Genomic DNA, 60,948 nt, shown 5'->3' on the forward strand with positions numbered 1-60,948 from the left:
GCAAAGCCTCTCAGGATGCCCAAGCCCAACCCTTGACCCTGCTCTGCAAGGCTCACCCTGAGCCACAGCCCCAAGCACCACATCCAAACGTCCTGCAAACACCTCCAGGGTTTAAGCACCTCCAGGCTTGGGGACTCCACCACCTCCCTGGGCAGCCTGTGCCAGTGTCTGGCCACTCTTGCTGCCAAACAACTTCTAATGTCCAGCCCAAGCCTGCCCTGCTGCAGTCCAACAATGGTTCCACCTCATTAGCAAGTCATGGCCCAGGAGATGAGGGCATGGCAGGAGATGAGTGGGACCAGGAGGTGAGGGTATGGCAGATGTGTGGGGCAGGAGGTGAGGCCATGGCAGGAGGTGTCTGGCCCTATCCAAGCCAAGCTACCCACACAAGTGCCTGCAGCTGGCAGTGCTGACACCATGCAGGCCTGAAGCTGGTCAGCAAGGCTGTCACTGCCTGCATCCTACCATGCTGAGTGGGCAGTGCCATGGCTCATGGGCAGAGCTCAGTGCTTGCAAGGCCTTGCTGCTTCATGCCTCCAGGCATGCTCAGGTGGCCATGTCCTGGGCTTGCTCCATTTCCTCCCTGCAGCAACTTTTGGCCTAATCTCCTGACTCCACCTTCAGATTCCATCTCCAAGTCCCATCTCCAGAGCCCATCTCCAAGCCCCATCCCCAGATGCCATCTCCAAGCCCCATCCCCAGATGCCATCCCCAGATGCCATCTCCAGAGCCCATCTCCAAGCCCCATCCCCAGATGCCATCTCCAGAGCCCATCTCCAGCTCCTATCCCCAGATGCCATCTCCAGAGCCCATCTCCAGCTCCCATCCCCAGATGCCATCCCCAGAGCCCATCTCCAGCTCCCATCCCCAGATGCCATCTCCAGAGCCCATCTCCAGCTCCCATCCCCAGATGCCATCCCCAGAGCCCATCTCCAAGTCCCATCCCCAGATGCCATCTCCAGAGCCCATCTCCAAGTCCCATCCCCAGATGCCATCTCCAGAGCCCATCTCCAGCTCCCATCCCCAGATGCCATTTCCAGAGCCCATCTCCAGGTGCCCCCTCAGAGCTGCCCAGAGCAAGGCCATTTGGGTTTCATTATGGAAATGAAGCTGGGGCCAGACTCAGAGACTGACAGAAAGGTTTGGCTTGGAAGGGATCTCAAAGCTCATCCCTGCCAGGGCAGGGACAGCTCCCACCAGCACAGGCTGCTCAAGGCCTCAGCCAGCCTGGCCCTGAGCACCTCCAGGCAGGGCACATCCACAGACTTCCCTGGGCAGCCTGTGCCAGTCTCTCCCCACCCTCACTCTCAACAATCTCTTCCCCAGCTCCACTCTCCCTCTCCCCTCTCCCAGCTCAAAGCCATTGGCCCTCAGCCTGCCACTGCCAGCCCTTGTCCAGAGTCCCTCCCCAGCTCTCCTGCAGCCCCTTCCAAGGAAGCAGCAGCTGCAAGGAGCATCTTCGAGCTGGAGGCAGTGCAAGTGCAGCTCCCAGGTCAGTGTCAGGTTCCTCCCAGAAAAGCAGGAGCTGCAGGGGCTGAGCAGCAGCAGGCACAAAGTGCAGGGGCTCTGAGCTTCAGCCCTTGTGGAGGAGCATCTGCAGCTGCCAGGGCAGCTCACCAGAGGCAGAGGGATGGAGAGCTAATGAGGGCCCTGGGGCCAGCCAGGGGTGATGCACCAGGGCAGCCTGAGGAAATGAAGGGGACTTGGCAGAGGAGGCCAGGGCCAGCCCTGCTGAAGGGCCTCTGTGCCACAGCACAGAGCTTGGGCAGCAACCAGGGTGAACTGAGTGCCACTGAGTGCTGGGGTGCCAGGACAGAGTGGCTGTGACTGACACCTGGTGGGTGACTGCCGTGACTGGCATGCAGGGACAGATGGGTACAAGCTCCTCAGGAAGGACAGGCAGGGAAGGAGAGGAGGAGGCACTGCCCTCTGTGTCAGTGACCAGCTGGCACCAGAGGGCAGGATGCTGACCTGGTTGAGAGTGCATGGGGCAAAGTGAAAGGGAAGCCAGGGGAGGGTGATGGTGCTGCAGGAGTCTGCTGCAGGCACCTGTCCAGCAGGACCAGGCAGATGAGGCCCTTCACAGGCAAATAGGGCCCAAGCCCTGCTCCTCGTGGGGGATTTCAGCCACCCTGACACCTGCAGGAGGGACAACCCAGCGAGGCAGCAGCAACCCAGGGTGTGCCTGGGGTGCAGAGATGCCAACTTCCTCCTCCAAGTGGCAGAGGAACCACCAAGGAAAGCTGCTGTGCTGGACCTTGCTCTGGCCAACAGGGAAGGGCTGGTGACAGATGTGAGGCTCAGGGACAGCCTTGCCTGCAGTGACCACGACACAGCTGAATTTCAGCTCCTCAGGGCCAGCAGGAGGAGGTGTTCTGAGCTCTCCACCCTGGACTTCGGGTGTGCAGATTTGACCTTCGGGGAGCTGCTGGCCAGAGGGTCATGGGACCAAGCCCCAGAGGGAAGAGGGGCCCAGGACAGCTGGGCAGTGGTCAAGGATCACCTCTCTGCATGCAGGAGCTGTGGATACCAACAAAGAGGAAAGCAGGGCAGGATGCCAGGAGGCTGCCTGGCTGAGCAGGGAGCTCCTGGACACACTGGCACACAAAGAGAGACTCTAGGAGGAAGCTGTTGGCAGAGAGAGTGATTGGCATTGGAATGGGCTGCCCAGGGAGGTGGTGGAGTGGCTGTGGCTGGAGGTGTTGCAGCCAAGCCTGGCTGGGGCACTGAGTGCCATGGTCTGGTTGGTTGGGCAGGGCTGGGTGCTAGGTTGGGCTGGCTGAGCTTGGAGCTCTCTGCCAACCTGGTTGAGTCTATGATTCTACATGGAGTGGAAGAGAGGACAGCTGGAATGGGGGCAGAGATCTGCCTAGGAAAGCCAAGGCAGAGCTGGAACTGAATCCAGCCAGGGAGGCCAAAGGGAACACCAGGAGTCTCTGCAGGTAATGGCCAAAAGAAGCCCAGGGAAGGTTGGAACCCCCGAGGAAGGGAACAGGTGAAATGGTCACGAGTGGCATGGCAAAGGCTGAGGTTCTCAACGACTTCCTCACCTCAGGCTGCACTGCCAAGGCCTCCAGCCACACTGCTGGAGCCAGGGAAGGCAATGGCAGGGCTGGCAGGAGGAGCTCCCATCAGAAGTGAAGAGCAGGTTTGTGATCAGCTGAAGAAGCTGAAAGTGTTCCAGGCCATGGGACCCGATGGGATGCACCCAGGGGTGCAGAGGGAGCTGGGGGGGAGGTTACTAAAGCCCTCTCTGTCTGTTCCCACTGTCCTGGCAGCCTGGGGCAGTCCCCACCGGCTGGACAGGGACACACAGCTCCCACTGCCAAACAGGGTAGGAAGGAGGAGCTGGGGAGCTCCAGGCCAGGCAGTCTCACCTCTGTGCCGGTAAGATCACGGAGCAGATCCTCCTGGAGGCACTGCTGAGACAGGAGAAGAGCAAAGAGGTGATCGGGTACATCCTCATCCTCATCCTCATCCTGCCTGGCAAACCAGGTGGCCTTCTAGGAACAGGTCACAGCATTCATAGAAGGGCAAGCAACTGCTGGCATTGGCCTGGCACATCCATGCCAAGGCCAGGGCAGAGGAGCTGGGCCAGCAGCACAGCCCAGATGCCCCGGGGAGCCCCCTGGGTACCACCAGCAGGGCTCCTGCCCTGAGATGGGTGGGTGGGAGCCAGCGGCCACAGCACTGCTCAGGAGAGGAGCAGTAGTGGAGCTGCTGCCTGGGGCTGGCAGGGCTGGAGTGCATGGTGCTGTGGTGCTGTGGTGCTGTGGCAGCCCGGGCAGGAGGCTCCCTGCACTGCCCTGAGCCAGCAGAGCAGCCAGGCCAGGGTGAATGCAGACTGTGCAGTGGCCGTGGGCCCCTGGCCAGCAGCGTGGGCAGCGATGGCTCACAGGCTCAGCTCTGCTCCCAGCAGCTGTGCTCAGGGCACCAGCACAGCCTCCTGCTGGAGCTGGGCAGGCCTCTGCGAGTGAGGAGCAGAATTCGGGCCCAAAGAGGAAGGCAGAGGCTGTTTGTGAGCCCTTAGCTGCTGTTCTCTGGGTACCACCACAGGGCTCTGGGGAATCCCACCCCAGGGCTTCCAAAAGACTCTGCCTGCAGGAACCTGCTCCCGGACAGGGACAGGCAGCATGGGGAGGGATGCCAGCAGCACCTGCTCTGTGCTCCTGTGCCAGCCACCCTGGCAAAGGGCATCAGCCTCAAGGCTGAGGATGAAGCAGCAATTTGCATTCTCCCTACAACAGCTGACAGTGAGGTGGTCACAGCCCAGGCACAGCAGCACAGCAGCACAGCACACATCCTGCTGGCACAGCCCTCCAGGCTCATCCAGTCCCAGCCTCCACCCAGCACTGCAGGCTCAGCACCAAACCGTGGCCCTAAGCACCAGGGCCACAGCTGCTGGAGCACCCCCAGGGCTGGGCACTGCAGCACTGCCCTGGGCAGACCACTGCAAGCTCTGAGAAGCCTTCCAGGGCACAAATAGTTCCTGAGCTCCAGCCTGAGCCTCCCCTGGGGCAGCCTGGAACCATTCCCTCTGCCTCTGGCCCTTGGCACCAAGCAGCAGAGGCTGCCCCCTGCTCACTGCCCCCTCCCTGCAGGCAGCTGCAGAGAGCAATGAGCTCTGCCCTCAGGCTGCTCTGCTCCACCTGCACACCCCCAGCTCCCTCAGCCCCTCCTCACCCCCAGCTGCTCCAGGCCCTTCTCCAGCCTGGCTGCCCTGCTCTGGGCAGGCTCCAGCCCCTCAGTGTCCTTCCTGCAGTGAGGGGCCCAGGGCTGAGCACAGCACTCGAGGGGTGGCCTCAGCAGTGCTGAGCACAGGGGGGTGGGCACCTCCTGTGCCTGCTGCCCACCCTGCCTCTGACAGCAGCCAGGATGCCACTGGCATCACTGCCCACCCTGCCTCTGACAGCAGCCAGGATGCCACTGGCACCACTGCCCACCCTGCTTCTGACAGCAGCCAGGATGCCACTGGCATCACTGCCCATCCTGCCTCTGACACCAGCCAGGATGCCCAACCACTGGGCCCTGTGAACACCAAGAGGAAGACCAAGGCTGGTGCCAGGAGCCCAGAGCACTGCCTCACAGCAGTGCAGGCAGGAAGGGCTCTGCCAGCCTCATCCAGCCCTGGACAGCAAGAAGCAGCAGCAGGAGTGGTGGCAGCATCCTGGTGCTGAGCTGCTGATATGTGCCTGAGACTGGGAGGCTGCAGTGTATAGGAAGCTGCCAGCTCTTGAGAGCCACTTTAACAGCAGCTCAGGAGAAAAATCTGTCCTCTGAAGGAGCAGCTCCAGAACAAATCGAGTTTGGAGAACAGAAGTGCAAATTGGGTTTGCAAATCACATTTGGAATGAAATATTCACTTCATCCTCCTCCCAGGGATACAAATTGTGTTGCTTTCCATTTCTGTCACTCACCAAGTGCCAGCAAGCTGCACATGCAGCACACAGCAAGCAGGGGCAGGGGCAGGGCACTGCAGCTGTCCCCTTCTGGTCAGGTGGATCATGATGGGCACAGGACTGCAGGAAAGGCTCAGACATGAATCTGTGCAGCCTGGGGAAGAGAAGGCTTAGGGCAGACCTCCAGCTCAGGCTGCAGAGCTGTGCCCAAGCCAAGCTCCTGCAGGTCAGCAGGGCCTGTGTCCCAGTGCAGCCCAGTGCCAAGTGCAGGGCTGGCACTGCACCTGTGCTCTTTAACAGCTCTGGCAGTGGCATGGGCAGTGGCACTGAGGCACCCTCAGCAGGTCTGTGCATGGCACCAAGCTGGCACTGCTGGAGGGAAGGGCTCCATGCACAGGGACCTGGGCAGGCTGCAGAGCTGTGCCCAAGCCAAGCTCCTGCAGGTCAGCAAGGCCAAGGCAAGGTCCTGAACCTGGGGCAGGGCAGTGCCAAGCACAGCTCCAGGCTGGGTGAGCAGTGGCTGAGGGCAGTGCTGAGGAGAAGGCCTTGGGGGGGTCAGGTGGTGCCAGAGTGCCCAGGAGCCAGCACTGGTGGCTGCAGCCCAGAGCCAGCTGTGTGCTGGCTGCAGCCAGAGCAGGGAGAGCAGCAGCACAGGGAGGGGATTCTGCCCCTCCAGTCTGCTCTGCTCAGCCCTCACCTGCACCACTGCCTCCAGCTCTGGGAACACAGCACAAGGAGGACCTGGAGCTGCTGCAGAGGCTCCAGAGGAGGCCAGCAAGAGGAGCAGAGGCTGCAGAAGCTGTGCTGTGGGGCCAGGCTGTGTGAGCTGGGGCTGTGCAGCCTGGAGGAGAGAAGGCTGCAGGGAGAGCTGAGAGCAGCCTTGCAGTGCCTGGAGGGGCTGCAGGAGAGCTGGGGAGGGACTCTGGACAAGGGCTGGCAGTGGCAGGCTGAGGGCCAATGGCTTTGAGCTGGGAGAGGGGAGAGGGAGAGTGGAGCTGGGGAAGAGATGGTTGAGAGTGAGGGTGGGGAGAGACTGGCACAGGCTGCCCAGGGAGGCTGTGGCTGCCTCCTGCCTGGAGGTGTTCAGGGCCAGGCTGGATGAGGCCTTGAGGAACTTAGGCTGGTGGGAGCTGTCCCTGCCATGGCATCATGAAAGGCAGACTGGAGCTGGATGGTCGTTAAGATCCCTTCCAACCCAAACCCTTCTATGAGTCTCAGATTCTCTGACCTCATCACCATGGACCAGGCCATGCAGGGAGGCTCCCAGCAGGATGGAGACTGCCTTTGGACAAGCAGTGCCATGGGAAGGACAAGGGCTGGTGGGGACAAGTTGCTGCTGGGGACATTCCCATTGCACTGCAGCAGGAAATGTTTCCCTTCAGCACAGGCAGGCACTGGGATCTCCTGCCAGGGGCAGCAGTGCAGTGCCCTTGATCCCGTTGGCTGCTTCTGTGCTCCACAACCTCCCTGGAGATGTGGTCAGGACCAGGCTGGATGAGGCCTTGAGCAGCCTGTGCTGGTGGGAGCTGTCCCTGCCCATGCCAGGGGGTTGGCACTGGATGAGCTTTCAGGTCCCTTCCAGCCCAACCCATTCTGCCAGCCTGGGACTGGACCCCAGTGCCAGCAGCAGTCACTCCTGAGCCCTTTGGCTTTGAGGGCCAAGCTCTTGCCCTGCATCCTGCTTCTCCTAGAGCCCTCCCAAGCCTTGTGCCAGCTCCAGTGTCTGAAGGGAAGTGCAGGTGAACCCTGGGATGAGTTTGCTGCCTGCTGCTTGCCCAGGCCAGGCTGTCTGTGGCCAGCAGCACTGGGAGCTGGGCACTGCTGGAGCCACCTTACAGCAGAGGCTCCCTGCAGCCAGCTTTGCTGCCCTGCAGCCTTCTGGCTTGCAGACCTTGTGCCTGCTGCTGCTGCTTTCATTTCCCAACCTGCTCCAAGCTGCTGGAGTCCAGTGAGACTGGACTGGTGTCCTGCTGGCACAGCCACTGCCCTGGGGGGGTTATAAAGGGGAAAGAAAACCTGCAAAGCCTTCACACAATCACAGAATCGTCCAGGCTGACAAAGCCTCTCAGCATCCCCAGGTCCAACCTAGAGCCCTGCTCCACAAGAGTCACCTTAAGCCATCTCCCCAAGCACCACACCCACACCAGGCTGGGTGCCTCTCAGCTCTCCCTGCAGCCTTCTCTCCTCCAGGCTGCACAGCCCCAACTCTCCCAGCCTGGCCCCACAGCACAGCTTCTGCAGCCTCTGCTCCTCTTGCTGGCCTCCTCTGGAGCCTCTGCAGCAGCTCCAGGTCCTCCTTGTGCTGTGTTCCCAGAGCTGGAGGCAGTGGTGCAGGTGAGGGCTGAGCAGAGCAGACTGGAGGGGCAGAATCCCCTCCCTGTGCTGCTGCTGCTCTGCCTGCTCTGGCTGCAGCCAGCACACAGCTGGCTCTGGGCTGCAGCCACCAGTGCTGGCTCCTGGGCACTCTGGCACCACCTGACCCCCCCAAGGCCTTCTCCTCAGCACTGCCCTCAGCCACTGCTCACCCAGCCTGGAGCTGTGCTTGGCACTGCCCTGCCCCAGGTTCAGGACCTTGCCTTGGCCTTGCTGACCTGCAGGAGCTTGGCTTGGGCACAGCTCTGCAGCCTGCCCAGGTCCCTGTGCATGGAGCCCTTCCCTCCAGCAGTGCCAGCTTGGTGCCATGCACAGACCTGCTGAGGGTGCCTCAGTGCCACTGCCCATGCCACTGCCAGAGCTGTTAAAGAGCACAGGTGCAGTGCCAGCCCTGCACTTGGCACTGGGCTGCACTGGACACTGAGCCATGAGCACAGCTGAGGGCAGCCCTGCAGCCAGGTCCTCACCCAGCAGTGCCCCTCTGGCCTCTCCTGTCTCTGTGCTGCAGGACAGCTGAGGCTGAGCACTCAGACCCCAGCAGGACAGGACCCTGGTCCTGCTCAGAGCTCAGGCAGCAGCAGGGTTGGTTGGTTTGCCTTCCCCTGGGGCTTCAGGGTCAAACTGCATTGGTAGAATTTGTGCCCTGGGGAGGCTGAAATTTGGACATGAAGGACAGAGAGGCCCAAGGCAGCACTGAAGTGGTGGAGAAGGCACACCCCAGGCTCTAGGGTCAGAGCATCAGCAGAAGTGCTGGGCCCACACCTCCAGCAGGCAGGGGGATGAGCTGCAGGGAAGGAGCAGGAGCCCTCCCCAGGCCGGGATGGGAGCTCAGAGCCTCCTCCAGCCCTCAGCCCCAGCAGCAGCCCTGCAGGGCTGATGGGCACTGCAAAGACAGCTACAGAAGCATGCCCCTGCCACACAGCCCCGGGTCTTGCTGCCCCCCAGTCTGATGCCCAGTGGCTCTTTGAGGCAGCTCCACTGCCCATCACCCCCTTTCTGACAGCAGCTCCTGGCACACACGTGGCCACCCTGCTGCCAGGTGTCCCTCAGAGCTGGCAGATCCTTCATCTGAAGCTGCCTCAGCAAACTGACAGCCCCTTGCTGACAGCAGGGACCCAGCTCTGCTCTGCTGCTCTCAGAGGGGACTTCTGAGGATGCCTTGTGCCACAGCCTGGCACCTCAGGCAGTGTCAGCCACATACTGGCAGTGCCCAGAGCCAGGAGTGGGGGCCTGGGCTCTATCCTGGCCTCTTGGACTGCTTTGGCAACTGAATGCTGAGGGGGCTGGAGCTGCTCTGCTGTGAGGACAGGCTGAGGGAGCTGGGGGTGTGCAGCCTGGAGAGGAGAAGACTCTGGCAGACCTCAGAGCTGCTGCCAGTGCCTGAAGGGGCTGCAAGCAGGCTGCAGAGAGGCTGTGCCCAAAGGGCTGCAGGGACAGGACAAGGGCAATGGCTGCAAAGCAGAGCAGAGCAGATGGAGATTGGATGTGAGGAACAAGTTCTGCCCCAGGAGGCTGCTGCAGCACTGCAACAGGTTGCCCAGGGAGGTGCTTGAGGCCCAGCCCTGGAGATGTTCCAGGTGAGGCTGGGCAGGGCTGTGGGCAACCTGCTCCAGTGGAGGATGTCCCTGCTGAGTGCAGGGGCTTGGACTGGCTGAGCTCTGGAGGTCACTTCCAGCCCAGCCCCTGCTGTGATTCCGTGATCAGCTGCCCCAAGCTCTCCAGGTGCCAGCAGAGCTGCCAGGAGCTGCCCCAGCACCCTGCCAAGCTGAGCCTCCCAACTGCCCAGTGCAGGGCACTGCACTGCTGCCCCTGGGAGGTCATTCCAGTGCCTGCCTATGCTGATGGGAAACATTTCCTGCTGCAGTGCAGTGGCAATGTCCCCAGCAGCAGCTTGTCCCCACCAGCCCTTGTCCTTCCCAGGGGGCTCCTTGTCAAAGGGAAGAGTTGTGGATGCCTCATCCCTGGAGGTGTTGAAGGTCAGCTTGGAGAGGGCCTTGAGCAGCCTGGGAGGTGACTCTGCCCATGGCAGGGAGGTTGGAGCTTTGAGATCTCTTCCAAGCCAAACCTTTCTGTGCCTCTCTGATTCTGGGAGGTTGCTCTCAGGTAGCACAGACTGGAATGAGACCCTGAAGGCCAGCAGAGAGCTGCTGAGAACCCTGCACAGAGCACAGCTGCTTGGCAAGGTGGCAGTGTGATAGAGATGGCTCAAAGGGCACTACCTCACTTCTCTGCAAGCTGTGGGTGAACTGCAGAGAGAAGGCTGTGGCAGGACAGCCTCAGCTCTTACAACAGCCTGCTCTGAGGCACCTGGTGCCTGGAATGCTGCCAGGGGAGTCAGGCAGAGGAGCCCTGCCCAGGGATTTCAGATGTGTGTGGGGGCTCCACATTCTGCACCAAAGCTGAGCAGTGCAGAAACCAACCAGAGGCACAGAAGAGATCTGCTGAGGGTCTAAAGAGGTAGCACTGCCAGGAGCAGGGGAGCTCTGCTGTGTGCTGAGGCCTTGGAGCAACTCAGAGGTGGCTGAAAAGCTCAGAAAGGCTCCAGGAGGACACAGAAGTGACTCCAAAGCAGTTCAGAGGTGGGGAGAAAGCTCAGAAATGCTCCAGGAGGAGCCAGCAGTGTGCACTTGCAGCCCAGAGAGCAACCAGACCTGGGCTGCAGCAGGAGCAGTGTGGGCAGCAGGGCAAGGGAGGGGATTCTGCCCCTCTGCTGAGACCCCACCTGGAGCACTGTGCCCAGCTCTGGAGCCCCTGGGACAGGAAAGGTCTGGAGGTGCTGGAAGGTGTCCAGAGCAGGGCCAGGAGGATGAGCAGAGGGCTGGAGCTGCTCTGCTGTGGGGACAGGCTGAGAGAGTTGGGGCTGTGCAGGCTGGAGAGGAGAAGGCTCCAAGCAGACCTCATTGTGGCCTTGCAGTGTCTGAAGGGGGCTGCAGGAAAGCTGGGGAGGGACTTCTGAGGGTGTCAGGCAGGGCTAGGAGTGGGGGAAATGGAGCAGAACTAGAAATGGGTAGGTTCAGACTGGATGTTAGGAAGAAGTTGTTCAGCATGAGGGTGGTGAGAGCCTGGCACAGGTTGCACAGGGAGGTGGTGGAAGCCTCATCCCTGGAGGTGTTTAAGGCCAGGCTGGCTGTGGCTGTGGGCAGCCTGATCTGGTGTGAGGTGTCCCTGCCCATGGCAGGGGTCAGAGCTGGATGGTTCTTGAGGTCTCTTCCAGCCCTGCCAGTTCTGTGACTCTGTGAGAAACTTTTCTGCTCAGAAAGGGAGGAGATAAATGCAGTGCCCTGCCCTGGTCAGTGAGAGGAGATAAATGCAGTGCCCTGCCCTGGTCAGAGAGGAGATAAATGCAGTGCCCTGCCCTGGTCAGAGAGGAGATAAATGCAGTGCCCTGCCCTGGTCAGTGAGGAGATAAATGCAGTGCCCTGCACTGGTCAGAGAGAGGAGGGAAATGCAGTGCCCTGCACTGGTCAGTGAGAGAAGATAAATGCAGTGCCCTGCCCTGGTCAGAGAGAGGAGGGAAATGCAGTGCCCTGCACTGGTCAGTGAGAGGAGATAAATGCAGTGCCCTGCCCTGGTCAGAGAGGAGATAAATGCAGTGCCCTGCACTGGTCAGAGAGGAGATAAATGCAGTGCCCTGCACTGGTCAGGGAGGAGGGAAATGCAGTGCCCTGCCCTGGTCAGAGAGGAGATAAATGCAGTGCCCTGCCCTGGTCAGAGAGAGGAGGGAAATGCAGTGCCCTGCACTGGTCAGAGAGAGGAGGGAAATGCAGTGCCCTGCACTGGTCAGAGAGAGGAGATAAATGCAGTGCCCTGCACTGGTCAGGGAGGAGGGAAATGCAGTGCCCTGCCCTGGTCAGAGAGGAGATAAATGCAGTGCCCTGCACTGGTCAGAGAGAGGAGGGAAATGCAGTGCCCTGCACTGGTCAGAGAGAGGAGATAAATGCAGTGCCCTGCCCTGGTCAGAGAGGAGATAAATGCAGTGCCCTGCACTGGTCAGAGAGGAGATAAATGCAGTGCCCTGCACTGGTCAGGGAGGAGGGAAATGCAGTGCCCTGCCCAGGCACTGCTGGCAGGCAGAGCTGGAGCACTTCCATCTCTTGGTCAGCACGGGACTGTCCTGCTGCCTGTGCCAGCTGCCCTCCCTGAGCCAAGCCATGCCCTGGTTGTCTCTGCAGCCTCTGGGAGGTGCCCTGGGGAAGGTGGGCACATGTTTGTGAGGCTGAAGCTCGGGGGGGGGGGGAGGGTTCTTCAGTGCCTTCAGCTCAGAGGTGCCTCAGAGACCATGAGCCACCCAGGAGAGTTTGGCAAGGCTCAGGCTCTTCAGCCAGCCCAGACAGGCAGCAGGCTGGGAGAAGCCTGGGCAAGGGTCAGCACCGAGAGGCTGAAGCAATGAAAAGGATGTTCTCAGTCAGCAGCCTCTCTGGAGCAGTGATGGGCACAGGCAGGTGCCAGGCTTGGCTCTGGGCAGCCACTGGAGAACACCAATTGTGCCAGCTTGGGGCTCTGAAGATGCTGAAGGGGCTGGAGCAGTGCCCTGTGGGGTGAGGCTGAGGGCCCTGGGGCTGCTTGGTCTGGTGAAGGGAAGGCTGAGAGGGGATCTGAGCTGAGAGGGGATCTGAGCTGAGAGGGGTCTGCAAATAGCTGAGTGGGGGTCAGCAGGGAGAGGACAAACTCTGCTCACCTGTGCCCTGCCACAGGACAAGGGCAAGGGAGGGAAACTGCAGCACAGGAGGTTGCAGCTCAGCATGGGGAAGAACTTCTTGGCTGGAAGGGTCCCAGAGCCCTGGCACAGGCTGCCCAGAGAGGTTGTGGAGTCTCCTCCTCTGGAGCCTTCCCAGCCCTGTCTGGATGTGTTCCTGAGTGCCCTGTGCTGGATTCTCTGCTGCTGCTCTGGCAGGGGCTGGGCTGGCAGATCTCCAGAGGCCCCTTCCAGCCCCTGACATCCTGGGCTCTGGGATCTGGGATGGGCAGATGTGGCCCAGCTGGCAGCTGCCAGGGGCCTGGCCTGCCTGCAGCAGCCCCAGGCGGTGTGGGGCAGCAGGAGCTGTGCTCTCTGCTGCTGCTGAAGGCTTCCCTGTGCCGCTGGGGGCAAGGCTCCCCTGGGGGCTGAGAGAGGCTGTGGGACCTGGTGCAGCAAGCTGCAGTGTCTGGAATCATGGAACCATGGAATGGGCTGGGCTGGAAGGGACCTCCAGAGCTCAGCCAGTCCAAGCCCCTGCACTCAGCAGGGACATCCTCCACTGGAGCAGGTTGCCCACAGCCCTGCCCAGCCTCACCTGGAACATCTCCAGGGCTGGGCCTCAAGCACCTCCCTGGGCAACCTGTTGCAGTGCTGCAGCAGCCTCCTGGGGCAGAACTTGTTCCTCACATCCAATCTCCATCTGCTCTGCTCTGCTTTGCAGCCATTGCCCTCGTCCTGTCCCTGCAGCCCTTTGGGCACAGCCTCTCTGCAGCCTGCTTGCAGCCTCTTCAGGCACTGGCAGCAGCAATGAGGTCTGCCAGAGCCTTCTCCTCTGCAGGCTGCACACCCCCAGCTCCCTCAGCCTGTCCTCACAGCAGAGCTGCTCCAGCCCCCTGATGGTCTTTGTGGCCTCCTCTGGACCCTCCCCATCAGCTCCAGGTCTCTCTTGTGTTGGGACCCCCAGAGCTGTCCCCAGCCCTGCAGGTGAGGTCTCCCCAGAGCAGAGCAGAGCAGAGCAGAGGGGCAGGATCTCCTCTCTCCAGCTCTGCCCACACTGCTCTGGATGCAGCCCAGGCTGCCCTTGGCCTTCTGTGCTGCCAGTGCCCACTGCTGGCTCCTGTCCAGCTTTTTGCCTATCCTTATGGTGGCTTCCAACCTGGCACTCTGTGACCCTGTGGTTCTCTCCCAGCTGTGATCCTCAGAGGGCTTTGCTTTCCCTGCTGCATCCCTACATACTCTGGCAGTGTCCCTGCGGAGCATCCTGTCCTTTCCCCTCACTCTGTGACCTTTCTCCTCCCCTTGGGCTCTCCCAGAGAGCTGAGTTTTCCCAGGAGGTCCTGCAGGACACAGCCCTTGCCTCATTCTGCCACCTAACATCAAGTCAGGGCGGTGCCAGGCGGCAGGCAGGGCAGCAGAGCTGGCACAGGGCACCGAGCGCAGGGCCCTGGCAGAGGTGGAAAGGCCCCAGGTGGCCTGGGGTCTGGAGCTCTGCTGCCCTGCCAGGCCTGCTCTGCTGCAGGAGGCAAGGGCAGGGCCCAGTGCTGTCGGCCCCAGCATCAGGCTTGGCTGGGGACAGGGCGAAGAAGCAGTGGCAGAGGGGAGGAGGCTGAGAGGGGACCTGAGCAGTGGGTACCAATATCTGAGGGGTGGGTGCCAAGCAGCAGGTGCCAGGCTCTGTTCTGTGCTGTCCTGTGACAGGACAAGCAGCAGTGCACACAAACTGGAACCCAGCAGCTGCAGCTCAGCATGAGGAGAAACTTCTTTGGTGCGAGGATGCTGAGGCCTGGAGCAGGCTGCCCAGGGAGGCTGTGCAGGCTCCTTGGCTGGGGACTTTCAGACCCAGATGGACCTCAGAGCAGCCTTGCAGCACCTGAAGGGGCTCCAGGAGGGCTGGAGAGGGAATTTTGCCAAGGGCTGGCAGCGTCAGGCTGAGGGCCAATGGCTTTGAGCTGGGAGAAGGAGAGGGAGAGTGGAGATGAGGAAGGAATTGTTGAGAGTGAGGGTGGGGAGAGACTGGCACAGGCTGCCCAGGGAGGCTGTGGATGTGCCCTGCCTGGAGGTGTTCAAGGCCAGGTTGGATGAGGACTTTCAAGCCCCATCTAGATGTGTTCCTGTGTGACCTGCCCTGGGTGCCCCTGCTCTGGCATCCCAGGGACACATCCAGTCTGAGCTTGAATGTCTCCAGGGATCAGGTCTCAACCACCTCCCTGGGCAGCCTGTGCCAGTCTCTCCCCACCCTCACTCTCAACAATCTCTTCCCCAGCTCCACTCTCCCTCTCCCCTCTGCCAGCTCAAAGCCATTGGCCCTCAGCCTGCCACTGCCAGCCCTTGTCCAGACTTCCTCCCCAGCTCTCCTGCAGCCCCTCCAGGCACTGCAAGGCTGCTCTCAGCTCTCCCTGCAGCCTTCTCTCCTCCAGGCTGCACAGCCCCAACTCTCCCAGCCTGGCCCCACAGCACAGCTTCTGCAGCCTCTGCTCCTCTTGCTGGCCTCCTCTGGAGCCTCTGCAGCAGCTCCAGGTCCTCCTTGTGCTGTGTTCCCAAGCTGGAGGCAGTGGTGCAGGTGAGGGCTGAGCAGAGCAGACTGGAGGGGCAGAATCCCCTCCCTGTGCTGCTGCTCTGCCTGCTCTGGCTGCAGCCAGCACACAGCTGGCTCTGGGCTGCAGCCACCAGTGCTGGCTCCTGGGCACTCTGGCACCACCTGACCCCCCCAAGGCCTTCTCCTCAGCACTGCCCTCAGCCACTGCTCACCCAGCCTGGAGCTGTGCTTGGCACTGCCCTGCCCCAGGTTCAGGACCTTGCCTTGGCCTTGCTGACCTGCAGGAGCTTGGCTTGGGCACAGCTCTGCAGCCTGCCCAGGTCCCTGTGCATGGAGCCCTTCCCTCCAGCAGTGCCAGCTTGGTGCCATGCACAGACCTGCTGAGGGTGCCTCAGTGCCACTGCCCATGCCACTGCCAGAGCTGTTAAAGACACAGGTGCAGTGCCAGCCCTGCACTTGGCACTGGGCTGCACTGGACACTGAGCCATGAGCACAGCTGAGGGCAGCCCTGCAGCCAGGTCCTCACCCAGCAGTGCCCCACCCCTCAGGTCCATGTTTGATCACTGCAGTGACCAGGATGCCCTGCAGGACAGTGCCAAGCTCTTTACACCACTCCAGGTAGATGCCATCAATTGCTCTCCCCTGCACTGGTGGTGGATGCCAATTCACTGGAGGTGATCCAGGCCAGGCTGGATGAAGCCTTGGGTAACCTGCCCTGGTTGGAGCTGTCCCTGCCCATGGCAGGGGAGTTGGCACTGGATGAGCTTTAAGGTCCCTTCCAACCCAACCCATTCCAGGATTCTGTGGCAGGGCAGCCTCCTGCCCTCTCTCTTCAGACGCAGTGGTGCCAAGCAGCACACCAGCTGCTGGTGAGTTGGCTGGGTGGTACAAGGCTGGTGGCACTGGTGGAAGTTTGGTGGCACTGGTGGAATGCTGGTGGCACTCATGCACCATTGTTGGCACTGGTGCAAGGCTAGTGACACGCAGCAAAGCTGAAAGCACTGATGGAAGGCTGGTGGCACTCATGCAAAGCTGGGGACACTGGTGCAAGGCTGGTGGCACTCACGCAAGCCTGGTGGCACTGGTGGCAGGTTAGTGGCACTCAAGAAAGGCTGAGGCACTGGTGCAAGGCTGGTGGCACTCATGCAAGACTGTTGGCATTCATGCAAGGCTGACACCACTCATGCAAAGCTGTTTGCACTGGTGCAAGGCTGGTGGCACTCGTGTAAGGCTGGTGGCACTGGTGGAAAGCTGTTGGCACTCATGAAAAGCTGTGGCACTCATGCAAGGCTGGTGGCACCCATGCAAGGTTGTTTGCACTGGTGGCATGCTGGTGGCACTGATGCAAGGCTGGTGGCATTCATGCAAGGCTGGTGGCACTTGTGCAAGGTTGTTTGCACTGGTGGCATGCTGGTGGCACTGGTGGCATGCTGGTGGCACTGGTGCAAGACTGGTGGCACTCATGCAAGGCTATTTGCACTTGTGGCACTGGTGGCATGCTGGTGGCACTGGTGCAAGGCTGGTGGCACTCATGCAAGGTTGTTTGCACTGGTGGCATTCTTGTGGCACTGGCAACATGTTGGTGGCACCGATGGCATGCTGGTGGCACTGGTGCAAGGCTATTTGCACTGGTGGCATACTGGTGGCATGCTGGTGGCACTGGTGCAAGGCTGGTGGCACTGGTGGAAGGTTAATGGCACTCAAGAAAGGCTGTTGGCGCTGGCACTAGGCTGGTGGCACTCATGCAAGGCTGGTGGCACCGATGGCATGCTGATGGCACTGGTGCAAGGCTGGTGGCACTCATGCAAGGCTGTTTGCACTGGTGGCATGCTGGTGGTGCTGGTGCAAGGCTGGTGGCACCCATACAAGGCTGGTGGCACCCATGCAAGGTTGTTTGCACTGGTGGCATGCTGGTGGTGCTGGTGCAAGGCTGGTGGCACTGGTGCAAGGCTGGTGGCACTCATGCAAGGTTATTTGCACTGGTGGCATTCTGGTGGCACTGGTGACATGCTAGTGCCACTGGTGCAAGGCTGGTGGCACTCTTGCAAGGCGGGTGGCACTGGTGGCATGCTGGTGGCATTGGTGAAAGGCTGGTGGCACTGGTGAAAGGCTGGTGGCACCGATGGCATGCTGGTGGCACTGGTGCAAGGCTGGTGGCACTCATGCAAGGCTGGTGGCACTGGTGGCACTGGTGGCATGCTGGTGGCACTGGTGCAAGGCTGGTGGCACTCATGCAAGGCTGGCGGCACTGGTGGCGCTGGTGGCACTGGTGGCACTGGTGCAAGGCTGGTGGCACTGGTGCAAGGCTGGTGGCACTGGTGGCATGCTGGTGACACTGGTGGCACTGGTGGCACTCATGCAAGGCTGTTTGCACTGGTGGCATGCTGGTGGCACTGGTGCAAGACTGCTGGGCACGCAGCGCTCGCTCGCAGCAGGCGCAGGCTGCGGGGCAGCAGGTGAGGGCAGTGCCCGGCGGGCAGCAGCCGCGGGGGCCAGCGCGGCCGGGGCCGGGGGCAGGGTTAGCTGCGGCGCATGAACGAGGAGCTGAGGAACGCTGAGCAGCGGCGGGGGGTGGGGAGCAGCTCCGCTTTCAGCTCGATTTGCTCACAGCGCAGGGCAGATCAGCCGCGGGCTGGGCGCCTCCGGAACCCAGCGGCACAGCACTCTGTGCGCAGCGGCAGGCGAGGATGCTCCAGCCAAGAGCTGGCAGCGAACACAAACAGCCCAAAATAAAGTTCCTTTCCCTCAGCAAATAATGAGGTCAGGAGCAGCCTCTCACCAAGTTCCTATGGAAACATCTCTTTTTTGGAGTTAAATACAGAAACACACCCAGAGCGTGGAAGGGAGGAGGCAGAGCCTGGGAAAGGAGCCTGGGAAGGGCCCCCAGGAAAGGGAGGTGCTGAGCACCAGGAGGATCCAGCCAGCAAAATAACTCCGTGCCAGGGGTGCCCAGAGAGGGCAGGCAGGGCAGAGTGACAGCGTGACAGAACTGGCAGGGCTGGGAGGGACCTCAAGGAGCATCCAGCTCCAAACCCCTGCCATGGGCAGGGACACCTCACACTACATCAGGCTGCCCTCAGCCACATCCAGCCTGGCCTTAAACACCTCCCTGGGCAACCTGTGCCAGTGTCTCACCACCCTCAACCTGTGCCAGTGTCTCACCACCCTCAACCTGTGCCAGGCTCTCACCACCCTCAACCTGTGCCAGTGTCTCACCATCCTCAACCTGTGCCAGGCTCTCACCACCCTCAACCTGTGCCAGTGTCTCACCACCCACAACCTGTGCCAGGCTCTCACCACCCTCATGCTGAACATCTTCTTCCTGAGGTCTAACCCCAATCTGCCCTCCTCCAGCTTGGATTCATCCCCCCCAGTCCTGTCACTACCTGACACCCTCAAAAGTCCCTCCCCAGCTTTCCTGCAGCCTCTTTCAGGCACTGCAAGGCCACAGTAAGGTCTCCCTGGAGCCTTCTCCTCTGCAGCCTGCACAGCCCCAACTCTCTCAGCCTGTCCCCACAGCAGAGCAGCTCCAGCCCTCCCCAGTCCTCAGCACCCCCCCGGGGGCTGCAGTAGGCACAGCTCCTGGCTCCAGCACTGAGGGGTGCTCATGCCCAGCACATCTCCAGCATGCTGCAGGTCCTGGGCCAGGGCACTGTGCCTCATAGATGCTCAAAGGAGGGGAAGGAGGAGAAGTGCCACAGGAGCACAGAGGCCTGCAGGACCCTGGGGTGAGGAATGGAAGCTTCTGGCTTTGGAAACGTCCAAAAGATTTTGAGCCCCTGCAGCAAAGAAAGGGACTAAGGAAGTGCCTTGGCTTAGAGATCAGTGGAGATGAGGCTCTGAGACAAACCAGAGCTGTGGCCCTGCCCTGAGGAAGAGGAGGCAGGGAGCTGGCAGAGCAGCCTGCCCAGAGGCTGCCCAGAGGCAGGCACTGCTGACAGCCCAGCTGGGCACCCAGCTCTTAGGCACAGGCAGTCTCCACCAGCTTCCAGCAGTGGCAAGCCAGGCACTGCCACCCCCTGCACAGCTCTGTCCTGAGGGACCTCTTCCCTCTCTCCTCACACCTTGCCCTGTGCTGGGCAAGCAGGACAGGCAGGCAGCTCTCTCCCTTTGGGAGTGGGCACAGCTCATCTGCCAGGCTGGGGGCAGGAGGGAAGGTCCTGCAGGGTGCTGGGGAGGTGAAGGACCTTGTGGAGCTTGCTGTGGTCTGTTCTTGGGCTCAGCCCAGCCCAGCAGCATGGGGCAGAGGCTGCTAGTGCCAGAGCACGCCGAGCTGGAAGCCAGACCCCCAGGGCCCCCGGTGCTTTGGTGCCCTGGCAGGTGCCTCCCTGCCCTGCAGCCACACAGCTTGCAGCAGGAGGAAACTGAAAGGCTTTCAGCCTGCCGGGAAGCAGTCTACGAGCAGCCCCTGGCAGGTGAGAGGGAAGCATTAGCATATGGAAGCCGGGGGAGGGAAGGCAGCGTCTGGGACTGTTGTGACTGAGCAGACAGGTGAGAGCAGGGAGGCTCTGAATAAACCCCCTGCGCGCCCCCAGCCCTGCTCCTGCAGCTCTCTGGCGGGCTCAGAAGCCCAGGGCTCATCCCTGGCCCTCGCCCTGCTGGGCTCTGCGTGGGGAGAAGCAGCACCAGCCCTGCCAGGGCAGCACCAGCCCTGCCAACGCAGCAGCCCTGCCAGCGCAGCAGCAGCCCTGCCAACGCAGCAGCCCTGCCAGTGCAGCAGCAGCCCTGCCAGTGCAGCACCAGCCTTGCCAGAGCAGCACCAGCCCTGCCAAAGCAGCAGCCCTGCCAGTGCAGCACCAGCCCTGCCAGTGCAGCAGCAGCCTTGCCAGAGCAGCACCAGCCCTGCCAACGCAGCACCAGCCCTGCCAGTGCAGCACCAGCCCTGCCAACGCAGCAGCCCTGCCAACGCAGCAGCCCTGCCAACGCAGCAGCAGCCCTGCCAGCGCAGCACCAGCCCTGCCAGAGCAGCACCAGCCCTGCCAATGCAGCAGCCCTGCCAACGCAGCAGCCCTGCCAACGCAGCAGCAGCCTTGCCAGAGCAGCACCAGCCCTGCCAACGCAGCAGCCCTGCCAATGCAGCACCAGCCCTGCCTGTGCAGCACCAGCCCTGCCAACGCAGCAGCCCTGCCAACGCAGCAGCCCTGCCAACGCAGCAGCAGCCTTGCCAGAGCAGCACCAGCCCTGCCAGTGCAGCAGCAGCCTTGCCAGAGCAGCACCAGCCCTGCCAACGCAGCAGCCCTGCCAACGCAGCAGCCCTGCCAACGCAGCACCAGCCTTGCCAGAGCAGCACCAGCCCTGCCAACGCAGCAGCCCTGCCAGTGCAGCAGCAGCCCTGCCAGTGCAGCAGCAGCCTTGCCAGAGCAGCACCAGCCCTGCCAACGCAGCACCAGCCCTGCCAGCGCAGCACCAGCCCTGCCAGCACAACAGCAGCCCTGCCAGCGCAGCAGCAGCCCTGCCAGCGCAGCAGCAGCCCTGCCAGCGCAGCAGCAGCCCTGCCAGTGCAGCAGCAGCCCTGCCAGTGCAGCACCAGCCCTGCCAGTGCAGCAGCAGTGACATGAACAAGTCAGGAGAGCTGTAGCCAGCACAAGCCACACCAGCAGTGACCTTCCACAGCTGCAACTGCCCCACAGCGTGGAGCAGCCTTCCCGAGGCATCCAGAGAGATGCAGCAGAGCCTCATGGGATGTATCAGGCTGGAAGGGACCCTCGCAGGTCACCTCGTCCGAGCCCCTGCAGGCAGCAGGGACAGCTCCAGCTGCAGCAGGCTGCACAGGGACACATCCAGGCTGAGCTTGAATGTCTGCAGGGATGAGGCCTCCACCACCTCCCTGGGCAGCCTGTGCCAGTCTCACTGTGCAGAGCTCCCTCCTGCTGCCCAGCCTAGCTCTGCCCTGATCCAGTTCCAAACCACTGCCCTCAGCCTGCCCCCACAGCCCCTTCTGAGCAGTCCCTCCCCAGCCTGCCTGCAGCTCCCCTGCAGCTACTGAACTGCAGCTCTGAGGTCTCCCTGCAACTCTGCCAGCCTGTCCCACAGCAGAGCTTCTGCAGCCCTCTGAGCATCTTGGTGGCCTCCTCTGGACCCTCCCCATCAGCTCCAGGTCCTTCTTGTGCTGAGGCCTCCAGAGCTCTGCTGAGGGACATGGTTTTATGGCAGTGGCTGAGCAGAAGTGGGGCAATTGTGAGCTCTGGGTGAGTGCCTGACCTCGATGAGTGGTGAGGCTGAGACAGGCTGAGAGTTGGACAGGGCAAAATGGAAGCAAATTCCACAAGGGCAAGGGGAGAGTCCTGCAGCTGGGGAAGAACAACCTCATGGAGCAGGACAGGCTGGGGACTGAGCTGCTGGAGAGCAGGGAAGGGGAAAAGGCCCTGGGGGTCCTGCTGGGTGGGAGCTTGCCCATGAGCCAGCAATGTGCTCTGCTGGCCAGGAAGGCCAAGGGCATCCTGGGCTGTGCTGAGTAGGTCAGAGAGGTTCTCCTGCCCCTCTGCTCTGCCCTGCTGAGGCCACAGCTGGAATCTTGTGTCCAGTCCTGGGCCCCTCAGCTCAGGAAGGACCTCAGGGAGCTGCTTGAGAGGGTCCAGCACAGAGCCCCAAAGCTGCTGCAGGCAGTGAACATCTTCCTGAGGAGGAGAGCCTGAGGAGCTGGGGCTGAAGCTTGCAGAGCAGGAGCCTGAGGGCTGCCCTCATGCATGGCTCTAAAGCTGTGCAGGTGAGAGCCAGGAGCTGCAGCCAGGCTCTGCTGGGTGGTGCCCAAGGGCAGCAGAGGGGCAGTGGTGGCAGCTGAGGCAGAGGAAGTTGCATGGAAGCAGGAGGAGGAATTTTTCCCTGTGAGGCTGACACAGCCCTGGAGCAGGCTGCCCAGGGGGGCTGTGGAGTCTCCTCTGGAGGTGTTCAGAACCCACCTGGATGTGTTCCTGTGGGATCTGGTGCAGGTGACCCTGCTCTGGCAGGGGGTTGGACTGGCTGAGCTGTGGAGCTCCCTTCCAGCCCCTGACCTTCTAAAGGTCTCCTCCAAACACGATGGTCCCACAGTTGTATGGTTCTGAGTCCTGCTGCCTCTCCACTGCAGGAGTGCAGGCTGGAGGGGCTGGGGGCATGCTCTGCATCAGCCCTGCCTGCTGGGGCTGTACAAAGGGAGCAGTGACTCAGTGTCACCTTGGGAGCAGGGCAAGGCTGGCATCCTGCTGCCCCTGCTTGCCTCTCGCAGGGAGCATCCCTGGCTCACCTGCAGGGCTGCAGGGCAGGCAGGTGCCGGGTCTGAGCTTTGCAATTAGTGGCAGGCATTCAAACAAGAGCTACACTAATTACTGCTGGCTTGCAGCCCTACCCCAAGGTCTGTCACTTGGCAGGACTCACCCCTGAGCTGGCTCACACTTCTGGGACCTCCCCAGAGCCCTTGGGACCTCACAGGCAGTGTGGGCACTGTGCCCAGCTCCCCTGGTTCCTGCCTGGGGAGGAGGACTAAAGGAGCCCTCTGCCTGGGGGTACCTACTCTGGGCTGGTTGCCACTGGGGGCCAGACACTTTCTCTTCTGCAGATGCCTCTGTCCCACCCCACTTGGCCCCCCCAGTCCTGGGAGAGAGCTCTGGTAGGGACCAAGGGCAAAGCAGAAGGTGCAGGTTGTGGGGGGCACTAAGTGCACGGAGGCAGCAGGAGGCTCAGGCCCAGCATGGCTGGCAGCAGGGCATGGCAGATGCCACCTTCCAAAATTAAGGAGTCCTTGGAGAGCAGGAGGTGGCATCCAGATGGAGCAGCTGCAGAACTGCCTTCATCCAGGCTGCCCGTGCCAAGGTGGCCCTGGGCACAGCCTGTGCTAGGTGGCCCTGCCTGTGTTGCCAAGGTGCCAGTGCACCCAGGCTGGAGTTCAGCACATTCGGCTTCCCTGGCACCACACCTGTGCCATGGTGGTTCTGCTGCCATGCAGCATCCATCACTGGCTGGGGGCTGGGCTTTCTGGGTGTAAACCTTCCTGCCCAGGGGCTGCTGGGGACATTGGGCAACTGAGAGATTGGCACAAGGCTCAGGGTTTGGAGGAATGGCAGCTTTGGGCCAGGCTATGGCTGGCAGTGCCAGTGGGAGCTGTGAGACTGGAAATAGAGTCTGGACATTTGCCACAGCAGGTCAGGGGCTGGAAGGGACCCCCCCAAAGCTCAGCCAGTCCAACCCCCTGCCAGAGCAGGGTCACCTGCACCAGACCTGAACACCTCCCTGGAGGTGTTCAGGACCAGGCTGGATGAGGCCTTGAGCAGGCAGGAGGTGTCCCTGGCCACGGCATGCAGCTGGCACCCGAGGAGCTTTGAGGCTGCCTCCAAGCCACACCAGGAATCTCTGAGGCTAACTCCTGCCCCCGGAGTGAGGAGATGCTGAAAGCAGCACTGTGGTTTTTGGCAGCCACCAGAGGTGTGCTGCAGGTCGCCTGCTGCCCTGGCACCATCCTGCTGCCTGCCCAGCCTGGCACAGACCCCTGCCTGCCTCCTCCTCAGCATGTTCAATGAGCTCTGCCCTGCCATGTGAAATCTTCATGTTGCCAGCCTGCTGGGACCAGTTCAATGATGTTTAACAAAGGCTGATCAGGCCTGAGCTTGCCAGCAGAGTGCCTTTGCTGGCTCCCTGGTAGGGGCACTGCTGGAGAGCTCTCATCTCTGCTGTGCCCTCCTCACTTGGCTTGGCAGCCTGAGGAGCAAACTGCTGTCAGCCACGTGGCACTGGTGCCCATGAGACAGCACAGAAAACATCCTGCACTTGTGGCTGTGGTGTAAATGAGGGGGACTGGCTGACAGCTGGCTGAAGGGGAGGCAGCAGAGTGCCCAGGTGGGCAGCAGAGCCAATGGCATCCTGGGCTGCATCAGGAGCAGTGTGGGCAGCAGCACAAGGGAGGTTCTTGTGCCCCTGTGCTCAGCACTGCTCAGGCCACCCCTGGAGTGCTGTGTCCAGTTCTGGGCTCCTCCATTGCAGAGAGCTGTTGAGGTGCTGGAAGGTGTCCAGAGCAGGGCAGCAAGGCTGGGGAGGGGCCTGGAGCACAGCCCTGTGAGGAGAGGCTGAGGGAGCTGGGGGGGTGCAGCCTGCAGCAGAGGAGGCTCAGGGCAGAGCTCATTGCTGCCTGCAGCTGCCTGCAGGGAGGCTGTAGCCAGGTGGGGTTGGGCTCTGCTGCCAGGCAGCCAGCAACAGAACAAGGGGACAGAGGCTCAAGCTGTGCCAGGGCAGGTCTAGGCTGGATGTTAGGAGGAAGTTGTTGGCAGAGAGAGTCATTGGCATTGGAATGGGCTGCCCAGGGAGGTGGTGGAGTGGCTGTGGCTGGAGGTGTTGCAGCCAAGCCTGGCTGGGGCACTTAGTGCCATGGTCTGGTTGACTGGCTAGGGCTGGGTGCTAGGTTGGGCTGGGTGAGCTTGGAGCTCTCTTCTGACCTGCTTGACTCTGTGATTCCTCAGCTGCTGCAGGAGGATGCTATGGGAGAATCATTCCCCTCCCCTAGCTGGGCTCCCAGCCTAAGCCTGGCACAACCCCGGGGCTGTGGCTTCACTGCTCAGTGCCCACCGAGATGCAGGTGAAGAGGAGGCAGCTCTGGGCACTGGCAAGGGGCAGGCTGGCAGCCGAGCACGGGCACATGGGCCAGGGGCTCATCTCCTTAGAGGCTAAGAGCTGCAGGGTGTCTGCCACGGCTCAGGATGTAGCAAGGGGCTGAACCAAGTAGCCTCCTGGGCTGCTACACCTTGAACCGTTAGAGCCACAAACAGCAGGGACCTCTGGGGCAAAAGGCACCCCCGAGGGGTGCAGGAAGCAAAGGCAGCAGGACAGGGGCAGGGGCAGGCAGCCCCAGGGCTTTGCCACTGCCTCCCAGGTAGGCTCTTCACAAAGCACATCTCCCAGCCCCAGAGGCAGGCACAGCAGGTCCCTGCTGAAGGGCATCCCCCAGTGCCTCCCCTGCTGCCACTTGGCACCCAGGTCCCTGATGGTGACAGAGGCAGAGTGGGAGGCGTTGGAAGGGACCTCTGGAGATCATCCAGTCCAACCCCCATGCCACAGCTGCTCTACCCAGGGCAGGGCACAACAGGGACACATCCTGATGGGGCTTGAAAGCCTCCAGAGCAGGAGACTGCACAGCTCCTCTGGGCAGCCTGCTCCAGGCCTCCAGCACCCTCAAACCAAAGGAGTTTCTCCTGATGTTGAGGTGGAACCTCCTGGGGTCCAGTTTGTGTCCACTGCTCCTTGTCCCACCACTGGGCACCACCCAAGAGAGCCTGGCACCTGCTTCCTGAGCCCCCTCCCATCCTCTGGGTGTGCAGAGTCAGTGCTATGGCTGCAGTGACTCTGACCTGCACTTGCAGGAAGGATCCTGCCCACTGGCGTCGCTGCTGTTGGCACACGTGGGGCTGGAGCCCACCTCCTCCTCCTCCCCGAGCTCTGGCATGAGCAGGCACTTCCCCAGGGCCTGTGCACTGGCAGCTCCCTCTCCCTGAGCTGGGAGCAGAGGTCAGCTCAGCTTTGCTGTGCCACTGCTCCAGGAAGAGGTCAGCCTCAGCCCTGCCTCCAGCGTAGTTCCTGCAGGTGTGGCTGTGGAGCTTGGCGCAGGAGCCAGCAGCCCCAGCCCCAGCCTTGCACTTCCCAAAGGAGGCCTTCAGACACTGTGCAAGGTCACTGGCAGCCACAGGTCTGTCCTGCCCTCCTTTCAGAGGCACAGCACCATCTGGTCGGTCTGGGCTGGCCACCTGCCTCCCCTCCTCAGCAGCCTCTCCTTGCCAGCAGACTCCATGGAAGGGCTGCAGGTAGAGGGCACCAAGCCAGCACCTCAGTGCAGAAGGGTGCTCAGTGCCCAGGCCACTGCTGCCCTCAGCCTCCTGTCCCTCCACCTCTGGCTCAGCCCTACCTGCACACTGTGCACCCCTGAGAACAGAACAGGATGGTCCCCAGGCCTTGGGCAGCAGCTTGTCCTCTGCCAGGGGCAGTAGGAGCTCCAGCCAGAGTGCCAGATCCTGGCAGGACACCGTGGCACAAAGGAACAGAGCAGTCAGCAACAGCTTGGACAGCCCTGGGCACTGCAGACAGTGCTGGCCAGGACACCAGGATCACCTTCCCCCAGGAGCTGAAAGCACTGTGGGAGTGTTGGCACCCACCTGGAAAGCCATCGGGGACAGGCAGCAGGAAGCTTCTCCTCACCAAGGGCTGCTGCTGCTCAGCATTTGCTTGCAGGATGCTCACACTCCCCAGTGCCCTGAAATGCCAGGCCTGGTCTCATCAGCATCTCTGTGCTCAAAGGAGGGCAGAGGACCTGCAGGCTTGGCCTGCTCCTAAAGAAGTTCATCTGGGGCTGGAGTGGTGATGGTCTGGACTGCAGAGGGCTCAGCTGCTCAGAGGGCAGCGTCAGCAGCACTGAAGGGAGCAGGAAGCTGCAATGAAATGGCCTCAGGCATCCTGATGTAGCTATCCCCTGTCCAGACAGCACCCTTGGGTCCATCCTGGCACCTGGAGCACTGTCTGGAAGCCACTGACTCCACACCAAAGCTGCTGGCATGTAGAGTTTCCCCCTATCAACTCAGTCCCCAGAAGAATGAAGCTGTCCTAGCACTGGCAGTGCCAGGAGGAGCAAGCAAGGCCAAGGATGAGCAAGAGGAAAATTTCCTGCCCATGTGGAAAAAAAATCCACCCAGAGTGGCTCCAGCTGGCCCAAGAACAACTGCAAACACACCCAGCCAAGTGCCACTGCACTGCAGGCAGCCAGGCAGGAGCAGGCAGCTCTCCTGCAAGCTGGGCAGCAGCACCTGGGCAAGGCACAGGGGCCATGGGCACAAACTGGACCCCAGGAGGTTCCCCCTCAATGTCAGGAGAAACTTCTTTGGTGTGAGGGTGCTGGAGGCCTGGAGCAGGCTGCCCAGGGAGGCTGTGGAGGCTCCTTCTCTGGAGGCATTCAAGACCCAGATGGAGCTCAGAGCAGCCTTGCAGCAGCTGAAAGTGTTCAATACATGGAGAAACCAGGAGGGGATCAGCAGAACCTCCACACTGGGCTGCCCAAGGGCAGACTGCAGCCTATTTAAGGAACTAACTCAGAAAGTTCCCTGGGAAAAAGCCCTTGGAAACAAAGGGGTCCAGGCAGGCAGGAGCTGCTTCAAGAGAGAACTCCTGCAGGCACGGGAGCAGCTGTGCCACTGAGCTGGCAGAGGAGCCAAGGAGGGAGGCAGCCAGGCTGGATGGGCAGGGAGCTGCTGAAGGCATTAAAGATTAAAAAGAGAGTGTATCACCTTTGGAAAAGAGGGGAGGTGTCCCAGGAGAAGTTCAAGGAAGTTGCTAGGTCTTGTAGAGGAAAAATGAGAGAGGCAAAAGCCCATTTGGAGCTTAGGCTGCCACTGCTGGTAAGGGGAATAAAAAATGTTTGTGTAAGTATCTGACTGGCAGAGAAGGGCCAAGGACAAGCTCCAGTCCTTGTTAGATAGAGAGGGGAACAGAGTGACAAAGGATGAGGAAAAGGCAGAGCTGCTCAACACCTTCTTGGCCTCAGTCTTCACTAGTGGGACAGGTTGTCTCCAGCACAGCTGGACTCCTGAGCTGGCAGATGGAGTCAGGGACCAGTACAGTCCCCCTCTAATCCATGAGGAAGCAGTAAGGGACCTGCTGAGACATTTGGATCCTCACAAGTCCATGGGACCAGACAGGATCCACCCTAGGGTGCTGAGAGAGCTGGCAGCTGAGCTGGCCAAGCCACTCTCCATCATTTATCAGCAGTCCTGGCTCACTGCAGAGGTCCCTGAAGACTGGAAGCTGCCAATGTGATCCCATCCACAAGAAGGGTTGAAAGGAGGAGCCAGAGAACTACAGAGCTGTGAGCCTGACCTCAGTGCCAGGCAAGGGCATGGAACAGGGCATCCTGAGTGCCATCACACAGCACCTACAGCGTGGCCAAGGGATCAGGCCCAGCCAGCATGGGTTTAGGCAGGGCAGGTCCTGCCTCACCAACCTGAGCTCCTTTTATGCTCAGGTTCCTGCCTGGTGAGTGTGGGGCAGGCTGTGGATGGAGTCTACCTGGACTGCAGCAAAGCTTTGACACTGTCTGCCACAAGAAGCTCCTGGCCAAGCTGGCAGCTCATGGTTTGGAGAGATTCACTCTGTACTGGGTCAGGAACTGGCTGGATGGCAGAGCCCAGAGAGTGGTGGTGAAAGGAGCCACATCCAGCTGGCAGCTGGCACCAGTGGTGTGCCCCAGGGGTCAGTGCTGGGCCCAGTCCTGTTCAATGTCTTTATTGATGATCTGGAGCAGGGCATTGAGTCCAGCATCAGTAAGTTTGCAGATGACACCAAGCTAGGAGCAGTGTGGAGCTGTGGGAGGGTAGCAGAGCCCTGCAGAGGGACCTGGCCAGGCTGCATGGGTGGGCAGAGGCCAAGGGGATGAGACTGAACAAGGCCAAGGGCAGGTTCTGCACTTTGGCCACAACCCCAAGCAGCACTACAGGATGGGGCCAGAGTGGCTGGGAAGAGCCAGGAGGAAAGGGAGCTGGGGGTACTGATAGAGAGTAGGCTGAAGATGAGCCAGCAGTGTGCCCAGGTGGCCGAGAGAGCCAATGGCATCCTGGGCTGGCTCAGGAGCAGTGTGGCCAGCAGGACAAGGGAGGTTCTTGTGCCCCTGTGCTCAGCACTGCTCAGGCCACCCCTGGAGTGCTGTGTCCAGTTCTGGGCTCCTCCATTGCAGAGAGATGCTGAGGTGCTGGAAGGTGTTTGGAGAAGGGCAGCAAGGCTGGGGAGGGGCCTGGAGCAGAGCCCTGTGAGGAGAGGCTGAGGGAGCTGGGGGGGTGCAGCCTGCAGCAGAGGAGGCTCAGGGCAGAGCTCATTGCTGCCTGCAGCTGCCTGCAGGGAGGCTGTAGCCAGGTGGGGTTGGGCTCTGCTGCCAGGCAGCCAGCACCAGAAGAAGGGGACAGAGGCTCAAGCTGTGCCAGGGCAGATTCAGGCTGGCTGTGAGGAGGAAGTTGCTGGCAGAGAGAGTGATTGGCACTGGAATGGGCTGCCCAGGGAGGTGGTGGAGTGGCCGTGGCTGGAGGTGTTGCAGCCAAGCCTGGCTGGGGCACTTAGTGCCATGGTCTGGGTGATTGAGCAGGGCTGGGTGCTAGGTTGGACTGTCTGAGCTTGGAGCTCTCTTCCAGCCTGGCTGATTCTATGAATTACTTATAAGATGGATGGAATTCATCAGTGAGAAAGACAGCATCAGAGGAGAGCTAGGGAGGGACTCTGGACAAGGGCTGGCAGTGGCAGGCTGAGGGACAATGGCTTTGAGCTGGGAGAGGGGAGAGGAAGAGCGGAGAGGAGGAAGAGATTGTTGAGAGTGAGGGTGGGGAGAGACTGGCACAGGTTGAGAGTGGTGAGACACTGGCACAGGTTGCCCAGGGAGGTTGTGGAGCACAGAATCACCCAATGTGAACTTTGATCACATTGGGTGATTCTGTGCTCCACAGCCTCCATGGAGGTGTTCAGCACCAGGCTGGATGAGTCCTTGAGCAGCCTGTGCTGGTGGCAGCTGTCCCTGCCCATGGCAGGGGGTTGGAGCTGGCTGAGCTTTAACTTCCCTTCCAACCCGACCCATTTGATGACTGATTCTGTGATGTGACCTGCCCTAGGTGCCCCTGGCAGGAGTGGACTCTGATCTCCAGAGGTCCCTTCCACCCCCTGCCACTCTGTGCCTCCGTGGGGCACAGATGGCATCATGGCTGAAGGAGATGCCTGCTGCGAGGCAGCAGCGGTGCAGCTGGATGCCAGCTCTGGCCACCAGCCCGGTGCTGCCCTGCCTGGGCAGTGAGGTGGCAGCAGGGCAGGGCACAGCCTGCAGTGCCCCTAGCCCAGCCGAGGGGCTGCAGGCATCGCTGCCCTCCACAGAGCTGCAGGCAGGCAGCAGCAGGCAGCGGTGCACAGGGCTGGCAGTGCAGCGAGGGAAGGGTGACCTTGGCCTACATTGCAAAGGCCACTTCTCATCTACAGAGAGCAGCCAAACGAGGGCAGCAGCAGGGAGAGAGGAGGAGGAGGAGGAGGAGGAGGAGGAGGAGGAGGAGGAGGAGGAGGAGGAGGAGGAGGAGGAGGAGGAGGAGGAGGAGGAGGAGGAGGAGGAGGAGGAGGAGGAGGAGGAGGAGGAGGAGGGGAGCTGACCAATGCCATGCAGCCGCCTGGCAGAGGTGATGCTGGGTGCCCACAGCGGCACTGGCTGCCCAGCCCTGGCATGCTGGGTGGCTGGAAAGGAGCTCCCCTGCTGGACCCATCTCTGCTGCCCAGCCCTGGCATGCTGGGTGGCTGGAAAGGAGCTCCCCTGCTGGCCCCATCCCTGCTGCCCAGCCCTGGCACGCTGGATGGCTGGAAAGGAGCTCCCCTGCTGGCCCCATCCCTGCTGCCCAGCCCTGGCATGCTGGGTGGCTGGAAAGGAGCTCCCCTGCTGGCTCCATCTCTGCTGCCCTGCCCTGTCCTGCTCTGTGGCTGCCAGGGATGTGTGGGGAACAGGAGCTGTGGGGCATAGGGCAAAGGGCAGCAGGGCCAAGGGGGCAGAGCAGTGGTGCCTGAGCCTGGACCCACAGCTCCCAGGCAGAGGCCATCAGGTGCTTCAGCCAGGGGGTGGGTGCAGACCCCCCAGCACCCTCTGGCCAGGATGCTGGCAACCACAGCCCCCCACAGGTCCTGTGCCAGGCTGCCGGTCCTGTGCCAGGCTGCCAGCCCTGTGCTGTGTCCCTGACACCTCAAGAATTCCAACCACCACCAGAAACGTGAAGCAGGAGCTCAGCACAGCCCAGGCAGGCCCTGCAGCTGGCAGCCCTGGCTCTGCCAGCGAGAGCTGAGGGCTCTCTGCAAGGCCACCAGGCTGGGCCACCACTGGCAGGGCTGGAAGGGACCTCAAGGATCACCCAGCTGCAACCCCCTGCCATGGGCAGGGACACCTCACACCAGATCAGGCTGCCCAGAGCCACATCCAGCCTGGCCTTAAACACCTCCCTGGGCAACCTGTGCCAGGCTCTCAGCACCCTCATGCTGAACAACTTCCTCCTAACATCCAGTCTGGATCTACCCATTTCTTGTTTTGATCCACTCCCCCCTGTCCCATCACTATCTGACAGCCTAAAAAGTCTCTCTCCAAGGTTCTAGGTGCCCCTCTCCAAGGTTCTAGGTGCCCATATCCAAGGTTCTAGGTGCCAGCTCACCAAGGTTCTAGGTAACCTCTCCAAGGTTCTAGGTGCCCCTCTCCAAGGTTCTAGGTGTCCCCTCTCAAAGGTTCTAGGTGCCCCTCTCCAAGGTTCTAAGTGTCCTCACAAAGGTTCTAGGTGCCCTCTCAAAGGTTCTAGGTGTCCCCTCACCAAGGTTCTAGGTGCCCTCTCAACAAGGTTCTAGATGTCACCTCACCGAGGTTCTAGGTGCCCATATGCAATGTTCTAGGTGTCACCTCACCAAAGGTTCTAGGTGTCCCATCACCAAGGTTCTAGATGCCTCCTCACCGAGGTTCTAGGTGTCACCTCATCAGAGGCTCTAGGTGCCCACATACAATGTTCTAGGTGTCACCTCACTGAAGGTTCTAGGTGCCCATGTACAATGTTCTAGGTGTCACCTCACCAAAGATTCTAGGTGTCCCATCACCAAGGTTCTAGGTGCCCATCTCAAAGGTTCTAGGTGTCCCCCCTCACCAAGGTTCTAGGTGTCTCCCATCCTGCTTCACATTAGCAGGTGGTAACTGGAGAGGCACAAGTGCATGGGCAGCTGTGCCAGGGGCACACAAACCCCTCCCTGGGGACGTGTCCTGCCTCCACCAGCAGCATGAGCCCCAGAGAAGGGGCTGAGCTTTGGCCGTGGCTCTCCAGGGCCTGGAGGGGGCGTCCTGGCAGTCCCACCTGCTGGCACAGAGCTGGAGGAGCAGGGCTGTGGCTGTGTGGGCTCCCCCTGGGCTCCAGGGAGCATTTCACAGGCATTGTGGGGCACTTTGCTGCTTCAGAGCCGCAGTGGCAGCAGCTCTTGGCTGGCAGGGGCCACCAGCAGCAGCAGAGGGGCAGGCTGCAGCAGCTGGTGCCCTCCACTCAGGCTCCCGTGCTCTGCCTCCAGTGCAGCCAGCAGGGAAGGAGGCAGCTCCTGCTCCCCAGCCCCACGGCTCAGGCTTGCACAGGCCAGGTGTGCAGTGGGGCAGAGAGGAGAGGCCAGCAGCAGTGCCAGGGGACACAGCTGCTCCGTGCCTCGAAGCCCTCTGGCAGCCCAAGTGCTGCCTTGCACACAGGGACCTGCCAGTGCCCAGCCCTGTGCACTGCAGAGCTCTCTCCAGGCCTTCCTACCATGGCAGCACTGAGTGGCAGGGCTGGAAGGGACCTCCAGAGAGCATCCAGGCCAACCCCCTGCCAGAGCAGGCTCACCCAGGGCAGGGCACACAGGGGCACAGCCAGATGGGTTCTGAAAGCCTCCACAGCCTCTCTGGGCAGCCTGCTCCAGGTCTCCAGCACCCTCACACCAAAGGAGTTTCTCCTCATGCTGAGGTGGAACCTCCTGGGGTCCACTTTGTGTGCACTGCTGCTTGTCCTGGCACAGGGCAGCACTGAGCAGAGCCTGGCACCTGCTTGGCACCCACCCCTCAGGTATTTGTAGCCATTCAGAGAATCACAGAACCAGGCAGGCTGGGAAAGACCTTCAAGATCCAGTCCAACCTATCACCCAACACCACCTAATCAACTAAACCCTGGCACCAAGTGCCACACCCAGTCTCTTTAAACACTGGCAGGGATGGGGACTCCACCACCTCCCCTGGCAGCCATTCCAATGCCAATCGCTGTCTGCAAAGGAAGAGTGATCAGGTCCCCTCTCAGCCTTCTCCTCTCCAGACTAGCCAGCCCCAGGCCTCTCAGCCTTTCCTCACCTTCCAGCCCCTTCACCACCCTCATAGCCTCTGCTGGCCACTCCCCAGCAGATCCCTGTGCCTCTTGAGCTGGGGAGCCCAGAGCTGGACACAGTACTCCAGATGTGGTCTCACCAGGGCAGATTAGTGGGGGAGGAGAACCTCCCTTGACTTGCTGGCCACACTCTATAGAATCATAGAATCAAGCAGGCTGGCAGAGAGCTCCAAGCTCACCCAGCCCAACCCAGCACCCAGCCCTGCCCAGCCAACCAGACCATGGCACTAAGTGCCCCAGCCAGGCTTGGCTGCAACACCTCCAGCCACAGCCACTCCACCACCTCCCTGGGCAGCCCATTCCAGTGCCAATCACTCTCTCTGCTAGGAACTTCCTCCTCACATCCAGCCTAGACCTGCCCTGGCACAGCTTGAGGCTGTGTCCCCTTGTTCTGGTGCTGGCTGCCTGGCAGCAGAGCCCAACCCCACCTGGCTACAGCCTCCCTGCAGGCAGCTGCAGGCAGCAATGAGCTCTGCCCTGAGCCTCCTCTGCTGCAGGCTGCACCCCCCCAGCTCCCTCAGCCTCTCCTCACAGGGCTCTGCTCCAGGCCCCTCCCCAGCCTTGCTGCCCTTCTCCAAACACCTTCCAGCACCTCAGCATCTCTCTGCAATGGAGGAGCCCAGAACTGGACACAGCACTCCAGGGGTGGCCTGAGCAGTGCTGAGCACAGGGGCACAAGAACCTCCCTTGTCCTGCTGCCCACACTGCTCCTCAGCCAGCCCAGGATGCCATTGGCTCTGCTGCCCACCTGGGCACTGCTGCCTCCTCTGCAGCTCCTCTCTCCCACCACCCCCAGCTCCTTCTCTGCCTGGCTGCTCTCAGCCACTCTGGCCCCAGCCTGCAGTGCTGCTTGGGGTTGTTGTGGCCAAAGTGTAGAACTCTGCCCTTGGCCTTGTTCAGTCTCATCCCATTGGCCTCTGCCCACCCATGCAGCCTGAAAGCTTTTGCCTTCTTGGCTGGCTCGTGGGGAAATTGTCCATCAGCACTTCCAGCTGCTTCTCCACAGAGCTGCTTCCCAGCAGGTCCCCCCTCAGCTGTGCTGCTGCAGGAGCTTCTTCCTCCCTGGGGGCAGGATCTTGTGCTTGCCCTTGGTGAGCTTCCTCAGGTCCCCTCTGCTCAACTGTCAGCCTGTCCAGGCCACACTGGATGGCAGCAGAGCCTGGCAGGGGCTCAGCTGCTCCTCCCACCTCTGTGCCACCAGCAAACTGCCTGAGGGTCCTCTCTGTGCCTTCATCCAGGTTATTGATAAAGATGCTGAACAAGGCTGGACCCAGCACTCACCCCTGGGAACACCACTGGCTACAGGTCCCCAGCCAGACCCTGCACCACGGAGGCAGAAAGGCTCTGCAGAGGGGTCTGAACAGGCTGGGTCCAGGGGCTGAGGCCGAGGGGATGAGGTTCAACAAGGTCAAGCATTGAGTGCTGCACATGGGCCACAATAGCCCCATGAAGGCTCCAGCCTGGGGACAGAGCTGCTGCAAACTGCCCAGCAGGAAAGGACCTGGGGGTGCTGGGTGACAGCAGCTGAACAGCAGCCAGGCTGTGCCCAGGTGGCCAAGGAGGGCACCAGCAGCCTGGTCTGGCTGAGCAGTGGTGTGGGCAGCAGGAGCAGGGCAAGGGTGGTGCCCCTGGACTGGGCACTGCTGAGGCCATACCTCAAATCCTGGGTTCAGTTCTGGGCTCCTCACTCCCAGAAGGACACTGAGGAGCTGCAGCAGGGCCAGATCCACAAAGGTGGGGAAGGGTCTGGAGAAGAGGGCTGGGGAGGAGCAGCTGAGGGAGCTGGGGGGGGTTGGTGTGGAGAAGAGGAGGCTGAGGGCAGAGCTCATTGCTCTCTGCAGCTCCCTGAGAGGAGGCTGCAGGCAGCTGGGGTTGGGCTCTGCTCACACACAAGTGACAGGCTTCAGGTTGTGCCTCAAGCTGTGCCAGGGGAGGTTCAGGTTGGAGGTTAGGAACAGTCTCTTCCCAGCAGGGTTCTCAGGCCCTGTGCCAGGCTGCCCGGGCAGGTGGTGGAGTGCCCAACTCTGGAGGGGGTTCCCAGCTGCCTGGATGTGGTGCTGGGGGCTGTGGCTCAGCAGCAGTGTGGGGTTGTGAGCTCTGGGTGGGTGCTTGGACTGGGTGGCCTCAGAGGTCTCTGCCAGCCCCAGCTGCTCCATGGCTAAGGAGCCTGAGCCCTGCCCGAGCTGCAGCAGCAGTGCTGCTGCTCTCTAGGGTTGCTGTCTGGTTGTGCAGCCCCCAGCAATGCCTCCTGCACCCTTGGCCACCCCCCTCCACCCTGGGGCAGCAGCAGGCTGCTGACAGCAGGGGCTGCATGTTCAGAGGCTTCATTCTGTTAACAAAGCTCAAGCCAGCCTGGCACGGGGACCTGATCCCTCCCTGCCAACCAGCAGCCTGCAAACCAGAGGGCAACCCAAAGGAGCACCTCCCTGCATGTCTGGCAGAGCTGCCCAAGGGAGCAAAGGGGAAAGGAGAAGGTCAGCTCCTGACCACCCGTCCTGTGCCCAGGGTGGAGGCATCCACAGCCCCCAGCTGGAGGCAGCAGTCCTGTCACCCCCTAGGTGTAGCCTTCACTATCCAGCAGCAGGCAGTTTGCAGATGGCACCAAGCTAGGAGCAGTGTGGAGCTGTGGGAGGGTAGCAGAGCCCTGCAGAGGGACCTGGCCAGGCTGCATGGGTGGGCAGAGGCCAAGGGGATGAGATTGAATGAGGCCAAGGGCAGGTTCTGCACTTTGGCCACAGCAATTCCAAGCCGTGGCTGGAGGTGCTGAAGCCAAGCCTGGCTGGGGCACTTAGTGCCATGGTCTGGGTGACTGGGCAGGGCTGGGTGCTAGGCTGGGCTGGAGGAGCTTGGAGCTCTCTTCCAGCCTGCCTGATTCTCTCATTCTCTGGTCTCCTGCCCAATTTCTCTCTCTGGTTCTTTGCTCACAACAGCTCTGGCTCCTTGCTTTCTGCTGCTGGCTCCTGTTGCTGCCTGTGTGAGCCCAGACTGTATCACCAAGTCATCACCAAGCACTCACCTGCTTCTCTGGTACATGATGTCCTCCCGGGGAGGCAGCTGCTCAGTGCTTCACAAACTGTGCTGCAACAGCACAGCAGCACCAGCCCTGCTCTGTCGTCTGCCAGGTGCTCCCCAGTGCCCTCCACAGCACCACAGCTATCTGCAGATGGGCATCTGGACTGGCCACTTCCAGCCTTCCATAGAATCAGAGAACCAGCCAGGCTGGAAGAGAGCTCCAAGCTCAAACAGCCCAACCTAGCACCCAGCCCTATCCAGTCAACCAGAGCATGGCACTAAGTGCCCCAGCCAGGCTTGGCTGCAACACCTCCAGCCACGGCCACTCCACCACCTCCCTGGGCAGCCCATTCCAATGCCAATCACTCTCTCTGCCAGCAACTTTCTCCTAACATCCAGCCTAGACCTGCCCTGGCACAGCTTCAGGCTGTGTCCCCTTGTTTTATAAATGGCTGCCTGGCAGCAGAGCCCAACCCCACCTGGCTACAGCCTCCCTGCAGGCAGCTGCAGGCAGCAATGAGCTCTGCCCTGAGCCTCCTCTGCTGCAGGCTGCACCCCCCCAGCTCCCTCAGCCTCTCCTCACAGGGCTGTGCTCCAGGCCCCTCCCCAGCCTTGCTGCCCTTCTCCAAACACCTTCCAGCACCTCAGCATCTCTCTGCAATGGAGGAGCCCAGAACTGGACACAGCACTCCAGGGGTGGCCTGAGCAGTGCTGAGCACAGGGGCACAAGAACCTCCCTTGTCCTGCTGCCCACACTGCTCCTCAGCCAGCCCAGGCTGCCATTGGCTCTGCTGCCCACCTGGGCACTGCTGCCTCCTCTGCAGCTCCTCTCTCCCACCACCCCCAGCTCCCTCTCTGCCTGGCTGCTCTCAGCCACTCTGGCCCCAGGCTGTAGTGCTGCTTGGGGTTGTTGTGGCCAAAGTGCAGAGCCCTGCACTTGGCCTTGTTAAATGTCATCCCCTTGGCCTCTGCCCACCCATGCAGCCTGGCCAGGTCCCTCTGCAGGGCTCTGCTACCCTCCCACAGCCCCACACTGCTCCTAGCTTGGTGCCATCTGCAAACTGACTGCTGCTGGACTCAATGCCCTGCTCCAGACCATCAATGGAGGCACTGAACAGGACTGTGCCCAGCACTGATCCCTGGGGGACACCACTGGCTGCTGCCAGCTGGATGTGGCTCCTTTCACCACCACTCTCTGGGCCCATCCAGCCAGTTCCTGACCCAGCACAGAGTGCCCCTGTCCCAGCTGTGGGCTGCCAGCTTGGCCAGGAGTCTGCTATGGCAGTGAGTGCCAAAGGCCTTGCTGAAGTCCATATCCACAGCCTGCCCCAGGCCCAGCAGGCAGCCCCCTGGTCGTAAGTGGAGCTGAGCCAGTGCTGGCCAGCCACAGCTGAGCTGTGTGCTCAGGCAGGGCTGCAGGGGGTGCCCACATCTCTCCCAGAGGGCTCTCCTAGCTCTGCTCTCACAGCACCCTGTGGGGGACTGGGCAGGGGCTGCGGGCAGGGGAGCTGGGAAGTGTCTGGGCAGTGCCTTCTCTGGGAAGCTGCCCCAGCTGCCACCTGCTCTTCTCACCCCTGGGGGTGCCCAGAGAGGGTATGCAGTGGTGGCTGCTGCAGCTGAGACACAGGCACAGCCCCACCACCCCCAGGCACCCATCGCTGCCCACAGCAGAGCAGCTGCGTGGGCACTGGCACCCACTGGGTCCCCTGGGGTGGCAGGCATGTGCTGGCTGAGTAGCAGACAGACAGACTGACTGACAGACTAACTCATGGACAGACTGACTGACTGAGAGCCTGATTGACTGACTGACTGACTGACTGAGTGACTGACAGGCAGACTGACAGACACACAGAGTGACTGACTGACAGACTGACAGGCAGGCAGCCTGGCAGCAGGGAGCACAGCAGTGCTGGCAGGCCGTGTGGGCAGCATGCCCAGGTGTGCCCCCAAGAGCTCCTGCAGGGGCATAGTCAGAGCTCAACTCCAGGCACTGGGGTTCCTTGAGGGCTGCACAGAGCTGTGCCAGCTGCTCAGCCCTGGCAGCCCAGCCAAGGGCAGGAGGGGCAGAGAACCTGGTTCTGCCCCATGGTGGGAGTGCCAGAGGAGCACCCTCAGCAGCAGTCTGGGCACTGCCCAGGGAGGGAAGGGCTGAGTGGGTAGGTGAGAGGCAGTGGTGGCTGCCCCAGCCCTTCCCCTTTCAGCAGCTCTTGTTACCCATTCCTCTTCCTGGAGCACAGCAGTCAGCTGCTCCCCAGCTCCTCTGCCGCAGGCTGCCACGGCTGCTGGCCCTGCCCTTGTGCCAGGCAAGCAGGCACAGGCACAGCAGAGCACGCAGCCAGGCTGGCAGCTCCTCCTGGCAGTCATGTGCCACTGAGGGCTCAGGGCTCAGCACCCAGCCTCACCCCTGGGACACCCCTCTCCCATCTGCACCCAGCCCGGGGCAGCACCCAGCTGAGGACAGTGCCCAGCTGAGGAGAGCACCCAGCTGAGAGCAGCACCCAGCTGAGAGCAGCACCCAGCTAAAGACAGCACCCAGCTGAGGAGAGCACCCAGCTGAGGGCAGCACCCAGCTGAGGGCAGCACCCAGCTGAGGAGAGCACCCAGCTGAGGGCAGCACCCAGCTGAGGAGAGCACCCAGCTGAAGGCAGCACCCAGCTGAAGGCAGCACCCAGCTAAAGACAGCACCCAGCTGAGGGCAGCACTACACAGCTGAGGACAGCACCCAGCTGAAGGCAGCACCCAGCTGAGGGCAGCACCCAGCTGAGGGCAACACCCAGCTGAGGGCAGCACCCAGCTGAGGACAGCACTACACAGCTGAGGGCAGCACCCAGCTGAGGGCAGCACCCAGCTGAGGACAGCACCCAGCTGAGGAGAGCACCCAGCTGAGGAGAGCACCCAGCTGAGGGCAGCACCCAGCTGAGGAGAGCACCCAGCTGAGGAGAGCACCCAGCTGAGGGCAGCACCCAGCTGAGGGCAGCACCCAGCTGAGGGCAGCACCCAGCTGAGGAGAGCACCCAGCTGAGGGCAGCACCCAGCTGAGGACAGCACCCAGCTGAGGAGAGCACCCAGCTGAGGAGAGCACCCAGCTGAGGGTAGCACCCAGCTGAGGACAGCACCCAGCTGAGGAGAGCACCCAGCTGAGGGCAGCACCCAGCTGAGGGCAGCACCCAGCTGAGGACAGCACCCACCTGAGGAGAGCACCCATCTGAGGAGAGCACCCAGCTGAGGGCAGTACCCAGCTGAGGGCAGCACCCAGCTGAGGACAGCACCCAGCTGAAGGCAGCACCCAGCAGAGGGCAGCACCCAGCTGAAGGCAGCACCCAGCTGAGGGCAGCACTACACATCTGAGGGCAGCACCCAGCTGAGGACAGCACTACACAGCTGAGGGCAGCACCCAGCTGAGGACAGCACTACACAGCTGAGGGCAGCACTCAGCTGAAGGCAGCACCCAGCTGAGGGCAGCACCCAGCTGAGGACAGCACCCAGCTGAGGGCAACACCCAGCTGAGGGCAGCACCCAGCTGAGGGCAGCACCCAGCTGAGGACAGCACCCAGCTGAAGGCAGCACCCAGCTGAGGACAGCACCCAGCTGAAGGCAGCACCCAGCTGAGGGCAGCACCCAGCTGAGGGCAACACCCAGCTGAGGGCAGCAGCCAGCTGAGGACAGCACCCAGCTGAGGACAGCACCCAGCTGAGGGCAGCACCCAGCTGAGGAGAGCACCCAGCTGAGGACAGCACCCAGCTGAGGGCAGCACCCAGCTGAGGAGAGCACCCAGCTGAGGGCAGCACCCAGCTGAGGACAGCACCCAGCTGAGGGCAGCACCCAGCTGAGGGCAGCACCCAGCTGAGGAGAGCACCCAGCTGAGGGCAGCACCCAGCTGAGGGCAGCACCCAGCTGAGGGCAGCACCCAGCTGAAGGCAGCACCCAGCTGAAGGCAGCACCCAACTGAAGGCAGCACCCAGCTGAGGGCAGCACCCAGCTGAGGACAGCACCCAGCTGAGGAGAGCACCCAGCTGAGGACAGCACCCAGCTGAGGAGAGCACCCATCTGAGGAGAACACCCAGCTGAGGACAGCACCCAGCTGAGGGCAGCACCCAGCTGAGGGCAGCACCCAGCTGAGGAGAGCACCCAGCTGAGGGCAGTACCCAGCTGAGGGCAGCACCCAGCTGAGGACAGCACCCAGCTGAGGGCAGCACCCAGCTGAGGACAGCACCCAGCTGAGGAGAGCACCCAGCTGAGGGCAGTACCCAGCTGAGGGCAGCACCCAGCTGAAGGCAGCACCCAGCTGAGGGCAGCACCCAACTGAAGGCAGCACCCAGCTGAGGGCAGCACCCAGCTGAGGGCAGCACCCAGCTGAGGACAGCACTACACAGCTGAGGGCAGCACCCAGCTGAGGGCAGCACCCAGCTGAGGAGAGCACCCAGCTGAGGACAGCACCCAGCTGAGGAGAGCACCCAGCTGAGGGCAGCACCCAGCTGAGGACAGCACCCAGCTGAGGAGAGCACCCAGCTGAAGAGAGCACCCAGCTGAGGGCAGCACCCAGCTGAGGGCAGCACCCAGCTGAGAGCAGCACCCAGCTGAGGACAGCACCCAGCTGAAGGCAGCACCCAGCTGAGGACAGCACCCAGCTGAGGAGAGCACCCAGCTGAGGACAGCACCCAGCTGAGGACAGCACCCAGCTGAGGACAGCACCCAGCTGAGGAGAGTACCCAGCTGAGGGCAGCACCCAGCTGAGGACAGCACCCAGCTGAGAGCAGCTCCCAGCTGAGGACAGCACCCAGCTGAGGAGAGCACCCAGCTGAGGGCAGCACCCAGCTGAGAGCAGCTCCCAGCTGAGGACAGCACCCAGCTGAGGAGAGTACCCAGCTGAGGGCAGTACCCAGCTGAGGGCAGCACCCAGCTGAAGGCAGCACCCAGCTGAGGGCAGCACCCAGCTGAGGGCAGCACTACACAGCTGAGGGCAGCACCCAGCTGAGGACAGCACAACACAGCTGAGGGCAGCACCCAGCTGAGGGCAGCACCCAGCTGAAGGCAGCACCCAGCTGAGGACAGCACCCAGCTGAGGACAGCACCCAGCTGAGGGCAGCACCCAGCTGAAGGCAGCACCCAGCTGAGGGCAGCACCCAGCTGAGGACAGCACCCAGCTGAAGGCAGCACCCAGCTGAGGACAGCGCTACACAGCTGAGGGCAGCACCCAGCTGAAGGCAGCACCCAGCTGAGGGCAGCACCCAGCTGAAGGCAGCACCCAGCTGAGGGCAGCACCCAGCTGAGGACAGCACCCAGCTGAAGGCAGCACCCAGCTGAGGGCAGCGCTACACAGCTGAGGGCAGCACCCAGCTGAAGGCAGCACCCAGCTGAGGGCAGCACCCAGCTGAGGGCAGCGCTACACAGCTGAGGGCAGCACCCAGCTGAGGGCAGCACCCAGCTGAGGGCAGCACCCAGCTGAGGGCAGCGCTACACAGCTGAGGGCAGCACCCAGCTGAGGGCAGCACCCAGCTGAGGACAGCACCCAGCTGAGGGCAACACCCAGCTGAGGACAGCACCCAGCTGAGGACAGCACCCAGCTGAGGGCAGCCTCCAGCCGAAGCTGTGCTCCCACCCACTGAAGCCTCCGAGCCGGCTGTGAGCAGCAGCAGGCTGCAGGAGTGCAGCTCTCCCCCGCTCAGCATCACCAGGCCCTGCCTCTGCTGCAGAGGGCAGAAGATCTGGCAGCTGTTGCCCGGGGAGGATCCAAAGGGAAGCAGAACCACTCCAGGAGAAGTGACCTCAGGGAAGAGCTCCTCCTGATGCCCTCCACAGGAGCTCTCCTTGCTTGGAACAGCCCAGGCAGGAAGGTTGTTTCCTGTAGCCTTCCCAGCCTGGATCGGCTGCATGGGCAGCTGCCAGGCACAGCTGCCCAGGAGGAGCTTTGCTGCCCAGCAAGAAGATGCCAACCAGCAGCAGGGCAGCCCAGGTCCTTTCCTGCTGGGCAGTTTGCAGCAGTTCTGTCCCCAGCCTGGAGCCTTCGTGGGGCTGTTGTGCCCCAGGTGCAGCACCCAGCACTGCTCAGCCTCAGCCCATGGATGCAGCCTGGCCAAAGCCTTCCCACTGAGGATCCATCCCCAGTGCTCTGCTCCCGGGGACAGCTGCCTGCTGGAAGCAGCTCCTTGTGCTGGCTGCTGCCAGGCTGCATTAGCCAGGCAGGAGCACTCCCTGCTGCCGAGGGGATGCAGCAGGAAAACGAAGCTGTTCCTGGAGCATGCAGCAGAAATGACAACATCCAGCTCCAACCCTGTGAAGATGGAGCCACCCAGAGGTTTTCCTCCTTCACTGGGAAGTTCTCCTTCCCAAAGCAGCTGCTGTGCTGACCCAGAGCAGTCCCGAGGGCTGAGGTTGCCTGCAGGCACAGGACACAGGCTGAGCTCCTGCCCGCGGTGGAACCTTCAGATGAAGCCCAGAGCAAGTGGCCCCTGCCTCCCAGAGCAAACAAAGCTACCTGGGGGGCAGCTGTAAAACCTCCCAGCATGGCCAGGACTGCTCCTGCAGGTGTCTGAACCGTTCAGCAGAGGTGTGAGCAACTTCCAAGGGAAGGGAAAGCTTCACAGGTCGCTGCCAGCCTTCCAGCTGGCATTGGGTGCCCAACAGAGGCTCCTGGAAAGCAGCTACCAGGAGCTGCCACTGCAAGAGCTTCATGACAAAGCCCAGACCCCCCGGGGCAGAGGCTCAAGGCAGTTCCTGCCCCCCGGAGATCCTTCCAACACTCTTGGCTGTGGCTACCTCTGCTCGCTCCAGTGCAGGAACAGTCCCAAGGTCACAGAGCCACAGAGTGCCTCAGGCTGGAAGGGACCTCAGAGCTCAGCTCCTCCAACCTCCACACCATGGGCAGGGACCTTTCAACGAGCCTCAGCTGCTGGAGGCCTCACCCAGCCTGGCCCTCAACACCCCCGGGCAGGAGGCAGCCACAGCCTCCCTGGGCAGCCTGTGCCAGGCTCTCACTGCCCCCACACTGAGAACTTCTCCCTCAGCTCCACTCTAACCCTGCTCTGCCTCAGCCTCCCACAACCACAGCAGCATGCAGGTGGGCAGAGCCCCTCAGGAGCTCCAAACCCAACCTAGAACCTGCTCCACAGGAGTCACCTTAAGCCATCTCCCCAAGCACCACATCCAACCCAGCCTCACACACCCCCAGGCTGGGTGCCCCCAGCCCCTCCCTGGGCAGCTCATTCCAGGCCCTGACCACTCTCTGTGAGAAGCTTTCTCCTGATGTCCAATCCAAACCTCCCCAGCCTCAGCTTGAGGCCATTCCCCCTTGTTGTGCCTCCAGACCCCCTCAGCAGAAGTCTCTCTGCAGCCTCCCTGCAGGCTCCCTTCAGACACTGGCAGCAGCTCTGAGGTGCCCCTGGAGCCTTCTCCTCTGCAGGCTGCACCCCCCCAGCTCCCTCAGCCTGTGCTCACAGCAGAGCTGCTCCAGCCCTGGCAGCATCTTTGTGGCTTCCTCTGCCCCCTCTCCAGCAGCTCTGAGTCCTGCTGCTGGGGACACAGCACTGGAGGCAGGATTGGAGGTGAGGTCTGAGCAGAGCAGAGCCAAGGGGCACAATCCCCTCTCCTGCTCTGCTGCCCACACTGCTCTGGCTGCAGCCAGCACACAGCTGCCTGCTGGGCAGCTGCCTGCTGGACCTCCTGAGGTTTATCTTGGACCATTCATGGTCACCACTGACCATTTATGGACCTCCAGAGGTGCATCTTGGACCATTCATGGTCACTATTGACCATTTATGGATGTCCTGAGGTCCATCTTGGACCATTCATGGTCACCATTGACCATTTATGGACCTCTTAAGGTCCACCTTGGACCATTCATGATCACCACTGACCATTTATGGACATCCTGAGGTCCATCTTGGACCATTCATAGTCACCATTGACCATTTATGGACCTCTTAAGGTCCATTTTGGACCATTATGGTCACCATTGACCATTTATGGACCTCCAGAGGTGCATCTTGGACCATTCATGGTCACCACTGACCATTTATGGACCTCTTAAGGTCCATCTTGGACCATTCATGGTCATCATTGACCATTTATGGACCTCCAGAGGTCTATCTTGGACCATTCATGGTCACCACTGACCATTTATGGACCTCTTAAGGTCCATTTTGGACCATTCATGGTCACCACTGACCATTTATGGACCTCCAGAGGTCCATCTTGGACCATTCATGGTCACCATTGACCATTTATGGACCTCCAGAGGTGCATCTTGGACCATTCATGGTCACCATTGACCATTTATGGACCTCCAGAGGTCTATGTTGGACCATTCATGGTCCCCACTGACCATTTAGGACCTCCTGAGGTCCATCTCTGGACCATCTTTTGGAGGGCACTGCTGGCTCCTGGGGAGCTGCTCAGCACCCAACACCCCCAGAGCCCAGGTTGTGTCCAGCCAGAAGGAACAGCTGGTTCCATGCACCACCACCACCACCACCACAGCAAGGCCAAGCCCAGGCTCCTGCAGTGCTGCAGGGGAAGGGCTTCTCCAGGCCTCTTGGTTTCCATCCCCAAAGCTCAGCAGCCTCCTGTGGGACCACAGCTGCCCCTGGGTTACTCCTTCCTGGCTGCCAGCTGCTCCTCCTCACCCTCCCAGCTGCTCCTCCTCACCCTCCCAGCTGCTCCTCCTCACCCTCCCAGCTGCTCCCCAGCTGGGGCAAAGCAGAGGCTGTGCACATGGGGCACTGCCAGCCAGCTCTAAGCTGCCCTTTCCCAGCTGGGCTCAGTGGGATGTGAGGCTCAGAGAGCCCTCTGGGTGCTGCCCTCTCGCCCTGCACAGAGCAGAGCTGGGCAGGAGAAGTGGTTTTTGCTTTTCAGAGTCAGCTGCACACACCCAAACGTGGCTGAACCTCTCCGGGGGGGGGGGAACCTCAGCAAACCCAGAGGGGCTGAAACCTGCACCCCAGGGTAACCCAAAGTCCCCTCCTGCTGCCTCCTGCACATGCTCCAGGCAAGCCCTGACCTGACCTGCAGCCAACCCCGGGGGCTCTGAGCTGCTGTGTGCCAGCTGTGTGCCCAGTGCCTGGGTGCCCAGCACCAGCATGCCCAGCACCAGCTGAGTCCTGAGCTCCCCAGCTGGGAAGCAGTCTGAATTTTGCAGGCAAAGAGAGAAGGAGGAAACTGCAAAGGGTCACTGCAGGAGTCCTGCTGCCTGCTGGCACCTAGCTCCTGCCAGGACAGCCTTGCCTGGCACTGCTGGCACAGCAGCTGGGCTGCAGGCTCCTCACCCTCAGGCGATGCAGCTCCGGGGAGCTCTCAGCACTGCCTTCCAGCCGATGCCAGCCAGGCCCCTGCCACCTGCCAGCCAGGCCGCTGGCACTGCCCTTGTGAGGGCTGCCTGAGCTGAGTTAACCCTCTCCTGGCTTCTCACCTGCCCCAAGCTGAGCCCTGCCCGGGGCTGCCTCCCTCCCCAGCCCCTTTTTGCTCTGCAGAGTCCCTCAGGCTGCACCAGCCAAGCACCACTGCAGCTCAGCTCTGCTGCAGGTGGGCAGCTGCAGCCCTGGCAGCTCGCTGGCCAGGCTGGCACCCTAATGGCAGCTGCCAGCCCATTTCTGCTGCACCCTGAGAGCAGCAGCTGCTGCCTCCTGATGCCCTCCGAGGCAGGAGGGGCAGGGAGTGGGTGCAAGGCAGCCGAAGCAGCAGCTCTGCCAGGCTGTGTGTGGGCTCCTGCTGCCACCGCTGAGCCCACCTGGACTTTGCTGCCCTGCAGCTCCTTCACACTGCCTCAGCGAGACCCCTGCCGAGCCAGCACCTCCTGGGCACTGCTCCTACGCCGCACAGCACCCTCCCAGCCGGGCCCCAGCTCCACTCGGTGGCTTGCACAGCACCAGGGCACAGGCTCCTGCACTGCCAGGCTCAGGGTGGGCTGCCCGGCAGGCGGCAGGGCAGGAGGGGCAGGGTCTGGGAGGGGGAGGCAGAACAGCTGTGCCAGAGCTGTTCGGGAAGGAGCATGCCCAGCACAGCCCTTTTGTAGCAGCAGGGCTGCAGAAGGCCCTGGCACAGGCTGGCTGGGCAAGGAGCAGCAGTGCCAGGGGCTGCTGCTTTCCTTTTCCAGGGCAAGGAATGAAGCTGTTCCAGGGCATCTCTTTCCGTGCTCCAGGAGCTGGGTGCCAGCCACTCCATCTGCAGCAGCTGGCACAGCCTGTGCCCAGCTGTCAGGGCAGCAGCACAACTCGAGGCTGCTCCAAAGGCAGTGTACGACTGGAGGACCCCCCCAGAATGTCTCCCTTTAGCTGCGAAGGGCACAAACACCGACGGGACACTCACAGCCTTTATTTCGGCACTGGGAAACAAAGGGAAGCACATTCCAGAGCCCTGGAGCGCCCAGGGCCAACTGCTGGGCGCCACAGAGCACCGAGGCCCCAGGCAGGGTGAGGAGCTCCAGGCTCGGGGGATGCCCAGACGCTGCCCCCCGAGCCGCTGGGGAAAGGAGCAAACGGAAGAGCAGCTCGCAGGCGGCAAGGGACCCACCCTGGGCTTGGCACTGCCACTGCAGCGTGCACTGCGCCTGGGGCAGGCAGTGCTCATGCCACAGCTGCTGCCCAAGTGATCAGCAAGCACAGGGCCAAGCAGGGCCAGCTCCCCTCCAGCCTCCCTCTGCCCTCAGTGTGCAGCAGCTCTGTGCCAGCTTCCCTCTGCCCTCAGTGTGCAGCTGCTGTGTGCCAGCCTCCCTCTGCCCTCAGTGTGCAGCTGCTGTGTGCCACTTCCCTCTCCCCTCGGTGTGCAGCTGCTGTGCCAGCTTCCCTCTCCCCTCAGTGTGCATCTGCTGTGCCAGCTTCCCTCTCCCCTCGGTGTGCAGCTGCTGTGTGCCAGCTTCCCTCTGCCCTGTGTGCAGCTGCTGTGTGCCAGCTTCCCTCTGCCCTCAGTGTGCAGCTGCTGTGCCACTTCCCTCTGCCCTCAGTGTGCATCTGCTGTGTGCCAGCTTCCCTCTCCCCTCGGTGTGCAGCTGCTGTGTGCCAGCTTCCCTCTGCCCTCAGTGTGCATCTGCTGTGTGCCAGCTTCCCTCTGCCCTCAGTGTGCAGCTGCTGTGTGCCAGCCTCCCTCCGCCCTCAGTGTGCAGCTGCTGTGTGCCACTTCCCTCTCCCCTCGGTGTGCAGCTGCTGTGTGCCAGCCTCCCTCTCCCCTCAGTGTGCAGCTGCTGTGCCAGCTTCCCTGTCTCCTCAGAGTGCAGCTGCTGTGTGCCAGCCTCCCTCTCCCCTCAGTATGCAGCTGCTGTGTGCCAGCCTCCCTCTCCCCTCAGTGTGCAGCTGAGCCATGGCATGGAGTTGGCATCTCAACACCTAAGCTGTGCTCAGCTGAGTTTGCTGCTCCACAGCAACAGAACCAGCACCAGGGTTGGTGCCAAGAGCCAGCAACCTGCAGTGCCACCTTGCATCCAGCCACCTTGCACCCAAGCTGGGCACATTCATTTCAAATGGATTGTCCCAACTGGCCACTGGGAAGGCAGCAGTGCCTGGGCAGCTCCCTGCACCACACCAAGGGTTGGCTACACAACCCAGGGGGCACTGACAGGGATGTTCTCTGGGGGCAGGGCTCCCTGGACAGTGATTCTGAGCTCCCAAGGACACACAGGCACAGTCCCAGTCCAGCAGCTGGGAGGGTGCATGGCAGGCCCCAGGCCCTGTGCAGCTCTGCAGGAGCTCCACAAGTCCCCTTGCAGCCTGCCCGTGGGCACTGTGGAGCAGTGAAGCAGGCAGGGTGCCCAGTGCCAGCTCCAGAGAGGATCCAGACCATGGCCAAGGCTGAGCTTTCATCTCATGCTGACCCTCACAGGCACAGAATGGGCTGGAAGGGACCTGCAAAGCTCACCCAGCCCAACCCCCTGCACTAGAGCAGGCTGCCCACAGCCCTGTCCAGCCTCACCTTGGGTATCTCCAGGGCTGGGCATTAACCTGCTGCAGTGTTCCAGCAGCCTCCTGCTTCAAGACTCGGGTGCCTACTGCCCACTAACTCCCACTGCTGGTTACCAAACTGTTACCTTCCCTTCATGGCAGGCAGCAACCACAGAAGCCTTCAGCAGCCTGGCAGGAACAAGGGAGCTCAGTGGCAGGGGTTTGAGACCTGGGCTGTGGCTCTGAGCCCTGCAGTGAGTCACAGGAAGCAGCAGGAGCACCCAGCACAAGTTGGCCTCAGCTGTGGTCACAGCCCTGCAGTGCACAACTTCCCAGCCCACAGCCTGGCTTCAGGAGCTGCCTTCAGCACTCGTGGGGCTCACACTCCTCGCTCAGGAAGCAGCAAAGGCTGCAAGTGTACACCACAGCTGCTCTGCATAGTGTCAGCTCCAGCCCAGGAGGAGAGAAGGGAGCAGGGAGCAGCTGAGCAGAGAATGAGGAGATGCTGCAGCAGAGCTGGGGTTGTACCCGAGGTGTCCAAGCAGCCAAGTGGCAACGCTCAGACCCCTCTGGGGATCCTCTCTCCTCACACAGGCACAAATCCTCCTGGGTGTTCCACAGCTGCTTCTGCAGCAGAAAGAGAAATCAGCTACAGACACAGGCTTTAGGAAGCTGGCAGGGTTGGAGAGGATGTGGAGAAGGAGCTGGTGGTGGTTCCCAAGTGGGCATCTCACTCAGTCCACCTGCACCCCCTCGGGAAGCTCGACCACGACAGGAGCGCAGTCGTCAGGCTCTGCCTCAAAGTCCCACTTGAACTTCTTTGTGAGGTGAGCCTTGAACTTCTCAGCCTTGGTCCTTAGGGGTGCAGCAACAGCATCACTGCAGCTGCAGGAGAAAAACACCTGGAAACAGAGGGGCAGAAGTCAGTAATGGCTCAGCCGTGGCACAAGCTGGGCAGCTCTTCCCTACGAGGCTGCTGTCAACAGGGAGCACTGGGAAGGGATTTGCCACCCTGGAAACCTCTCTGGGGCCACACAAAGCCTCCTCTTCTCTCTGCCCCCACAGCCAGGACAGACTCTCCCTCCACTCAGCCTCAGGAATGTTTGCACTGAAGCAAGAACTTTGTTTCACAGAGTGGCTCAGGCTGGAAGGGACCTCAGAGCTCAGCTCCCCCAACCCCTGCCATGGCAGGGACACCTCTCAGCTAGACTCAGCTGCCCAAGGCCTCATCCAGCCTGGCCTTGAACACCCCCAGGCAGGAGGCAGGCACAGCCTCCCTGGCAGCCTGTGCCAGGCTCTCACCACCCTCCTACTGAAGAACTTCTCCCTCAGCTCTACTCTAACCCTGCTCTGCCTCAGTTCCAAACCATTCCACCCTCCAGACACCCTTAGGAGAAGCCCCTCTGCAGCCTTCCTGAGGACCCCTTCAGGCTGAAGGCAGCTTTAAGGTCCTCTTTGGAGTCCTCTCCAGGCCCCAGCTCCTTCAGCCTGTCCCCACAGCAGAGATGCTCCAGCCCTGGGATCACCTCTGTGGCTTCTTCAAGCTGAAGTATTTCAGGTGATAGAGAGGCAATGGCCTGAAATTGTGCCAGGGGAGGGTTAGGTTGGAGATGAGGACAAATTTCTTTGCTGCTGAAAGGGTCAGGGATTGGCACAGGCTGCCCAGGGAGATGGAGGCAAGAGCTGGCACTCTGGGACATGGCCCAGTGGTCAGGAAGGGGCTGGGTTGGGCTTCATGACCTTGGAAGCCTTTTGTAACTTCAACCGTTCTAGGATGGCATCAGCCACACCTCAGGGTACAAGAGAGGAGGAGGAGCTGCCTGCCAGGTGCCAGATGCCCCCAGCACAGCCACTCCCTGTGGCACAGGGCACTGCAGCCTCACCTCTAAGCCTGGCTCTGCCAAACCACCACAGCTGCTGGGAGCACTTCTGTGAGCAGTGGAGAGCTAATGCAGCTGGCAGTGGTTGAACAGGGCACTCAGCCTCCCTTTGCTCCTCTTCTCAACTCCTGAGCTACAATTGGCTGCCAGAGGAAGAAATTTGTCTTTCAAACCCAAAAAGGATTTAAAAGGGGGGAAAAATCATTGCAGGATGGAAAGGAAGAGAAAGGCCTCTGGCAGCAACAGGAAAAAAGCAGGCTGCTGTTTGGGAGAGACCTGCTGACAGCTGGACAAAAGCCTGGCAACCAGCAGCAAGGCTCAGTGCTTTGTCTCTAATCCTTCTGCCTTCTCCTTGCTCATCCTACCATGAAAATGCCTCTTTAGAGCAGGACTGCACCACCCAAAGCCTAAAGAGATCATCAACTGGGCTGCACTTCCCACTCCTCTCCCATGCAATTCATCATTTCCTTGGTATTCCAGATCCCAGGATGTTAGGGGCTGGAAGGGGCCTCTGGAGAGCTGCCAGCCCAGCCCCTGCCAGAGCAGCAGCAGAGAATCCAGCACAGGTGGCACAGGAACACATCCAGACAGGGCTGGGAAGGCTCCAGAGGAGGAGACTCCACAACCTCTCTGGGCAGCCTGTGCCAGGGCTCTGGGACCCTTCCAGCCAAGAAGTTCTTCCCCATGCTGAGCTGCAACCTCCTGTGCTGCAGTTTCCCTCCCTTGCCCTTGTCCTGTGGCAGGGCACAGGTGAGCAGAGGCTGTCCCTGTGCCTCCCTTCCTGCCCCCCAGCCCTCAGCTACCTACAGACATTGCTCAGGTCCCCTCTCAGCCTCTCCTCTGCAGACTCTCAGCCCCAGGGCTCTCAGCCTCTCCTCCTCAGGCAGTGCTGCAGTCCCTGCAGCATCCTTGGAGCCCTCCCTTGGGCTCTCTCCAGCAGATCCCTGTCCCTCCTGAACTGGGGAGCCCAGAGCTGGGTGCAGGATTCCAGGTGGGGCTCAGCAGGGCAGAGCAGAGGGGCAGGAGAACCTCCCTAGCCCTGCTGGCCACACTCTTCTGAATGCCCCCCAGGACCCCACTGCCCCTCCTGCCCCCCAGGGCACACTGCTGCCCATGCAGAACTTGCTGCCCAGCAGCACTGCCAGGTGCTTCTCCCCAGGCTGCTCTCCAGCAGCCACCTCCCAGCCTGTGCTGCTGCAGTTGACTCTTCCTTCCCAGGGGCAGGACTCTGCCCTCATCCCTGCTGAACCTCCTCAGGTTCCTCTCTGCCCAGCTCTGTCTGTCCAAGCCTCCCTGCATGGCCTCACAGCCTCCAGCTGCCTCAGCTGAGCCTCCCAGCTTGGCATCCTCAGCAAACCTGCCCAGCAGCCTCTGTCTGTCTGTGCCTCAGCAATGATAAAGATGTTGAACAGGACTGGACCCAGCACTGATCCCTGTGGGACTCCACTGGTGACAGCTCCCAGCTGGCCCTGGCAGCACTGACACCACTCTGCTGTGTAGCCAGTTCCCACTCCACCTTCTGTCCCACACCTCCTGAGCTTGCTCACAAGGATGCTGTGGCAGACAGTGCCAAAAGCCTTGCTGAGGCAGGCCACATCCACTGCTCTGCCTGCAGCTACCCACTCAGGCCATCCCAGAATGCTACCAGGTTAGCCCAGCAGGATCTCCTCTTGGCAAAGCCATGCTGGCAGCTCCTGACATCCCTGTGAGCTTGTGCTGTACTCTCCTTGCCTTAGATCCAGCTCCCAGCCCCAGGCTGCTGTGCTGAAAGCTGAGCAGCAGTTCCCTTTCACACCACTTGGTACCTGCTCACCTCCACTTGAGGCTGTTAACTCTGCTGGCTGTGGACCTGAAGTGATTGGGGAAGTCGAGTCCCAGAGGCTCCCTGGCACCACTGCAGCACAGCAGGGAAATCCCACGGGTGCAGGAGAGGCACAGCTCAATTATCAGGCAAATTACTCCTGCTTTACTAGGAAGAGAGTGACTCCTGCTAGGGCTGAAGCCAGCACAGGCAGCTAAAGGCATCAGCTTCCACTGCTGAACTGAGTGAGGTGTGGGCATGGCACTGGGCATGGCACCTGGGGCTGTGCTGCTCTTGGCCTGATGATCTCCTGGGCTGCAGCAGGAGCAGTGTGGGCACAGGGCAAGGGAGGGGATTCTGCCCCTTGGCTCTGCTCTCCTCACACCCCACCTGCAGGGACTCCTGGCACAAGGCTTGCCTCAGTGCCCTCTGCCCTGCATCAAAACCTGGCTGCTGGCTGGGCCCAGAGAGCAGTGGGAATGGAGCTGAACCTGGCTGGGGCCCAGGCACCAGTGGTGTCCCCAGGGCTCAGTGCTGGGCCTGCCCTCTTTGATGTCCTTAGCAGTGCTCTGGGGAGGGCACTGAGGCTCCCTCAGTAAGTCTGCAGATGGCACCAAGCTGGGTGGCTGTGTGCAGCTGCTGGAGGGCAGGGAAGCTTTGCAGCAGGAGCTGGGCAGGTGAGAGCCAGGGGCCAAGGCTCACTGTTTGAGGCTCAGCAAGGTCCTGCCCCTGGGTCACAACAACCCCATGGGGAGCTCCAGACCTGGGCATGTGTGGTTGGAAAGCTGCAGCTGGGAGAGGGACCTGAGGGTGCTGGTTGGCAGTGACTGAACATGAGCCAGCAGTGCCCAGCTGGGCAAGAAGGCCAATGGCATCCTGGCTGGTGTCAGAAGCAGAGTGGGCAGTGATGCCAGTGGCATCCTGGCTGGTGTGAGAAGCAGGGTGGGCAGTGATGCCAGTGGCATCCTGGCTGCTGTCAGAAGCAGAGTGGGCAGTGATGCCAGTGGCATCCTGGCTGCTGTCAGAGGCAGGATGGGCAGTGATGCCAGTGGCATCCTGGCTGCTGTCAGAAGCAGGGTGGGCAGTGATGCCAGTGGCATCCTGGCTGCTGTCAGAAGCAGGGTGGGCAGCAGGCACAGGAGGTGCCCACCCCCCTGTGCTCAGCACTGCTGAGGCCACCCCTCGAGTGCTGTGCTCAGCTCTGGGCCCCTCAGTGCAGGAAGGACACTGAAGGGCTGGAGCCTGCCCAGAGCAGGGCAGCCAGGCTGGAGAAGGGCCTGGAGCAGCTGGGGGTGAGGAGGGGCTGAGGGAGCTGGGGGTGTGCAGGTGGAGCAGAGCAGCCTGAGGGCAGAGCTCATTGCTCTCTGCAGCTGCCTGCAGGGAGGGGGCAGTGAGCAGGGGGCAGCCTCTGCTGCTTGGTGCCAAGAGCCAGAGGCAGAGGGAATGGTTCCAGGCTGCCCCAGGGGAGGCTCAGGCTGGAGCTCAGGAACTATTTGTGCCCTGGAAGGCTTCTCAGAGCTTGGAGTGGTCTGCCCAGGGCAGTGCTGCAGTGCCCATCCCTGGGGGTGCTCCAGCAGCTGTGGCCCTGGTGCTTAGGGCCATGGTTTGGTGCTGAGCCTGCAGTGCTGGGTGGAGGCTGGGACTGGATGAGCCTGGAGGTCTCCCCCAGCCAGACCCACTGTGTGCTGCTGTGATTTCTGGCCCAAGCCTGCTGCCCCAGCCCAGCTGCACTAACCCATGGCCACCTGGCAGGCAGCTTTCAGCACAGGAAAGGTCACAGACCCCCAGGAGCCAACTGCCATTCTCTGCTGTCTCCTGTCCTTTGGAAATGGGAGGGGAAAAGCAAAAAGGCAGAGTGTGTGCCCAGGCAGGCTCACAGCTCCCATGCAGCCCAACAGCAGCTGCATTCCTTGGTCAGCTTCTCCCCAGGCTCCCCCTTCCTGCTCTCTCCTCCCACTCCCAGCGTCCAGCAGATATCCACGAACGTACCTGTAAGGTGCTGGTTAAAAAGTTGTCCTGGGAGACAATGTCCACGAAGAAATCAGCTGGGATTTCATTGAGCTGGTGATAGAGCACAGAAATGAGACTGCTGAACAGCTCTGGGTACTTCCCCAGGGCCTCCTCAGAGCGGCAGAGGATGTTCAAGAGCCTTTTCCAGTGCTCGAAGGCATCGTACACGTTGCCGATCAGGAAGCAGATGAAAGCAAACTGCAGCTCAGCTGAGGGGACAGAACAGAGCACAGATGGGAGTGAAAACACAGCCAAGGGACCTGTCCCCTCCAGAACTCTGCAGCTGTTTGACTGCATAAAAGCCTTTGCCTTTTGCACATGCATGCAGCCCTTCAGCCATCAGTGCTGCAGACGCTGCCCGCCACCAGCCTGGAGCTGTAACATCTCTGCTCTGCTCAGCCCCTCCTGCACCACTGCCTCCAGCTCTGGGAACACAGCACAAGGAGGACCTGGAGCTGCTGCAGAGGCTGCAGAGGAGGCCAGCAAGAGCAGCAGAGGCTGCAGAAGCTGTGCTGTGGGGCCAGGCTGGGAGAGTTGGGGCTGTGCAGCCTGGAGGAGAGAAGGCTGCAGGGAGAGCTGAGAGCAGCCTTGCAGTGCCTGCAGGGGCTGCAGGAGAGCTGGGGAGGGACTCTGGACAAGGGCTGGCAGTGGCAGGCTGAGGGCCAATGGCTTTGAGCTGGGAGAGGGGAGAGGGAGAGTGGAGCTGGGGAAGAGATTGTTGAGAGTGAGGGTGGGGAAAGACTGGCACAGGCTGCCCAGGGAGGCTGTGGCTGCCTCCTGCCTGGAGGTGTTCAAGGCCAGGCTGGCTGAGGCCTTGAGCAGCCTGTGCTGGTGGGAGGTGTCCCTGCCCATGGCAGGGGGTTGGAACTGGATGATCCTTGAGGTCCCTTCCAACTCAACCCATTCTGAGCTACGTTCATTCTCTGATCAGAGCTGCAGGGCAGCTGCAGAGGCAGTGAAAGGACACCTAAGGAGTGCAGCTCTCACCTGTGCTCTCAAAACCAACACCCAAACAAGTCAGACATTGTTCTAGAGCTTCCAGTCCTCCCCTGCCTGAGCTTCCAGAGCCACACACGAGTGCAGATGCTACTATCACAGAATCACAGAGGGTTAGAGGTTGGAAGGGACCTCCAGAGATCATCCAGGCCAACCCCCCTGCCACAGCAGCAGCAGGAATGCATCCAGGTGGGTTTGGAATGTCCCCAGAGAAGGAGACTGCACAGCCCCTCTGGGCAGCCTGCCCCAGGGCTCTGGCACCCTCACTGCAGAGAAGTTTCTCCTCACGCTGAGGTGGAACCTTCTGTGTCCCAGTTTGTGTCCATTGCTCCTTGGCTTGTTGCTGTGCACCCCTGGAAAGAGCCCCAGCCACTGCCCCCCACCCCTCAGATAACTGGTAGACATTGATCAGGTCTCCTCTCATCCTTCTCTTCCCAAGACAGACCAGCCCCAGGGCTCTCAGTCTCTGCAGAGCTGCTCCAGTCCCTAAGCATGCTGGAAGCCTCTGCTGGACTCTCACCAGCAGGTCTCTGTCTCCCCTGCACTGGGGAGCCCAGCACTGGACACAGCATTGCAGCTGGGGCTCAGCAGAGGTGAGGAGGAACCTCCTTAGCCCTGCTGCCACACTTCTCTTGCTGCACCCCAGGATGCCATTGGCTCTCCTGGTGGCAAGCAGTGTGCCCCAGGGATCAGTGCTGGGCACAGGCCTGTTCAATATGGTCTGGAGCAGGGGATTGAGTCAGTTTGCAGATGACACCAAGCTAGGAGCAGTGTGGAGCTGTGGGAGGGGAGCAGAGCCCTGCAGAGGGACCTGGCCAGGCTGCATGGGTGGGCAGAGGCCAAGGGGATGAGACTGAACAAGGCCAAGTGCAGGGTTCTGCACTTTGGCCACAACAACCCCAAGCAGCACTACAGGCTGGGGCCAGAGTGGCTGAGAGCAGCCAGGCAGAGAGGGAGCTGGGGGTGGTGGGAGAGAGGAGCTGCAGAGGAGGCAGCAGTGCCCAGGTGGGCAGCAGAGCCAATGGCATCCTGGGCTGGCTGAGGAGCAGTGTGGGCAGCAGGACAAGGGAGGTTCTTGTGCCCCTGTGCTCAGCACTGCTCAGGCCACCCCTGGAGTGCTGTGTCCAGTTCTGGGCTCCTCCATTGCAGAGAGATGCTGAGGTGCTGGAAGGTGTTTGGAGAAGGGCAGCAAGGCTGGGGAGGGGCCTGGAGCAGAGCCCTGTGAGGAGAGGCTGAGGGAGCTGGGGGGGTGCAGCCTGCAGCAGAGGAGGCTCAGGGCAGAGCTCATTGCTGCCTGCAGCTGCCTGCAGGGAGGCTGTAGCCAGGTGGGGTTGGGCTCTGCTGCCAGGCAGCCAGCAGCAGAACAAGGGCTCACAGCCTCAAGCTGTGCCAGGGCAGGTCTAGGCTGGATGTGAGGAGGAAGTTGCTGGCAGAGAGAGTGATTGGCACTGGAATGGGCTGCCCAGGGAGGTGGTGGAGTGGCCGTGGCTGGAGGTGTTGCAGCCAAGCCTGGCTGGGGCACTCAGTGCCATGGTCTGGTTGGTTGGGCAGGGCTGGGTGCTAGGTTGGGCTGGCTGAGCTTGGAGCTCTCTTCCAGCCTGGCTGGTTCTGTGATTCTATGATTTCAATTTAAGGGCACTCTGGTGGCCCCTGCAGAACTTGCTGTCCTCTAGGGCCTGACCAGAAGGGCTGTGGGCAGTGGGAGGTGAGCAGTGCACCCCCAGGTGGTTTTATCTCTGTAAGAGGCAGGGTTTGTCTCACTGCAGGCTGGACACAGCTCCCGTGCCAGAACCATGGCATCACCATTGCCTAAGGCTCTCTGCAGACCCTGGAGGTGTCTGTGATGGCTCTGACACAGAAGTGGTAGGATACTGACTCAGAACCAGACAGAGGGAGGGAGAACCACAGAGGCTTAGCCCAGACCTCGGCAGCCCCTGCCAGGCTCCGGCTCAGCTGGCTCCCAGCTCTGCCGTGCAACAAGACCCCAGCCCAGGAGCTCCACACCTCAGTCGGCAAAACAGGCTGGCAAGGTCGCGGGGTGGGGAGCTGCAGCCCCCGCGGTGGGTATGCCCCCCGCAGGGCTGGCAAAGCCCAGTGCTGCCAGCCAGAGTGGGCAGCAGCACAGCGCAGCTCTGCCGCCGCAAGCGGGGACCTGCCGCCGGGAGCCCTGCGCCGCTGCTGCCGCCCCAGCACGCCCCACCCGGTGCTGCCCGGCCCCCGGTGCTGCATCCGCGCTCAGCAGGCAGCCAGGCTGCTCTGCGGGACAGGCAGCTCGCAGCGGCCTGCAGTCCCTGCTCTGCAGCCAAGCGAGGCACAGCGGGCACACGGGCAGCGGGCAGGAGCGGGCAGTGCGGCAGGCTGGCAGCGCCAGACACCGAGCACCACCGCACAGGGAACGGGCTCCAGGGCTGCTGCAAGCTCCCCAGAGCTCTGTCCTGCAGTTCAGAGAGATCACAGAGCGCTGGAATGGTTCGGGGTGGAACAGACCTTAACCATCATCGCAGACTGATGGAGTGAAGCAGGCTGGAAGAAGCCTGCCCTCGGCCTTGCTCCATCTCACCCCATCGGCCTGTGCCCACCCACCCAGCCTGGCCAGGGCCCTCTGCAGGGTCTGCTACCCCCCAACAGCTCCACACTGCTCCTAGCTTGGTGCCATCTGCACACTCACTGCTGCTGGACTCCATCCCCTGCTCCAGACCATCAATGAAGGCACCGCACAGGCCTGTGCCCAGCACTGGCTGCGGTCACCCAGCGCTGCGGGCGAGGGCTGAGCCGAGCAGGCTGGAGGGGCAGAACCCCCTCCCTGGGCTGCTGCTCTCCCTCTTCTGGCTGCACCGACCGAGACGCACCGACCGAGACGCACCGACCGAGCGGCACCGACCGAGCGGCACTGACCGAGCAGCTCCAGGGGCCGGGCGGCGTAGCGCTGGCGGAGCACCCGCTCCAGGGCGTAGCTGAGGTCCATGCTGTGCCTGGTGATCTCCGCCGGGCTGGCGCCGTCCGGGTACATCTGCTGGGGCAGCTCGGTGAACCTGATGCGGGTGCCGGCGCGGGGCTCCATGCGGGGCAGCCTCGCCATGCCCTCGGCGTAGCTGCGGCACTCGGTGTCCACGGGCGGCAGGCGCTGCTCCGCCCGCTCCCGGCTGTGCCGCCCGGCCGCCACCGGCAGCACCTCGGCGAAGGCGCAGATCTGGCCGCTCTCCGGCTGCAGCCTCTCCACGGCCGCCTCGCCGATGAAGCTGGTGAGGGAGATCCACTTCTTCAGCGCCCCGTACGGGTAGGGCCCGAGGCACGGGTCCAGCTCCGGCAGCCGCTCCCGGAAGGCCTCCGCCTCCCCCGCGCCCGCCGCCGCCGGCACCAGCGCCTCTCGGGCCGCGTCCCAGCGCAGCACCCGCACCTCCCGCCGCTGCAGGCTGAGGAAGAAGCCGGTGCGGGGCCCTGCCTCCCGCCCGCCGCCCGCCCGCACCGCGCTGCAGTGCACGAAGTGCACCCCCGGCGGGACCATCTTGACGCCGCGGAACCGGGGGCCCACGGCCCAGCTGCTGTAGTCGATGCCGAACTCGGTGCCCTCCGGCACGCCCAGCATCACGACCGCGGCGCCCTCGAAGAAGAGCTCCCGAGCCAGCTCCGGCTCCGGCTGCAGCCGCGGCGCCGCCATGGCCCCGCCGCTCCGCCCCCCAACGTGTCCGGGCGGCGACACCGCTCCGCGCAACACCGTTCCGGGCACCGCCGTTCCGGGCACCACCGTTCCGGGCACCGCCGTTCCGGGCAGTACCTCTCCGGGCACCGCCGTTCCGGGCACCACCGCTCCGCGCAACACCGTTCCGGGCACCGCCGTTCCGGGCAGTACCTCTCCGGGCACCGCCGCTCCGGGCACCACCGTTCCGGGCACCACCGTTCCGGGCACCACCGCTCCGGGCATCACCGTTCCGGGCACCACCGTTCCGGGCACCACCGCTCCGGGCACCGCCGCTCCGGGCACCACCGTTCCGGGCACCACCGTTCCGGGCACCACCGCTCCGGGCACCACCGTTCCGGGCACCACCGTTCCGGGCACCGCCGCTCCGGGCACCACCGCTCCGGGCACCACCGTTCCGGGCACCACCGCTCCGGGCACCGCCGTTCCGGGCACCACCGTTCCGGGCACCACCGCTCCGGGCACCACCGCTCCGGGCACCACCGTTCCGGGCACCGCCGTTCCGGGCACCACCGCTCCGGGCACCACCGTTCCGGGCACCACCGTTCCGGGCACCGCCGTTCCGGGCACCACCGCTCCGGGCACCACCGTTCCGGGCATCGCCGCTCCGGGCACTACCTCTCCGGGCACCGCCGCTCCGGGCACGGCCGTGCCCGGTCCCGCGGTGAGCTCCCCGAGCCCTCAGCACAGGCGGTCGTGGCCGCGGCCCGCAGCGGGCGGGGGTCTCTTTCCCCCCTGGCTCCCAAGAAGCGATGGTTTGGGGTCCGCTTTCTCCTCCCGGGGCGCTCCGCGGCTGCCGCTGTCCCGCTCTGACCCAGCGCCCCCCACGGGCGGCCTCGCCCCGCTGGACCTCCCCAGCCGGGGACGGAGCCCTGCCGTGGGGCAGGCGGAGAAGGGCCCTGCCGTGGGACGGACACGTGGGCACCCCACAGCAGGAGGGGTACATGGGCACCCCACAGCAGGATGAATACATGGGCACCCCACAGCAGGGGGGTACATGGGCACCCCACAGCAGGAGGGGTACATGGGCACCCCACAGCAGGGGGGGTACATGGGCACCCCACAGCCGGATGAATACATGGGCACCCCACAGCAGGGGGGTACATGGGCACCCCACAGCAGGGGGGTACATGGGCACCCCACAGCAGGAGGGGTACGTGGGCACCCCACAGCAGGAGGGGTACGTGGGCACCCCACAGCAGGGGGGTACATGGGCACCCCACAGCAGGAGGGGTACATGGGCACCCCACAGCAGGGGGGTACATGGGCACCCCACAGCAGGAGGGGTACGTGGGCACCCCACAGCAGGAGGGGTACATGGGCACCCCACAGCAGGGGGGGTACGTGGGCACCCCACAGCAGGAGGGGTACATGGGCACCCCACAGCAGGGGGGTACATGGGCACCCCACAGCCGGATGAATACATGGGCACCCCACAGCAGGGGGGTACATGGGCACCCCACAGCAGGGGGGTACATGGGCACCCCACAGCAGGATGAATACATGGGCACCCCACAGCAGGAGGGGTACGTGGGCACCCCACAGCAGGAGGGGTACGTGGGCACCCCACAGCAGGGGGGTACATGGGCACCCCACAGCAGGAGGGGTACGTGGGCACCCCACAGCAGGAGGGGTACGTGGGCACCCCCCAGCAGGACAGCAGCCCTACCAGGCACATAGCCAGAGTCAGGCTGCTCAGGGCCAGCTGCCTCCTGCTCTTTCAGTGCTCTGTGCATCCTCACACCCACCTTTGCCATCCTCACACCCACCTTTGCCATCCTCACACCCACCTTTGCCATCCTCACACCCACCTTTGCCATCCTCACACACACCTTTGCCATCCTCACACACCTTTGCCATCCTCTCAGCCACCTCTGCCATCCTCACACACACCTTTGCCATCCTCACACACCTTTGCCATCCTCTCAGCCACCTTTGCCATCCTCACACACCTTTGCCATCCTCACACCCACCTTTGCCATCCTCACACACCTTTGCCATCCTCACACCCACCTTTGCCATCCTCACACACCTTTGCCATCCTCACACACACCTTTGCCATCCTCACACACCTTTGCCATCCTCACAGCCACCTTTGCATCCTCACACACCTTTGCCATCCTCACAGCCACCTTTGCCATCCTCACAGCCACCTTTGCCGCCCTCACACACCTTTGCATCCTCACAGCCACCTTTGCCATCCTCGTGCCACCTTTGCCATCCTCACAGCCATTTTGCCATCCTCACAGCCACCTTTGCCATCCTCACAGCCATTTTGTCATCCTCATGCCACCTTTGCATCCTCACAGCCACCTTTGCCATCCTCACACACCTTTGCCATCCTCACAGCCACCTTTGCATCCTCTCAGCCACTTTTGCCATCCTTGTGCTCACCTTTGCCATCCTCACAGCCATTTTGCCATCTTCATGCCACCTTTGCATCCTCACAGCCACCTTTGCCATCCTCACACACCTTTGCCATCCTCACAGCCATTTTGCCATCTTCATGCCACCTTTGCATCCTCACAGCCACCTTTGCCATCCTCATGCCACCTTTGCATCCTCACAGCCACCTTTGCCATCCTCATGCTCACCTTTGCCATCCTCACACACCTTTACCATCCTCACAGCCACCTCTGCCATCCCCAGGCTCACCTTTGCCATCCTCACAGCCACCTTTGCCATCCTCACAGCCACCTTTGCATCCTCACAGCCACTTTTGCCATCCTCACACACCTTTGCCATCCTCGTGCCACCTTTGCCATCCTCACACCCACTTTTGCCATCCTCACAGCCACCTTTGCCATCCTCGTGCCACCTTTGCCATCC

General features: G+C 62.0%; 1 protein-coding gene across 1 annotated transcript; it reads right to left on the reverse strand.

Moving 5' to 3' along the window:
- Positions 1-46,156: 46,156 nt before the first annotated feature.
- On the reverse strand, positions 46,157-58,095 carry AAR2 (AAR2 splicing factor). Its single transcript, XM_064167753.1, has 3 exons — positions 57,318-58,095; positions 53,406-53,635; positions 46,157-48,637 (listed from the first exon to the last, which is right to left on the reverse strand). Exons 1-3 carry the CDS (start codon positions 58,078-58,080, stop codon positions 48,470-48,472), a joined length of 1,161 nt encoding a protein of 386 aa, XP_064023823.1. The 5' UTR covers positions 58,081-58,095; the 3' UTR covers positions 46,157-48,469.
- Positions 58,096-60,948: the final 2,853 nt, after the last annotated feature.

This window comes from Pogoniulus pusillus, chromosome 29 (assembly GCF_015220805.1).
Source record: "Pogoniulus pusillus isolate bPogPus1 chromosome 29, bPogPus1.pri, whole genome shotgun sequence".
Classification (NCBI taxonomy): Eukaryota; Metazoa; Chordata; class Aves; order Piciformes; family Lybiidae; genus Pogoniulus; species Pogoniulus pusillus.

Excerpts from the sequence above, each read along its gene's own strand:
- AAR2 (XM_064167753.1), bottom strand. The coding sequence starts at position 58,080 with ATGGCGGCGCCGCGGCTGCAGCCGGAGCCGGAGCTGGCTCGGGAGCTC. Across the intron at positions 53,636-57,317 it reads CCGGCCCCTGGAGCTGCTCG|CTGAGCTGCAGTTTGCTTTC; the intron begins GTCAGTGCCGCT and ends CTGTCCCCTCAG. Across the intron at positions 48,638-53,405 it reads TTTTAACCAGCACCTTACAG|GTGTTTTTCTCCTGCAGCTG; the intron begins GTACGTTCGTGG and ends CTCTGTTTCCAG.